The 58,000-nt window shown below is 40.2% G+C and overlaps 6 protein-coding genes across 6 annotated transcripts in view; 5 read left to right on the top strand and 1 right to left on the bottom strand.

Moving 5' to 3' along the window:
* The window catches only part of LOC111229968 (myosin-10-like), a 26,707-nt gene extending 22,210 nt beyond the window's left edge, over window positions 1-4,497 (top strand). Inside the window, exons 32-43 of the mRNA XM_022756479.1 lie at window positions 1-13; window positions 100-198; window positions 285-497; window positions 597-758; window positions 850-978; window positions 1,064-1,152; window positions 1,233-1,356; window positions 1,460-1,668; window positions 2,235-2,343; window positions 2,857-3,029; window positions 3,224-3,247; window positions 4,059-4,497. The exon at window positions 1-13 is cut by the window's left edge and continues 101 nt beyond it. Of these exons, the coding sequence (XP_022612200.1) occupies window positions 1-13; window positions 100-198; window positions 285-497; window positions 597-758; window positions 850-978; window positions 1,064-1,152; window positions 1,233-1,356; window positions 1,460-1,668; window positions 2,235-2,343; window positions 2,857-3,029; window positions 3,224-3,247; window positions 4,059-4,248 (1,534 nt within the window). The 3' untranslated portion in view covers window positions 4,249-4,497. The remainder of the gene's footprint in view (window positions 14-99; window positions 199-284; window positions 498-596; window positions 759-849; window positions 979-1,063; window positions 1,153-1,232; window positions 1,357-1,459; window positions 1,669-2,234; window positions 2,344-2,856; window positions 3,030-3,223; window positions 3,248-4,058) is intronic.
* Window positions 4,498-13,033: 8,536 nt separating this feature from the next.
* Window positions 13,034-14,716, top strand: LOC111230003 (mpv17-like protein). Its single transcript, XM_022756534.1, has 4 exons — window positions 13,034-13,367; window positions 13,933-14,003; window positions 14,106-14,135; window positions 14,255-14,716. Exons 1-4 carry the CDS (start codon window positions 13,034-13,036, stop codon window positions 14,372-14,374), a joined length of 555 nt encoding a protein of 184 aa, XP_022612255.1. The 3' UTR covers window positions 14,375-14,716.
* Window positions 14,717-15,763: 1,047 nt separating this feature from the next.
* On the top strand, window positions 15,764-20,661 carry rpl18 (ribosomal protein L18). The gene is made up of 7 exons (XM_022756530.1): window positions 15,764-15,828; window positions 16,471-16,557; window positions 16,695-16,802; window positions 17,604-17,702; window positions 17,817-17,940; window positions 19,251-19,320; window positions 20,527-20,661. Exons 1-7 carry the CDS (start codon window positions 15,826-15,828, stop codon window positions 20,600-20,602), a joined length of 567 nt encoding a protein of 188 aa, XP_022612251.1. The 5' UTR covers window positions 15,764-15,825; the 3' UTR covers window positions 20,603-20,661.
* Window positions 20,662-20,953: 292 nt separating this feature from the next.
* On the top strand, window positions 20,954-32,946 carry sphk2 (sphingosine kinase 2). The gene is made up of 8 exons (XM_022756491.1): window positions 20,954-21,039; window positions 22,893-24,539; window positions 26,624-26,773; window positions 26,879-26,973; window positions 27,086-27,201; window positions 27,583-27,786; window positions 27,947-29,564; window positions 30,183-32,946. The coding sequence occupies exons 2-8, from the start codon at window positions 24,077-24,079 to the stop codon at window positions 30,243-30,245; spliced, it is 2,709 nt and encodes a 902-aa protein (XP_022612212.1). The 5' UTR covers window positions 20,954-21,039; window positions 22,893-24,076; the 3' UTR covers window positions 30,246-32,946.
* A 535-nt stretch (window positions 32,947-33,481) lies between these two features.
* Window positions 33,482-43,418, top strand: cyth2 (cytohesin 2). Its single transcript, XM_022756516.1, has 12 exons — window positions 33,482-33,624; window positions 35,413-35,563; window positions 36,500-36,566; window positions 36,646-36,764; window positions 36,847-36,927; window positions 37,165-37,277; window positions 38,013-38,161; window positions 38,264-38,375; window positions 39,070-39,146; window positions 39,861-39,932; window positions 40,018-40,172; window positions 40,321-43,418. The coding sequence occupies exons 1-12, from the start codon at window positions 33,558-33,560 to the stop codon at window positions 40,406-40,408; spliced, it is 1,251 nt and encodes a 416-aa protein (XP_022612237.1). The 5' UTR covers window positions 33,482-33,557; the 3' UTR covers window positions 40,409-43,418.
* Window positions 43,419-43,697: 279 nt separating this feature from the next.
* Window positions 43,698-52,959, bottom strand: LOC111229978 (neuronal pentraxin-1-like). Its single transcript, XM_022756498.1, has 6 exons — window positions 52,897-52,959; window positions 48,666-49,614; window positions 47,166-47,670; window positions 46,495-46,748; window positions 45,235-45,414; window positions 43,698-44,940 (listed from the first exon to the last, which is right to left on the bottom strand). The coding sequence occupies exons 2-6, from the start codon at window positions 49,350-49,352 to the stop codon at window positions 44,731-44,733; spliced, it is 1,836 nt and encodes a 611-aa protein (XP_022612219.1). The 5' UTR covers window positions 49,353-49,614; window positions 52,897-52,959; the 3' UTR covers window positions 43,698-44,730.
* Between the last annotated feature and the right edge of the window lie 5,041 nt (window positions 52,960-58,000).

The raw sequence follows: 58,000 nt of genomic DNA on the forward strand, positions 1-58,000 counted from the left end.
CCGAGCCCTGCAGGTAAACTATTAGAGAGCAGACAATACGAGAAAGTTTGTTACGTATCCGTGATCGTGGTGATTAATCCTCTGTGTTTCTGTGTGTAGGAGGCCCAGGACCAGAGGGAAGAGCTGGAGAGGGCGAACAAGCAGCTCCGTGCGGAAATGGAACAGCTTGTAAACCAGCAGGATGATGTCGGGAAGAACGTAAGAATCTTCCTCTTGGGGCTCCTTTGTTATTTCTCTGTCTCAATCCTCAGTGCGTCACCCTCTCTTATCTGCTTGTGGATTAGGTTCACGAGCTGGAGCGGACCCGGAGGAGCTTAGAAACAGAAGCCCAGAACCTGCGAGTTCAGACTCAGGAGCTGGAGGAGGAGCTGTCGGAGGCGGAGAACTCGAGGCTGAGGCTGGAGGTCACCTTGCAGGCGCTCAAGGCTCAGTTTGAGAGGGAGATCAGCACCAGCGAGGAGAAGGGAGAGGAGAAGAGGAGGGCGCTCAGCAAACAGGTAGAGAAGAGAAAGAGAGAGGAAATCGAAGAACGCGTTGGCTGCTGTTCCTTTCTCCTAATCACTCAAAATGTTCTTATGTCCTCCATCCTATGCCAGGTGAGGGAGCTGGAGATCCAACTGGAGGAGGAGAGGAGTCAGCGGTCTCAGGCTGTGTCCTCCAAGAAGCAGCTGGACGCAGAGCTGCAGGAAGCCGAGGCCCAGGTGGAGACAGCCAGCCGTGGCAAAGAGGAGGCTGTGAAGCAGCTACGGAGGCTGCAGGTAAAACAGAAATTTCCCCACACACAAGCACAGTTTCCTATGCCTTGTCTACGTACGGCCTTTTTATAACATTGATTTTTATTTGCCACAGGGTCAGATGAAAGAAGTTCTTCGCGAGCTGGATGAGACCAAGTTGACTCGGGACGAGGTGATCGTCCAGTCGAAAGACAGCGAGAAGAAAATCCAAACCTTGGAGGCAGAAGTCCTGCAACTCTCTGAGGTGCGTATGTTCAACGTCGGATAAAATCCATTTACTATGAATATTGGTGTTGGAAGTGACACTCAACATCCATTTCTCTGTGTAGGAGCTGTCTGTATCAGAGAGACAGAAGAGACAGGCTCAGCAGGAAAGAGACGAGATGGCAGACGAGATGGTCAACAGCAGTTCTGGAAAGTTAGTATCTCTTTACTATTGATGTATTGTGTCATTCAGTGCGTTGGTGCCTGTGTTACTCAAATTGTGTGTTTGTCCAGAACTGCCCTATGTGAGGAGAAGCGGAGGTTAGAGGCTCGGGTGAGTCAGCTGGAAGAGGAGCTGGAGGAGGAGCAGACCAACTCTGAACTGCTGGCAGAGAGACAGAGGAAGACAGGTCTACAGGTAACTGCACGCACGCACACACACACACCAACCACTCTGTCTGTCGCCTTCACACACATCTATGTAATCACACATCGTCATTGCTACTCTGCTCGTGCTCCAGGTGGAGACTCTGACCGTGCAGCTGCAGGGAGAGAGGACACTGGCCCAGAAGGCCGAGGCGGCTCGGGAGCAGCTGGAGAGGCAGAACAAGGAGCTGAAGACACGGCTGGGGGAGATGGAAGGCGCCGTGAGGGGCAAACACAGGCTCAGCGTCGCCGCCCTCGAGGCCAAGATAGAGTCAATGGAGGAGCAGCTGGAACAGGAGAGACAGTGAGAGAAAAGGACAAACATACAAACAAAGAACAAAAATAAGCAGGGGGAATACATAAATTCAAAAATAAAGGTTAAATATGTGTTAAAAGTTACATTACCAATTTTCAAAGTAAATTTTATCATTTGAACTTATTCAGTACCTTTGTAAAATGTATAAAATCTGAATAAAAATCTGCCATTATTCAGGTGCAGTAAAAATAAAATAGGAATGAACTAGGGAGGGCAGCTTCTTTGTTTTTTTTTAATTCCCTGCTGTGCGTCATGGGTACTGCAGATACAGTATAAGCAACATTTTAATCACAGCGCTGCCCACACAAACCACGCAGTGACCATACATCTTAACAAACATTTCATAAATACGCTATGAAATCCATTACTTCTAAATTTAAAACAATAGGACAGAAATGTGGGATGTATGTCGTGTAAAAGCAATGGATTGTTACAAATTCTAAAAAAGAATATGCAATGGATAAACAAACTTAGAGGGAAATGTTTCATCTTTATAGATGTCTGTAATTGTTTTGTGCAGCAGGTAGCTTATAATGACCTTTGGTGTCTCTCAGGGAACGAGCGATTGCCAACAAACTGGTGCGAAAGACAGAGAAGAAACTGAAGGAGGTGGTGATGCAGGCAGAGGATGAGAGGAGACATGCAGACCAGTACAGAGAACAGGTAAGGAAATTAACATTACTCTGACTTTAGATGTTAAGGTGAGCCACAGAAGCACACACAGAGTAGGATGACCGGGGACCGAGCATAAAATAATCATTTAATGGGGGCCACGTCAGCTAAAACGCCACTGTAATTGTGCCCCAGGGCACAGAGAGTGTTGAAAAATCATCCTAAAATGAGTGATTTATCCGGCTCAGTCTGACCTAATCCTAATCCTGCCCAGGCATCTGTGTGGTCATTGGGAAGGTAGAGTGTACTCCAAATAAATCCCTTAACCAAACTAGAGACACTGACTCTCCTCCCAAAACATCATCAGTGATAATCTGCCAGATTTAATCTGACTCCTGATCCCTATCAGTCCTCCTGTTCCCAGACTAATCTCTTTTTTTATATACCCGTCCCCTTCTCTCTATTCTTCTTTCCTCCAATCTCATGTCTCGCTCTGACCTCTGCAATACGCTCTGTCCTTTTCCCCCCTTCTTCCCCTCCTCTCCCCCTTGGGCACCCCTCCAGCTGGATAAATCGATGGTCCGACTGAAGCAACTGAAGAGGCAGCTGGAGGAGGTGGAGGAGGAGAACTCTCGCTCCAATGCCCAGAAGAGGAAGCTGCAGAGAGAGCTGGAGGAGCTCACCGACAGCAGTCAGACTATGACACGAGAGATCACCTCCCTCCGCAGCCAGCTCAGGTAACAGTGTGTGTGTGAGACTGTGTGCCTGTATTTTCGGTGCTTGAATGATCATCATTTATTGTTGTTTTGTTTGTTTTTAACCCCCCCGTTAACTTGATATGATTTGTTTTGCTTTGCTCTTTTGTTGCATCCATTTGTGTCCATCTAACCCTGACTCACTGTCCATCTGTCTGCGTCACACCAACACTCAGCGTCCCTGAATGGAGACCAGATAAGTAGGTCACCATGTGTGTTTTTTTTTTTTGTTTGTTTGTTTTTTTTTAAATCATTTGTGTTTGTCTTCTGTGGAAAGGTGGAGACTTGAAGTACACCTACAATTCATATTGTGCTGAAAATTTTGCAACCATTTTTTATTGTTTTTGCATTTCAGTGGAGCTAACATCTGTGGCTGTAGCTTCATATTTACTGTACAGACATGCGAGTGGTATTAATCATTTCATCCCAATTTTACCAAGAAAGCAAATAAGTGCATTTCCCAAAATGTTGAACTATTTCTTTAATTCAAGAGATTTATTGATAATAATGATAATAATCCTGTTGTTCAGTCCCTCAGAAGCGTTTGTGAAACCTTGACCTCCATAATCTAATACTCCATTGTTATTCTGATGGTCTGCTACAAGACATGATCATTGTAGTGTTGAGTAATGGCTTAGTCGATCAACAGAATCATTAAATCATCAATAAATCATTGAAGTCATTTCATAAGAAAAAACCCAAACTTATTCTGGTACCAACACTTTGTCAACAATGAGATAATTTGCTCCTCCAACTGTTGGTTGGACAAAACAAGAAACCTGAAGATGTTACTTTGGGTTCTGGAAACTTGGGACGAGCATTTTTCACTATTTTCTGGCTTATTATGGAGTAAACAAAGGATTAATTGAAACAATAATGAAAAATAGTTTTTGGTGGCTGATGGACACTAGTTTTCCAAAGAAGTGACTTCCCTGTGGTGTGTTTGCTTCAGACTGCACTCAGCTGCTTCACAGCAGGACAAACTGTAACTGTCTCTCTCTTCTTGTCCAGGCGTGCTCCATTGCCCCTGGCAATGCGTGGACGCAGAGCGTTGGTCGATGACCTCTCGTTGGAGAACTCTGACTCTGAGGAGCCCCCAGCCTCTCCGACTCCCTCCTCTGGACTCCCGGGGACTCCGACTCCCTCCTCTGAACACAGTCTGGACCCTCCACCTCCCTACAGCGTCAACAATACAGAGTGACGCACACATAGCCTCAGTTACACACATAACATGTACACACACGCACATGCACACATACATACACACCCTACTTAATCACACACTCACGGCCTGGACTACTCAGGGGTGAAGGAGTGACATGCACACACTACAAAACAGCACTGTAGTTTATAAAAGTGAACAAATAAAGTCATATAGGATACATACATCAGGCGCTATAACTATAAAACAACAAATATATTGATGCTTTTCAAGATTCTGCCTCATTTTTTCTGAACAAGTACAGAAAACATGTAAAAATGAGATTTTACAAAGAGGCAACTGGAATTCATTTTTATTTTGTAACAAACTGTGACATAAAAAGCAACATAACAAAGACTGGGAATTTCTACATTAACTTGCATTACATCTCTGTAATGCACGTCTGAGAAACTAAACTACATCTCCCAGAGTTCCACGGGGAAAGTGAATTACTACCAACTAATTTCATGATGCTGTATAGTAGTTAGAGAACAGAAAACATTATGGTGGTCATGTCTTTTACATGAGGAGGTATTTCAAAACTAAGCCATGTTTAACCCTTTGATGAGGATTGAATACTTATACAATCTGATTTCACAAAGGGCTGCTGGAGGGTGAAAATACTTCTGAAAGTTGTTAAGACAATCTATATTAATGTTACGTAAAATAGCCAACAAGAGAAAAACACGGAAAGGAGAATTTCACCCTCTTTATGAGCGTGTTTTACATCCAAATGTGATTTGTGACATCTTCATATGTCAGTTAACTTTTTAAAAAAGTACAAATGAAAGTTTGAATAATCTGGAAAAAAGAGAGAAAAAAAACTGTGAAGGAGAAACAACAATATTTAATCAAACTTGTATTAAAATGGTTGAAACTGGGAAGCATTACATTAAGTTCCCTAACATATTGATCTCATTTTCATATCATGTTGGTCACAATTTTAGTACATTTGACCATAAAAAGCCGTCGACATGCAGTCACATTCGCTGCATTAAGGTTGTATGAAATGATAAATCCTTTTTCTATAGATTAGAAACACTATGTTGTTAGACAATGCAGTAGGTAGTATTAGATAGTTTCTTTAACTAAAGTCTTAACATATTGCTTCAGAAATTTGAATTTGTATAATTTATATGAAATATGAACTTAAGTTATTGATAGCTGGTTGTTTTCTGTACGACTCCATCTGGTGGGGGAAGCATGTTAGTCTGATTGTTTCTGCTCCTGCTGGCACCGCTGTCAGCCTGGACCAGGTTACATTCATGGACAGCTTAGACTTGTTTCAGTCAGCGTTACAGGATCAGGTCTTTTTGCATGGAAGACCTTTCTGGTTAAAGTCAGATTTATGGATTGTCTGTCACAGCAACATAACTACTACTGCATTAATTTATCTTTTTATCCAAAGCAAAACAAATTGTGACAATGGATCTTTTTTTTTTTTTTTTTCTTGTTTTTCGACTGATAAACACATCACATTTTATTTTGAAAAGCATCTTATACATTGTACTTTTGATTTTTACTGATTGTGTAAATTATTGATCAAACAAAGCTTTTGTGTTTAACCAAATGGTGGGCGTATGGATGAGAAAAAGGGACATCAATTTGTAGAAAACGTAGAATAGATGTAGAATAGAGTAGAAGACAGGAGCAGAGACTGGTTGGATGTCCTACTATCATCATTAGTAGAATAAACTCAGTCTCTGCTCACAGCTCCTGTGTAGAAGATTGTAGATCTGAGCACGAGACTCAGCATTTTCAGATACTAGTAGTATTAGAGTAAAAAAAAATGACAATGGAGGCACTGAAGAATGAATTTTTATGAAGCAAACGGCAAGTAGAACAAAAAGTAGATTTTTTTTTTTTTTTTTTACCCAAGCTAACAAAACTCAAAATGACATACATGTGTGCAGTGTAAACAAAACACATGCAGCTTGACGATGATCCTGCTTTTGTGAAACCTGGTTTTAAAGATGTTTTTCTTTTAGGTGAAACATACAAACCATTTTTCCAGCATGTTTTTTTTTAAATAATTTTTTATCAGATGAAGGTCATTTTTATCCATTGTAGGTTTCTTTAGGACCTTCTTCAGCACCTGTTTGCCTGTCACAGCTTTAAGGCTGTCCAGGATGTTAATGTGATCTCTACTTTTTGACATAGACATAAAGAGAAATAAAGGGAATAGTTTGACATTTTGGAAAATACGGTTATTCACTTACTTGCTGAGAGTTGGATGAGAAGATTGATGTCACTTTGTTTATCTTTGCACAAAGACTGGACACAAGGGGAAACAGCTACCCTGGCTCTGTCCAAAGCACCTCGAAAGCTTCAGAGGCAGTTATGTGCCAGACGATTTCTCACCCAGGCTCGGTATGCAGATACTTCAGGAAGTCACTGCTCCAGGCCAAGAAATAGTCCGACACATGATTCCTCATAAAGCAGCTTGTGAGCGTATTTCCCAAAATGCCAAACTATTCCTTTAATGAACTGAGACATGCTGCTTGAATTAGAAAGAATGTCACCGTCTCTTTAACTTTCAATTGGAACTAAAATATAAAGATTGTGTTGCTATTGGAATTGCTATGGAATTGTTGTGAATGTTGTTTTTCTGGATTTACGTCTATATAGGAAAGGGTTTTAATGATCCAGTTGGTGTTTACCTTTGATTACACACAGGACCAGTACAGTAGTTTCCGGTAATCAGGGTTGTCATTACCGCCCCTTTTTCTTCCGTCTGTTTAAGTGGTAAGGTTTATAATGCACTGAGAAAACAAGAACAATAAGCGTGTACAGTATTCAACAGGCCTGACATCCCATGTGTATCTATACTTTCAGCTTCTTTTGTTTTTTGCCATACCAGGTTCACCATAAATCACAGTTAGTGACAGGTGAAGACAGATCAAACTAGTTGGGTCAAGAAAGAATTTGACTACTGATGACATATATTTAACACCCTATTAAAGGGTTTTATTTTTTATTTTATGTATGTACAATTATTTTATTTTAGCAATATGCAAAGGATTTTGTTTGAAGCTGTGTTTTTTTTAAAGATATTGTGTAAATGCTGCACTTTACACACTACCAGTGGAGACAAACACAGCCGGACACTGTCAGTACATCATGTCTGCTTTATCAGGTTATGATTTATTGCAAAGAGGCCGACATAGCATTAAGCCAAATCAGCTGACATCACGTGTCATCACGATACGGTCTGTCACTCTGAACTACTTAAATGTTGTAATCTCAAAATGTCATATCAGCGTCTAAACGTGACGGCTTTGTTCACGCCTTGATAGACCAAAATCTGAAGACACGTTGATTGAACTGCTGGAACGAGAACAGATCGGTTCTGTTCCCCCGTAGCAAGAGACGAGGCCGGTGCTTCTCTAAGGTGTTATTTTTCTCTCTGTGTTTGTTTATGGCTACTGTGGAACTTGAAACATTTTGGAAATGTGTTTTATTGTTTTAGCCTTTTTTTTGTTAATGATGCTGTAATTATAAAACATCTGACTGGGGTTAACTTTAATATATGTCGTTGGTTTTGATCTTTGTGTGTCTGTGTGTTTTCTTTGCACAGGTCGGGCGTCCACACACATGCAAGCGGAAGCAGGTTCATACAAACACACGCAAATGCACATGTCTCAAAAAGAAAACAGACTTGGAGGAATTAGAATTGTCACACATCATTTATAAATTTTATTCACATTATAGATATTTGACACACACCACTTAAACAGGAACATTTCATACTTAGGACATAATACTACTGTAATCAACACACTGACACACACAGCTCAGATAACAGTTAAAACCTTAAACATGAATACACGTCAAAGGTTTGGTGCAAATTAAAGTCAGGCTGAGTATAATAATGTTACTGTCTGTCTAACGTGTTTAACTGAACAAAAAAGATTCTGGTTAAATCCCAAGTGAATCCACTTTAATTGATTGTAATTACTGTATAATTAGAAATTCAATCAGGGAGCAACCTGCAAAACTGAGCTTTGATTGTCAAAAGAACAGATTTGTAACCACAAACATCAAGATGAAAAACAAAAAAAGGTGGAGCATGAATAACGTTCCTATGTTATGCTTTTATTAAAAAAAGATGAACCCCTTTTGGTGGAAGGTATCATGCTATCACCTTCCTTGCTCAACATTCAAAGGCATTTATTACTTGTTTCCACATACATTCAATATCACACCTGCAGGAAAAAAGCAGTCAGGTGACTTCCTGTCCTTCAGGATATCAGTGAACAGCCAGTCATCCTCATGTGGTGGTGTTGGTATGGGACGGTGCTCAGGATTACGAAGTGGGACAGAGAACGACTGAGCAACACCCTCAAATGGTGTAAAATTCAGGTTATTGTCACAGTTCACCATCATACAGCGACGGTCTTCCTCTGCTCGCTGGTACGTCTGCAGGTGTGAGACGTTGTAGTGGCAGCTGATCGACGTGGGGAGCTGGTTTTGGGAGATGTCTGAACCTTCAGATGGTTTAAAATTGTTGAATTGTGTCTCTGCAGTGTGGTTCATGGTCAGTCCCTGGTTTCCATGGCAACTATATCCATATTCATATCTGTACTCACCTCTCTCACAGTGTAGATCCTCTACCTCAGATCTGTGCATCCTTTCCGTGAAACTATCTGACTGCTCTGTAAATGTCAAGTCATCTGCACCGACCTCCTGCCCTCCATCGCCTTGGCGCCCGCAGATACTTTCAAAGTAGGCCTCTACATCCATGCAGCCTCCTAAGTCCTTGCTGCCAACGCTGAATAGATCCATGATGTCTGTCCACGGACTCTCTGCAATGTCAGCGATGCTCTTCTGAGCCTGTGTGCAGGTTGAGTTGTCTGTGAACATTTGGATCGAGAAGTCGCAAGAGTCAAGAGACAACGGAGAGAGCTCCGGAGAGAAGGGGGGAGACATGTCCATATTTTGGCCAGAATGGATGAAGTTTGAGTTTTGTAGGGCTGTTTGAGTGTCTTCTGAGAGGTTGTTGATTGACTTCGATGGACTTTCACCATCGTAGTACTCAGAATGAAAGAGCTCTGCCCCCTGGTAATAGTCTATACCTTTTGGCGAGCTAATAGATGTGAATTCAACTAGTTTTTTCTTTCTCCCTTTGCCCTGGTTGTTTTTTCTAGTGGTACAGGTGGTTGGGTGTGATTTGGGATGCTGTTTCCAAAGATGTTGCAAGTCTGAGTGCTTCTCTTCACTGACCTCAGTTTGATGTGAATCAATAGAGATGTCAGTCCTAGACTTTGAGATGCCACCTGCATCAATGTGAACGCTGCATTTCTCTGGATCTTGTAGCTGGCTGCTTCGGGAGGGGCTATCAGCCTCTGGCTTCTGTGACTGCAAAGCTGATACGTTTTTCTCCTCATCCTTGAAATAAAGAGCAGATGCTAGTCGGTGGTTTGCTGCCTCTATGTCTGCAAACTTTCTGTTGAGAGAGAAAGATGAAATGCTGAAACAGTAGTCGTTTTTTACAGTGCCATGAGATAGTGGTTTCAAATCTTTTTACTTTTCTAATCTTATTACTCTTTCTAGCACATTAAATATGAAGCTACAGAATGGACTGATTACTGAATAGGCCTACCAGGCACAGGCCCAGGGGCACAAGGGGTAAACGGGCCTCTCGACCAGAAGTCTTGTTGAAAAGTGCAATTCATTTTACAGATAGATATTCACAAAAAATTATATGTATGCACGTATATATATACATACATATATGTATATATACCTACATACACATACCCTGTAAGAATACATAGGTACACATCTGTATACATATAAAAATACCTTGGTGAATACTTTATCTGAAAGGAAACTAGTTTATCCCTTTAATCATCTGGTGAATCCTCTGATTCTTCTTGGGACGGACCCCCAGTTTAGGAACCACTGCCTCAAGATACTGCCTGGAGCAAACTGTTTTTCACTTTCTCAGCTGACTTCAGTGTTTCTCTGATGGCCCAACACACCTCTGAATCATGTTGTGCAGAAAGCGACGGTGGTTGACCTGGCGTTTGGACGGACGGTTTTTCCGGGGTTTCTGCAGGGTCCTCATCATGTGACCTGCTGCTGAAGTTACAAAAGTGTAGAGGTCGCGACCCCAAGGGACCCCTCTCTCCAAGCCGGTCTCCAGAGTAACAGAGATAGATGGTCGCATGGCTGAAAAAGAGAGAGGGCGAGAGTTCAGAGATAAGTTTGAAGAGGATAGGTTATGAGGCAAGAGCAAATGAGGATAGAAAAAAAGGATAGACACAGTGAGATGACAAATTCAAGCTGTATCCGTCATGTCACTGAGAAATACTGTGTTGAAATCACAGGAAAATTTTAAGGAATCATTTCTTTCATAGCCACTGAGCTCGACAACATTATCATGCACTTTAATCATCTCAAGCCTAAACACAAAATAGCTATCTTGAAATTAAACCAGTTAAAATCAACAACAATTTTCAGAGGGTACTGCTATTTTCTACTCAATTACCTTTATTTCACAACTTTAGTAATTAGTTAATCTGCAGATTAGTTTCTATATAGGTTGCACAACCAATGTTGAGTTAAAAAGTACAGTGCATTTCCATAGGTTAGTTTACCAAACAGTACAGTGCATGGGTATATATATTATATATATATATATATATATATTATATATATATATTATATATACAGTATAAAATTGGCTCCACCGCAACCAGCTGCAACATTAAATGCTGTTTACACGTCAATGACAATACTGATCCAATAATCCGACATAGATAATAACATAACACTGACAGGTGCCATTTCAAGCATAGACTTTAACTTTTAACTTGAACTATGTGCAAACTGTGTTGTTTGCTATGTTTAGCCCCGTGTTCTATTCAGCTGTATACAAAATAAGCAGAAAAATCATCCTTACCTTTCTCCTCCTCAAGCTGCTGTGTGTCTTCTACAAACTGCACTGATTACTGAGGAGGCTTCAGGGAGAGAGGTGTGGTAGTTTAATTGTTGACGTATGTCTGTGCTTGTATTGTGGGTCTGTGCACACAAATTAAGTCAAGTGACGCTCAATGCAAGTGCACAAAATGATTTCCCCCCAGCAGTATGAATGGAATCCGACTCGACAAATTGATAGTGGGAGAGGAAGTGAGACACGATGAGAGGCTTTGAAAAGAAAGAGGCAATTATCTGAGAAGTCAACCGCTCGTGGAGGTGTGAGCACACGTCTCCATTGTGTGCCACACTAAAGGCAGCTTGTTAAATACTGGGAGACACAAACGCACCAGTTGAGGCAGTTAACAAGCCCTTAATTGATCAGCTAAAACTCTGGCCCTAATTATCACATTCTCAGAGGGAAGAGCTAAGATGGTTGCTAGTGGCTTTAATTGACCTTTGCAATTCAACAGCACAGCTCCCAAGTGCAGAATTTTACATATCTATGGCAGCAGGTGGGTGAATAGGCTGGTCTTTTCACAAAGCTGAGAGAAGAGGAATAAAATAAGAAGTTTCTTTGTATGTGGTTTTTTGTTACTGGTTCACTTTTTTCCAGGGCTTGTTTTCTGTAATGCTTTAATTTTTGTTGAGTATTCAGATTTGTAAACTAAATGTGCCACAACCCAACATATAACGTACATACTGTATATGCAATCTATTTTCCAGCTTTTCCATATCAAGACAGTTACGTTACACGTTGAAATGTTTTTATATGTAAATGATGTGTCTGCTGTAAAAAAAAAAAATTATTTATTTATTGTAAAAACCTGTTCACAGGATGAGAAATTTCCCATCTGCTGTAGTCAGTGTAACCATCCAAAAAATGATCAGCTTTACACAAATTTCTTGTTAATGCTTTGGCTACAAGCAGATTTTTTTTTTCCACTTTATCTCAAACACCTTTCTGGCTCCTTTAATGCAACATCTCAACTTTGACTTCTTTCTTTACTCTAATAAAATCAAGATTTTATCCACCTTATAGCACATAACTCAAAACAGGGAAGTGCTGCTGCAGGAGTGGCATCTATTTATAGTGACACCACATGTGCTTCCTAGCAGAGAGCTGCACAGCTAACTTTCTGCTGTGGGCTCAACTTCAACACTTCACTCAACTGGAAAAATCTGTGGTAAGTAACATTTACCCTTCTGCTCCGACATCAGGGAAAATGACACAAGTGACTTTTATTAACATGACGAGGTATAAGAGGTATAACAACTCACACTGCATCATGAAAACATGTTGCCAACTGCAGGTTATTGCTTTGTTGGTCACTTCTTTATCATTTCTCACATGTGGTATTTTCTCAGATTCCTCTCCAGTGCTCTGATAAAGGTCTTATCACACATTTCCTGCGACAGTGGCAGAACTTTGACCCGGTGAGAAAACCTCTCTCACTTGTAGATTCACCTCAGCTCCGCCTCCTTGTTCAGCAGAACCAATCAGAAAACAGCCTGTGTCTCTTTGGTCTTGGAAATTAAAGGAGAGGGTTAGAAAAGCGCTGCTGAAAGGTAGGTTTGACTGATATTTGGATAAAAGCCATTACTTACAGTGGTTCAAGACACTGCAGTTATCATTTTCAGTATGAATTTAAAACATCATTGGTGAGTCATATACATTATGTCATGTGACTTTGGTCATCAAACCATCAATTTTGTTTCCTTTCCTTTAACATCAGTTTTATTTGAACATGTATTTTAAAGCCCTCCACTCACTTAAAAGTGTCATACTTTAAAGCAGTGACACCCAGTGGCTTTATTATGAATGAATTCAGCTTTAATCTTCTCTCTGGTCAGATTTTTCATCATGAACCGAGCCTGGGCTGTGTTCAAGGCTCATCCCTACATCAGTAACGTTGTGGGATACACAACTCTGTTTGCCTCTGCTGACGTGATTCAGCAGAGCGTGCTCGGTGGGAAACATGCAGCAGGAGCCACATCAGATGGTTCAGCTGGCATTGACTGGTGTCAGACGGCTCGAGTGGCAACCGTTGGTTTCTGTTTCCATGCCAACTTCAATTACCACTGGCTCAGGTGGCTGGAGAGGATGCTGCCGGGGGGCGGAGTGAAGGCGGTGACAGGGAAAGTTGTGGTGGATCAGCTGGTCGCAGCACCTCTCACCATCAGTGCTTTTTATATTGGTAGGTTTGTTACAATGACTAGACTTAAGACTATGACTAAATCTTTCACTTATTCTTAATCGCCATGTGTGGTTTTATTTGGGTCTTGTATTATTTCTTGAGAAATGCTGTAGCTGTTGTGCTGCTGTTTTTATATTATATATAAATGTTCTGGTACCACAGTATTTTATTTTATTTAAAGTAAATATTCAGTCATTGTTCTTTTATTATTGTCAGCTTTGTTCACCATATACAGTATGTTGATCTGTATGGCTGTCTGCAGACAAATTTATAATTCACTGACTAAAAATGCCATCTAAAACCCCATAGCAATAAATTGGAATTAATGAATTATAATTGTACTTGTCAAACATGTCTCTGTTTTCCTTATAAGAGCCAAATTCCACAATTTCTTTGAGGAAACTTCCTAGAAATTATTTGAAACTGACAGACCCGTAAAATAAAGCTTTCCCAGATAGTTTTACTCTGTTTGAAAAGATTAGAAATGTTAGACTGAAGTGGGTTTGAATGATAATCCCAACAGAGGCTCAATAAAACAGTGTAACCGCCACCTCTGCCTTCTCAGGTTTAAGTTTACTAGAAAAGAAAGAGGACCCACTTGAAGACTGGAGACAGAAATTCTGGACATCTTACAAGGTACATGAGAAAGTTAAAGGTTGTTGTTAGACTAAATAATAAGAGCGATGGCTACATGTTTCCAAGATGCTATGTGTATATATCTTCTGTTCATCTCTCCAGGCTGGAGTTGTATTTTGGTCAACAATGCAGGTGAGATATTCTTGTATCATCATCATTACTTACACACAGATTCAAAGATATGTCTCACAGACATGCATACATGCATGAGTGAGATATCAATTTCTTTTCAATGTCTTTGATCCTTTCAGGCAGTGAACTTTGCCCTGGTTCCCCCTGTGGCACGGACAGTGTTTCTGGGAGGCATCGCACTGACTTTCACAGTCTTCCTGTGCCACCTCAGACAGCAGCACGGTCACAAACTTGAATAAACCCTTGATCCTCAGCTCCATCATGCAAGTCTTTTGTAAACCAGCAACATTAGATGAGTCTTACTTACACAGAATTCAGTTGCAGAGTCAATAGATTTAATGAGGAAACTGGGGAGGATTCCTACTGTAAAGGTCACATCTCTGTGAATCAGTTGATGAGGATGTGTGACGGGTTTCTATCTCATTTCAACTTCCTGTACTGAATGCAAATGTAAATTATGATGCAATAGTGTCTGGGTTAAATCCTGCTGATACGCTTGATATGTTGGTGTGATCTTTTCCTTTGAGAACGTAGAGATCAACAGAGGTCTTACACCCATCACACTGTTTCAGTATCTCATACTGGACTATGTTTGTGGTTGCTGTCATACATTTTTTAATAAATTACAAAAAAAAAATCATTATCTTTTTTTTCCTTTGAACATTCTACTAAGATTCAAATTGTGTAATATGCCAATAGCTTCTTTTGTCATATTAATTTTGTATTAGAAAATTGAATTTATTACACTAAGAGTTTGAGATTTAACTGGGAAAGATATGAAAATATGATTATTATATTACTATAATATATGCCATAAATCTTAGTGTTGGAGGTTTAATTCCCAGCACTGCCTGTTTATTTGTCAAACTGTCCTTGAGCAATGCGTTAATGTCGCTTTGTACAAATGTAACAAATGAATATATTTTGGTCAGGGATTATAGCGTTACCTTAAATCAAATGTTTTCTTCCAATAAAAAGCAATAAAAGTGTTTTCCACTTGTTATTATTTCTACTTGGCATCATTTGCAATAAATAAATAAAGAGGCGCTTTTATAAGGTAATGAATGCCTGAATGAAAAATAAAATGTCCACATAAATTAAAGGGCCAAGTTTTCGTCCATATTGCAAAAATGAATTTTATAACTTACCTTATGACTTACATGATGTTAGAACAGTTTTTAATTTTAATAGGGAAATAATATTATCATTATGTGAACTCTCTGACTCTTTAAAGAGGTTATCACTACACATATGCAAATATTGTAACACTAAGAGAGTGCAGAGTGTTTCTGTTGACACAATCGATACTCAGATGAAGAATGTGTCTAGTATCGATACTTTAGGAATCAATCAACACCGTTTTTTTTTTAAAGCTTTTTATAGGTGAGTTATATTTATGTGTATGAAACCTAGCTGGTATAATTAAAAGGTGGATGATGTGCGCTCATAACTTAAGGACCCAAACAGTAGAAATGTATACAACAAATCAAATTATGCATTGAATAATCAATAATAGCCGTCTCTCCTGCTGTTTCCACCACTGGAGGCACCATTCTAAATCCTCACAGGTAGTTTGAGTTTGGCCCCCAGGAAGCGCATGCTTAGTAGCCAATCAGAGACCCGAGATTTCAGAGCATTGTTTATCGCGAGACCTCGGCTCTTCCTTTTCCCTTTTCGCTCTGAGTCCAAGATGGTAGGTAACGCTAGTAGAATTTTTTAAACACGATACCCTGTATATCCACGATCATCCTCTGAATTAAAGTATCACACCTTTTTAATGACAACAGTAACTGGTTCTGAACATGATTTACGTTACATCCATGCCATGATTTCGTGATTTTTGACCATGTAATACATATTAGCTTACCCTCTGTGGTGCCGACATTAGTGCTGCATCCACTTCACGCCGTGAGGATGATCTAAAAATGGCTTTGGAAGTGGTTTTAGAATTCGGGATATTGTATTAAACTATATTCTTCAGTCCAATAAATTTAATGTGTGTTTCCAAATGTTAAACTCTGCTTAACGTGAGCTGTAAGCTTGTTCTCTGTGCAGTTTTTGATAGCAGTTAGCAGTGGAGTGTCAACGTGTGAACCGGACACTGCTACACGTTAAACCAGTTGTTTTCACTAGTAGTATAAATTCTACTACTACTTTACACTTGTTTTAATTTTTCGTTTTGTCAGAATTAGGCTAGACTGTGCAATGAGTTCAGCTACTTAGCCCAGTTGTAAGATTTCATTGTCACACAAGACGTTGGAGACTGAGTTTAAAGGAGCTGCTTGTTCATGAATTACTGTTTATTGTGTTAATGTGCTTATGTTCACTTTTCAAGGGAGTTGACATCAGACACAACAAGGACCGTAAGGTGCACAGGAAAGAGCCAAAGAGCCAGGATATCTATCTGAGACTCCTGGTCAAGGTAAATCTTTCACATGTTTTACTCATTGGGATGGTAGCACCACCACCAGTAGTAGTGGTGATTTCTGTCATCTTGGCACAATACTAATAAGTCTGATCACACATAATGTATCTAACCATCCTGCTGGTTTCTTACAGTTGTACAGGTTCCTGGCCCGCCGCTCTAATGCTCCCTTCAACAAGGTTGTCCTGAGGAGGCTCTTTATGAGCAGGACCAACAGGCCTCCCATCTCTGTCTCCCGCCTGGTCAGTCTCATCCCCCTCACCATGTCTACCACTAATGAATCCTGTGCTTGTTCTTACTAGATAGTGGTACTGTTGGAGCCAGTTGTAATTGGTCAACATCAATTGATGACATGTAAAATTCGGTTTGAGTGTTGGGTTCAGGGATGCCTTTATTCAAACCACTGGATAAATGATAGTGCAGATGTGACTAGTTGATATAAGTGTTTTGTTTTTTTGGTTAATGTATAGGATTTAGTGTCTGCTATTGGTTTCATTCAGTCAGTCTTGGTGGCCTGATAATTTTTTTTGTGTCTTAACATCCATGGCCTCATGTGACCCTGCACTGAATATGATCCTATGAGTTCTATGCAGTGAGGTGTACAGATTTTAAATAGTGCGAAAAAAGCATCTGATTGGTGCTTAGTATAGCAGTTACCCTGAGTTATGGTGTTTAGGGAGAAAAAGTTGTGATGGTGGATACTTAATTGTGTTTATGTAGTCTGTTCTGCTCTCTTGTGTTTCTGAGTTTTGTGATGAATTTGGGATTGAGTTAACTAATTTGGATAGAATTGATGATCAACATGTTTTCCTATTTGCCTCCTTTTATTGCCTCTCAACACAATACTAAATTTGACTATCTCCTTATTTTGAAGTATTCCTTTATTGTAAAGGAATTAATTGTGGACCAAACTGAATGTAATCAGAATTACTTTGTTCATCCACTACCCAATTACATTGCAAATCAAACAAGTTTTATTACATAATTGATAATATTAGACAGTTTTATCAGTTGACTTTCTGACTCTGCTTCCCCTTTTCCAGATTCGTAAGATGAAGATGCCCGGCCGTGAGAACAGAATTGCTGTTGTTGTCGGAACCGTCACTGATGATGTCAGGATTCAGGATATCCCCAAGCTCAAGGTAATTACTCCTTTTACAGTGTTTTTTGATGAATTTATCAATCATTGGATCTTCCTCAACATTGATGTTGGAAATCTCTGAGAAAGTTCTCATGTCCTGTTTGTTGTCCCACAGATCTGTGCTCTGAGGGTGACCGATGGTGCCCGCAGCAGAATCCTGAAGGCAGGCGGTCAGGTGATGACCTTTGACCAGCTGGCTTTGGCTTCTCCCAAAGGACAGGGCACAGTGCTGCTGTCAGGTAATTAAACATGTAGCTATAAATTTAAACTAACAATGCAATTGAAGTATTTAAAAGAAGTAGTGACTGTTTGATTGTTGTCAGGGCATCAAGCACTAAATACAAATGTGTCCTACAGTGCTGTCAGTTGAGCATAGTGGTTGAGATTGCCATTAGGATTACCCATGTTAAATTTTCACGTTTATGGTGCATCTGGGTACGTTCGATCGATGTCTTCAAGCATGGAAAATTATGTAACAACAGGAACTGCCTTTAGTCAACATTACTATTGTGATTTCACTCAGGATTGTTTAGTCACTGTAGGAAGGCGTATAACACTGCTGCCAAACAGTAATGACTGGGCAGCTGCTCACTGTGTCTGAATAAAGTAGATTCATACACTTTCAAGGGAACTTGGTGTATTGTACTGTGATAGATAAATTTGCTTGAATTAAGAAAGATTTTCATCCGTTTTCTGGCGTGATTGTTACCAGATAGTTTAACATTTCTCTGCAATCATTTGTAAGCTTTATTGACCTTTCTTTGGTTTTATTTGTTCAGCACAATTCACCTCTATTTGTTCAGAGCCCCAAATTTCTCAACTTTATGCTTTGTGTGGCAGGCATCTCTTAAAAGTAATAGTATCCGCTATCCACCCCTATTATTGGATCTTTGCAAAAGAAGGGGCGTCTGGAATCTGTTGTGTTGACCCATGTTGTTTGAACAGTTCTATTATCAGCAGTCAAAACATGTTGTTTTCCTTGCCAACGAACTCAAAACTATTCACCAGTAAATATGAGCAAGCCACACATGGTTTTCTTTCTTAAATACTGAATCTGCACATGTATGTGGTTCTTCCATGAGGCCAAATACACCGGAGGTTATCCTAGGTCATAGATTGGTTAGATTGTATTTAATTTCAAAAGGTTTAGTCTTTTAAAAAAATTAATACGATAAATGCAATGGCACATTTATAAAAAAAATAAATAAAAAAAAATCTAGTCAAAGGCTGTAAAAACAGTGAACCTGTCAGTCTCTCATAGCCACTATTAATGTTCGCCTAAACTGTAATCCAAGCAAATGACAAATTGACTTCTATTGAGAGAATTTGAACTTTTAATTAAATCTCAAGGTACACATATACAAACTATCTTAAATGGTATGTTAGTATTAAATATTTATGAATGGAAGCTGTATTTTTAGACAGTAACTCAACCGATCTTAGCAATTACAGGCTACATTAACCTTTCAGTCTACACACTGACTATTGTTCATCAGATGCTGCATAGCATTTGTAACATCTCATACTCTAACATTTGTTTGTTCTCCAGGACCCCGCAAAGGCAGAGAGGTGTACAGGCACTTTGGAAAAGCCCCTGGAACCCCTCACAGCCACACCAAGTACGTATACAGATGATGTATTGGTACTGTTGTTAAACACAGAATGACCACCTCAACAGTCTCAGCAATTGATACTTTTGCACCAGTACTTAGATCAGTCTTGTGCCTGGTTACCACACAGGCCTGAGTAGAAGATGATGACTTTCTTATGTAAATTGCTTTAAAAATAGCGGAGTCCTGTATTTTCATAATAGACATACTGTGTGTCATTACACATTCAGCGGTATTGTCTCATCTTGCTATCTGCATCTCACTTCTACTCTTTCTGATGATGACTTAATACATCAATTACTTAACGCTAAATGTTGTGAACATAGTGAAAAGAAACATCAATAGTCTATTGTTTGTTTTTTTATTGTATTTGAATATCTCAACTTACTCAGCACTTTTACGATTATTGCATGTGTACAAAAGGTTTCAGATATGGTATATCTACCTACCTAGATTTAGTGTTTGATCTTGTTTTCATGCACAAGCAGGAGTTTTGAGGTGTGAGGAGCGGAGTTGTCTTTTTAGTTACAAAACTTGTCTTATATTCTGGTCTATATAGAAATATACAGTACAGTGCTTGTTTTAGTGAATTTCACATTGTGATATGTTTGACATGGTGACAACACAATTCTTACACAACACTGAAAATTATATAAAATTTTCACCCCAAAATTTATTTGACTTAAATTTTCTACACAAAGAATAATTTTCTGTAGAATCTTTTTTTATCGTTAAGTTAATTGGACTGTTATTGCACAGGTTTAGAGAAATTTTAATCTATATGCTACATTATCAGTTAACAACTGTCACACCTTTTTCTATATGACAGTTAATATTACCAAAGATGATCTAAATAACTTTGCTATAAAAGTTTTAGTCTAGTTTTTTATTCTAGTTTTTATTCAAAGCCCTTCACCATACACACTCACCATAAATTGTGGAGTTTGTCGTTTATTAGAAAGAGTTTTAACTTTTAAGTTGTGAGATCAATAAGTTTACTGTTGTTGAGCTCCAAAGTATGTAATGATGCAGAACATACAAACTCTGAATGATTTGGTGGCTCTCAGGTAAAAGGGAGAATTTTATTGTTTTTAATTGGCACTAGGTTGGCAATGTTGTCATTTGTAAGGCAGCATTGGTGGGAAGAAAATGAATAATACATGATGGTTTTTTGGTGCCATCATGTCATACTAAACTGCTCTTTCTCTTCTCCAGGCCCTACATCCGCTCCAAGGGCAGGAAGTTCGAGAGAGCTCGTGGTCGCAGAGCCAGCCGTGGCTACAAGAACTAGTCTGTCGTTTTGTTTTCCATGCAATCTGATAAAAATAAAAGATTGGCTGTACAAAATGAGTTGTCTTTTGTGTTTTATTGAATAGCTGACACATCAGAGGAGACCAACGGGATATGACCAAAACAAATTCATTTACAGCTTTTTTTCCCCCACTTGTACAGACCCTACTGAGGGTCTAACGTAAAGGTGACTTCACAAATCCTTTGGTCGGAATTGACATGAGTTGGCCTGGAAAAAAACATGACTCGGCCAGGAAGTGGAGGTCTATCAATGATTGGAGAATGTCGGTGGGTGTTGCAGTGTTTTCCTTATCGCCATTGGATTTCCTCTCCGCCGCTCAAAGCTGCTGCTTCTGCGTCTCCAGACACTTCCTGCACCGAGACACAGTTTTCACAACCAGCGACTATCTGTCGTCGTGAGAGGGGGGACAAGATGAGGTAATTGTGGACTCTTTTGCTTCGTTTTAATGTCAACAACGTGGCTCTTTCTAATCACGTATTGGCATAAATATAATTCTAAAAAACGTGGCGTTTTTCGTTACTCTGCTTGATATAGAATCATCATATCGCCCGTTAGCTAACGTTGCCATGTAACGTTATCTGCGCTAACTTGGGTACCTCGTTAAACCAAACAAGAAAGGGAACATGCAAATGTCCAAGAGCTTTTCAGTGTACCCATGGTGCGGTGAAGTGTTTTTCAAGGTAGTAACCTTTTCATAGTCAATAAGTTGGCTTGAACTTGCTAACTATACGTTAACTAGCTATCTGCTAGCCCCTGCTAACTGCCACCGCTGTGTCAGGCAGCACTTTAAAGTATTCATAACATTAGCTAGCGTTTGCTATCGCCTTGATTTAGCGTCAAATACAGTCATTTCCCAACAACTTTACACTCTTTCTGCTTCTTGATAATAACTTAAAATGCTGCAACGTCTATGAAAATATTTTTTCAGCTGTACTGTAACTGTTAAAAGTACAGCTAAGTAAGTTAGCTGGCTCACAGCCTGTCAACCTGCTAGCTAACGTTAGGTTAAAGTTCATCGGCCAAAGCTTTACTTTAGATCACCAGGGTTATTATGAGATGAGCTCTTAACACCACTGTTAAGTGCGTAACCGTGCTCTTCAGTTCAAAGTATAAGCTAACAGAAACTTGTCCAAAATACCCCAATGTCTGTCAACAGCAGCCTCATTGTGTGGGAGACAAAATTAGCCTGGTGATATTATTATTTCTGGGTGTCCCCGCCCTGCATTTCAAGGACGTAAGGTGCAACAATGGGCATCAGTGAGGTCCTTTTTGTGTGTTTTTATCAGGGCAGGACATCAGCCAAGTATTGATTTTGTCTTGCCTAATGTTTCCTGGCTGTAATAAAACTTGAAAGAAAGATGTGAGCAGTTTATTAATTTAGGGTATACCGAAGTCCCACGGTGATAGTCCAGTGGTTGTACTTTGACGCATTAAAGTCCTGCTGACTTGGAGCTTTGACATGACTGTAACCTCTCATCTATAAGCATTAAAATGATATGTAAATAATAAATGCCACTTTATTGTGATTAATATATATTTATATACCTTTTCAGAAATCATAAAACCAGTCAAAGCTATTTTACAAGTTATGTGGAGTTGTTTGTGAAATGAGTCCCAAACTTGTTTTAACAGACACTATGTTTCTGTGATCATTATATTTCAATCAGGCTCCATTATTATCTTAATTCTTGGGAAAAACATTAAGTAAGATTGTTACAAGTTAATGCGCATTGCAAACCTCTAAAATCCAGTACCATTCAGGTCAGCAACTTGCAAAATCTCAATCCTAGATTCAAATTGTGAAAGAAACACTGTGTCCCCAAATCCTCTTCGACAATAGCCCTCAATATAAGAATACCAACCCGTTGTCGCCTTCTCGTGCAACCTTTCATCCAAAATAATGTTGTGTCTCAGCATGGTGGTTGAGGATGTGTGACTCTGAGTCATTATGGGTTTCAGCAAAGACGCACCTAAGGTCAAGGGGCATGATGTATCTTGCGTTGCTTCACCCTGTAACTGGTATCTCTTCCTCTTATCATATAACTCTCTATGCTTGTTGTACTCAAATTGTGAAAATGTGATACACCTTTGCACAGTGAAATCCAGGTTAATCAGAAGCTCTTCTCCATCTGCTCTAGAATACCTGTAGGTGGATGGATCACTGTCACTTAAGTTTGGCTATTGTTTTTTTTTTTTTTTTTTTTTTTTTTTTTTTTTTTTTTTTTACATTTTTACAATTTGACTGTTTTCCTCCATTGTCCTCATACAGGAACAGAGATCTTTGGGAGGGAACGTGAGGCTTGACACAAGGATATTACCATGACATAAACCAAGGACCCACCTTGAACTGTCTCCTTGTTTGTCTTTTGTTTTGTTTCTGTTTTTGTTTTTTTGTTGTCTAGTCTCCACCTGTCTTACCTTGTGTTCACCCCCCTCTTGTGCAGAACAGATAATGAAGTAAGGCAGGAGCTATTTGCTTGGAACAAACTTCAATGTATCACACTACTGTCTAGAGGACTGGCCTAGTCACTCCTCTTGTCTGCCTCCGATATATCACTGAGATTAAAGATAGCAATAGAGGTATCAAAGGTCTTGAAAAAACCTAACTTATCATATTTTAATGGCATTAATTACATTTCGGCCAGCACTTACCATGCAACATACTTTACACAATTCTATATTTGTGCATTAATTTAATTTAATTGTTGTAGCCTCGTTGTCTAAACAAGGTGTGTTTGTTTGTCTTATTCATACTTATGTATCAGTTTTTCAATGCAACTAGTTTTCTTCTTTTGTGTAATTATTTAAAGATTTATTTTTAATGTTGAGTAGCTGCTCAGCTGCCTTTTATTGTTATCACAATGGGTGGCTTTAAGTTGTAATATAAACTTATTTTTTTACTTATGCAATCTTTGTGAAGAACACTTTTGTTTAAATGACTGATCTTGTAGTGGGAATTTACATTTTTAAGTCCTGTTGTTTTTGAATATGTTGAAGTACACTTTTGAACTGGCAGTAAGCTGTGGAAGCTGACAGCTTTAAAGATCAGACTGTGGTGGGCACTTTCTAACTGTGACAGACTAAGACCGATCTTAAGCATTTCCCATCTTCACTGGATAAATACGCTAAACAGAGGAACCTTTGAACTGGAAAAAGTTATTTTTCTTTTTAAATGAAGATATACTTCTGAAATGGACAGACGGGAACAGAAACTCAAAGCAGTTTTTTGTGACATTGTTTTTTTGAATTCAAGCACTGAAGAGGTAGAATGATTTTGAGGAGATTTCAGGGATAAAGTTCTCAGATTGACATTCAGATACACTTTGATTTTCCCTGCAAATCTTGAAGAGCTGCCAAATTTCACTCTTCAAACCTCTAACTGTAGAAGATACTACCCTAAAACTTGTTAGACTTAATATTTCCTGATAAACCTTTCCCACTTCAGTAGTGAGGATGCGATCTCCAGAACCTTCTTCACCTTCTCCAGCAGAAGCCCTCCTTCATGGCCAGTTTGCAAGCTGGGGATCAGGCAGTAACAGCAACAATAACAGCTGCCCCAACAGCCCTGGTGGTCCTGGTGGACTCTCCCCTGCTGCCTCTCCCACTCCGGCTCCGGCCTCCAACTATGCCTTGACCCTCACCCACACGCACATACATATCCAGCGCTTGTCACCACGGCCGGGGAAGGAAGCCCGTCTCCTGCTGCCTTTATCAGAGCTAGTGGGGTGTAGCTGCCCTCGTGCCCCTGCGCCACCTCTCCTGGTGCTGTACTGGTACCCGCCAGGCAAACGGCGGAAAGGGGTGTCCCGGCGCAGGCAGGTGAGGGCCTACCTGGCAGAAAGCAGGCCTGAAGCTGAGAGGTGGTCGGCTGCTGTGCAGTGTCTACTCAGAGATGTGACCGTCACTGCTGACACAGGTGAGTGTGTGTCTCTTTACAAGCTTGCTTCCCTAGTTTGGGTGATGTGTGATGGTTTTTAATTGTTACAGGACCATACTGGCGATTTTATTTGCCCATTAAGTACACATTTTGTGTATTCTACCTTACAGTAGACTGTGTTTTTAGATTTAATGCATTTGCTGATATTTCAGGCAACTACCGTGAAAATACCATCACAATTTCCAAAAGCCTAAGCTAATTTCATCAAATGTCTTGTTTTATTGATAATATTATATGTTGTTGATGTATCAGTGAAAGCTTGAATCCATGTGGAATTTTTTCTTGACAATTACTTCAAAGATTAATAATCAAAATAGTTGTTGATTAATTGTCTTTAGATCGATTATTCGACTAAGAGATCCAGCTCTAGTGAACAACTTGTTGCCATTAAGGATTTTTGTCAAATTAGCAAAAACTGTAAACCCCTGAGGTTTTATTCAGGAACCTTGCACATTGAGTGTACAGTGTAGCGTTTTAGTGAATAGCTGTATTAAAAGAGCAGTACTCATAATTTACCGTAGATAAGACTGTTTATAACATTTGTTTTGGCTGACCTTAATGTTTGTCTTTGAGTCAAGTCTTGAATTCCTGTTGTTTTCTACAAGAAACCACACAATGTTGCCTCATGCCTCCTTGATTTATGCGTCGTTTGTAAATGCTTTCTAAGTATAGCTTAATGTCACAGACCCTTCTGTATGTACAGTACACACATTTGGTCATTGAGGGCACACATAGTACCAAGAGTAATTGAGCATTTTAGCGTTTATCTCACAAAAAACAATGGGGGATTAACACTAATACACCATAAGAGGCTGTGAGATTTATTATGCAGAGTACTTAGTTTGGATTTTTTTTTTTTTTGCTTTGTTTCACATGACGACATCTTTTTCTTCAGTTTATTTATCTAATGTCTTTTACCTTTCTTTCTTTGCCCTTATCTGTCCAGCACATATGGTCTGTATCATTCACTGTCAAATGTAGAGACAGAGAGGGTGGGGCCTCTGCAGCTTGCCACTCCTTGCCATGCGCTGTATCCCCCAGCCTCAAAAATCAAACAGATAGAAAGGCTCTCCTCAATGTTTACTTTCACTTTATGTGTGTGTGTATGCTTTTCTCTCTGTTGCCTATGCATCATCCACTTAAGCAGCATCTCCCATCTTTTCCTGTCTCCTCTTATATCTTTAACACTTAATTCTCTTTAATCTCTCTTTCATGTGTGTCCTTAACCTTAATTTTCCCCAATCCTCTGTTTGTCTCTCGATTGTTCCTGCTTCACCAGACTTCAGTTTACCCTACTTTCTTCAGCTTTACCAGCCTTCTGTCTGACCCTTTGTTTTTCTTCCACTTCCTTTTCCCACATAACCTCCAGACTTCATCATTTCTCTGTTTCATTTCTCTTACCGTTTCTGAATCACTATGTCTTGATTCTGTGAATTTTTATACTTACGTTACAGATGTGGCTAGTTGGGTTTTGTGTTGATTTGCGTTAGTGTAGTTTGTTGCGTAATCCAGGATTATCTGAGTGTGTTATATCATTTCCCTCCCTGCGCTGATATCCAACTATATTATACCAAAACTTAGACTTTAGAGCTAACTATAGATGCTTTTTATTTATTCTAAACTCCACACCTGGGCTGATAATACAGTAGAGAAGAGGAGTAAAGTGTCTTGTTATTGCTTCTGCACACCAGTTGAATATATAATAAATGATTTACCTCTGCACACAGCTGTTTTGTTTTTACCAACTTGTTTATTTAATTCCTATGTAATGAATGCTTCATGTTTCCTTCACCATGTATCTGAATTTAAATGATTAATAGATGTTCTCTCGAGCGACAGCATTGTGCAGTGTGAAGTAGATCCTGTGAGGTGAAATAGAAGAGGCTCAAATGGTTGAATGCACTCTAAGTCCAGGGTTGGGCAACACAGTGCAATGACAGCTTAGCTTACGTCCCAGTTGGCTGGCTTTGAGAATGCAGTGAACCTCTAGTTCCTTTCTTTGTTCTGGACAAAAACTGTCTGAGTTTTAACTTACTCTTGCCCTACTGTCTTTTTTCATACAGAATTTTCAAGAAGTCTGCTACCTCGTCCCAGGCGACTACTGTTATTGGTCAATCCCTTCAGTGGGAGAGGCCAGGCAATGCAGTGGTGTCAAACGCACATCCTGCCAATGATCAGAGAGGCCAACATCAGTTACAACCTCATACAGACAGGTAACACAAAAGCCAAAGACAGCCTCAGGAGGTAGATACATTTGCATAAAATGTACATATGTAACAGGTGTTTAACTTATTTGGATTTTTTGCTATCCGTCTCAGAGCGTCAGAACCATGCGCGGGAGCTTATCAGAGAGATCTCGCTCCCAGAGTGGGATGGCATCATCATTGTTTCTGGAGATGGCCTGCTGCATGAGGTGTGTAATGCTAACAGTGAATGTATTTATTGTGTGTTTTTATATCACATTCACATACAGCTGTAAATTGTGTCCACATGATTTACTTATTTTCTTTGTTGTTTTCTTTTAGGTCATTAATGGGCTGATGGAGCGACCTGACTGGGAACAAGCAATAAAAATACCTGTCGGCATTCTGCCCTGTGGCTCCGGGAATGCACTGGCTGGCTCCGTCAACCACCATGCAGGGTAAGCATGTATCTCATAATCATTCATGCTTGTAAAGGTGAGAATTGTGTCTATTTCAACCAAAGTTCTTATATCACAACTCAAAAGTATGTAACTAGAAAAAAACTGTGATGTTGTCATCTTAGATAATGTTTGTTAATAATCTCTGCTGTCAAGTTAAACGGTGGATTTATTCAATTTCAATTACACAAAATCAAATGAACCTTGTCCTAAACTCACAACTTAATATGACTTTTCTTTAAACAAAAGAGCACAATCATGTTTTTGTCATCACTTGATTATCTAGACCTTGATAATGTATCTCTCAATAGTGGAAGGACCCTGATGTTTGTACAGTTCTGTCTTTATCTTTCCTGATAAGAGGTGTTGTCATTTTCTCAGGTATGACATGTGCCTTCGGGAGCCCCTTCTTTTGAACTGCTGCTTTTTGCTCTGTCGAGGCGGAGTCCGACCCATGGACCTGGTCTCTGTGACAACAAGTCCTCCTTCCTCCAACAACAGTCGCACTGCAGCACCAAGGAGACTGTTTTCTTTCCTCTCTGTTGCATGGGGCTTTGTGTCCGATGTGGACATAGAGAGTGAGAGGTGTGTGATTGCTTATATGCCAAGAATATCCACTGTTGGCTTTGTTCATCTAAGCATAACTCTAATTTTCCTGTTTATTATATTATAATTATGTGATATTACTTAGTTTCACGACAAAAGCTTTACAAATAACTTTACATGATATCTTTCCTTATTACAGGTATCGTGGCCTGGGCTCAGCCCGCTTCACCCTGGGCACCCTGGTGCGCATAGCTTCTCTTCGATCTTACAAGGGTCGTCTTTCGTACCTGCCACCCTCTATTGTCTCCACATCACCAGATGCCACACCTCCCCCGCCAAGGAGACCTCTCTCCCGCAGTATCACAGAAGGCCTTGAAGGCTTCTGCCGAACGCCCATCCATCGCACCTGCTCTGACATGGGCATCAGCGAACAGAGGAGCCTGCGTAAGGGTGAGGGAGAGAGGGAAAAAGAAGACAGGCAGAGAGAAAGGGAGAGGAGAAGGGAGAGGGCCAGGGGAGGAGGAACTGGTGTGGTGAGGGCCAGCAGCTTGGCAGAGGACAGAGAGAGGGAGGGAGAGGTGGAGATGGAACCTGAAGAGGAGAGGTCAGGAACATGTTCTGAGAGATCAGGGACAAGTTCAGAATCAAATGAAAGGGATGAATGCAATATGGGAAGGGAAGAAAGGTTGGCCGAGATCAAAGATGAAAGGGAAGATGAGGGAAGAGCAGAGCAAGACTCCACTGAGATGGAGGAAGAGGATAGGGGAAAGGATGGGGAAGGCAGTGGCGGCTCTGTAGAGGGGGAGGGAGTCTTGCGTGCAAGAGAGCTGGGAGAGAGCTATGGGGTCGACATGGGGCGAGAGGCAGATGAAGAGCCAGAGGGCTGTTTCACTTACCAAGACAGCGTACAGGAGGCCAGACAGAAACTGAGAAAAAATTCTGCCCCTTCAAGCCAGATAGCTAACGCTCTCTTCAACCAGTCCCTCAGTCAGCAGGAAGATGCAGATTCTGGCACTTCATATGGGGTAGAGGACATGGATCTGAATGGAACCTACTACCAGAAAGAACCCTACCCAATGGATGTTGCTCGGGAGCGATCTCTCACCATTTCCTCTCCCTTTCGTCATTCTCCCTTCTCTTACAAGCCCAAGACACTGGACCAAAACCAGAACGCCTCCAGGCCGAGGCCCCTTTCCCTCCTTCAGCACTCCCACTCAAACTCCCTCCCCCCTAAACTCCCCTCCCTCTCCCTGTCTCTTTCTCCCACACCACCCTCTTCTCCATCTTGTGCCTCCCCACACTCCTCATCCTACCTCGCCCCCCGTCCTAACACCCCTAACTCCACCTCGCCCTCACCCTCTCTACGCACACCGTCCTCATCTTTTAACTTTGACATTGCCGAGCCAGCAGGACCCCTTAGGAACCGTCCTTTCGTCTCACTGCCTTTAAATCTCCCTAGAGATGACTTGTTACCCCCCCTTGACCAACCTCTTCCCACCAGAGACTGGGTCACCATTGAAGGGGACTTTGTCCTGGTCCTGGCCCTTTATCAGACCCATCTTGGGGCTGACCTCCATGCTGCACCCCAGGCCAGGTTTGATGATGGGCTGATCCACCTGACCTTTGTGCGGGCAGGGATCTCCAGAGCCACTCTACTGAGATTATTCTTTGCCATGGAAAGAGGAACCCACCACTCCGTCAGCTCGCCGTACGTGAGCCATGTTACCTGCAGGGCCTTCAGGCTGCAGCCTCTGTCTACACGAGGAACCCTCACTGTGGATGGAGAATTGGTGCCCTATGGGCCGCTTCAAGCGCAGGTCAGAAAGAGTAAAAATGGTGCATGGTACGGAAGTGGTGTAATCTGTGTGTTGGAACTGTAGGTGATTGAATGGGGTATGACACTTACTTTGCTTAAGTTAGGGGTTTCTATTTTTCTCTAGATGTACCCATACGTAAAGTACATTCTCATGTAATTGTAATATGCTATGTAGGGCTGAGCCAGTAATAGTATTTATATTGCTGTCAATCAAAATCAGTCACTGTTAACTAAATCTAAGTAAGCACAAAGAAAGTGAATATATGGGAAGGTCATTTTACCATATATCCTGCTACTATATAGAGGCTGCATGTAGGGGATCATCTAATTTATGTCCTCCAAATGTTAAATGTTTTGAATTTTGTTTCAATGATGATTAACAATTGGCAGAAAAGCAGGTATTTGTTTTTTATAAGCTTTTGGTGATTAATTAATTATTAATCATTACCATGGTTAGCAACAACATGTGATTTTTTCCCCCAACTAGTATGGAGGTGTGTTTTCTCTTTAGCAGATATACTGTGTGTCTCTACAGTATTAATTATGTGAGATTGTGTTAATTAGTTACTCTGAGACTTGTCGAAGTAATTTTTTTTCCTGATCTCTCAATATTTCACAGGTTCACCCTTCCATGGCCCGACTCATTGTAGGCGACTCTGGGGTGAAGATTACCAGATTCTAATCAGGGATTGGTTGAGCAGATTGACAGATACAGCACTCTACTGAATTATGTAATCTCTGTTGCCATCTATACTCTGGGGGGGGGGGTCTCTAAGAGACTTAAAATAGCCTAGATTGCAGAAACTGCTTTTCTGGGGTTTAATGAAAGGGATAACCCACCGAGCCATGCATCATTGGAGCATGACTGCAGGGATTAATAGCAAATTTGAAAATGGATGAAAATGCACCTCATTGCACAGCTGTTGGATTATACTCAGCGTACCCTGAGAAGCATGAAAACTGCACAGACTGGGATAAGAGGGAAGAACAATCGAATGTTTATGGGATTTTTTTTGTGCAGATAGTGCATGTGTTGGATGTATACATAGTGGTATGCATGCAGAGAAGCACTACCTGATTTTTGCCTTACAGTGAGATGGAGAGGAATCTGATTAAATTCAGAGAAAGTTCTTAAATATGGAAAGCTATGAAAATACATGAGATTCACTTGGTCTAACTCCCCATAAAAATTGTCCCTAACCCTCCATCTTCAACCCCACCCCCAATGTCCAAATGTTTAGTATATGAGTATTAAAACTTCTGTCCCTGAAAGGAATGCCTTATCTGACACTTGACAGTACAGTTCTATCTTTGCCCTTTTCCTACTGATATAAAAAAGCTAAACTTCTTAATCTCTATTCACCTATGAGAGTTTCCGTCCTTTACCTAAAAACAAAGCTATGCTTATGTTCTTAGACATACTGGTAGACCCATCTACCTAACATGATGTTTGAGAACGCTACTCAACTGCTTTAAGCATCAGCTAAGAAAATGTGGATAAAAGTACACTTTAATGACCATGTTGTTCATGCAAGTGAGTTGATGTAGAGCCGCAAGATCAAAGCTTTTCAGGGTCATTACCTGAATAGGAGCAATGGAACCGTTGAACGGTGACCATTACTGACATTTTTACATAATCTGCCTGTTTTTCTTAGCCAGTGGATGCACGATGATGATGTCAGTGATATCAGACTTTGCAACACATTGATAAAAATGTCTTAACAAAGCAAGCTTCTTTGTCAGTGGTTTTAGACTGTTCATGTCCAAGAAATCTTTCAGAATTACAACCATTAGCCCTCCTCACTATTTTATGTCTACAATATATCACTATAGTAGTCATCCTTGGAAGTGTAATTAGAGGACATTACGTGCCTCTCTTAAGTAGTAAGGGGTGCAGTTATTTTGCACAACTGGAGTTGGAGCAGCACAGAAAATCACAACACTAGAATGCACAGTAACTTTTAGATGCATCTAAAGAGTAATGCAAAATCAGATACAATGTTTTGTTCTACAAAATGGATGCACTAGTATGATTAGCCTAGTCCAGATATCATAATAAATGGATCATGTTACATTCCTAGCCTGAAACTGATTATTTGTTTCAATTTGAAGACATGTAGTTTTGAAAGGTAGGACTGACTGATTACAAAATCATTTAGAAACTAAAATCATGCTGCAGAGACAAACAAGGAAGCAACACTAAAATCCAGCAGCTCTGTGTTGTCGGATCAGACTGTTGATCAAGGAAGGAGGAGGAAGAACAATTTGCACTGTGAGAAATCAGCCAGCAATAGAGCCAATCTGTTTATGTAAGTAATAGATTGGGTTTTAAATATCTTGAGAACATACAATGGGATCCAAAAGTCTGAGACCACTTACCCATTTGTGGTGTCAGAATTCTTGGATGCCACTTTTAATACTTCCAAATTATGATGTCCTCCTAAGTGAAATAAAACAGCAGATCTTGGAGCCCTTTAGAAGTTTTTGAAATGAATTATGTTATAATAAAACCTGTTGATAATACTCGGTCTGGACTAAGGATAAATCATTAGAATGTGCAGTGTATCAATCAGTAAGATCATGTGCTGATTGCTTGGGTCATCATCAACATACTGTATGTCTTGGTCATGCCTGGACAAATCAATGCCTTTGTATAATAAGCCTGTAAATTCTGGCTGTTGATCATGAACTGTTCAAACCTGACTGCAGAAAAATGGAGTAAAACTCTTTGCTCACCAGGCTGTTATTTTTCTTCTTTCTTTTTCCTTTGAATGCACAATGCAGCTAGTCTACCATAATTACACTGTGCTTACACAGCTACAGAATGTGAATACAACATCTTGAGTCTAGGCGTGTAACATTACCAAATAGAAAAAATTATGTACACTTTAAATGGAATTTTGCCAAAAGGTTTACTCTCTATGTTTAAGAGACTAGTTGTTGCAGTTTACCTTTCTAAACACTTTGTCGTCTATAGCCATAGCTCAGACCATGGTGTTATAGACCAATTTGATATGACAATGTCGAGGTATGACGCCTCAGTTGATAATGCCATTAAGATGTCTGTAGTGGACTGCCTGTAATGAAATTGTAATTATTACTAAAACAATGAAAATATATACATATAAAATGTACAGTTAATAGTTATATATGGTTTTGAATAAATGTAACTTGATAAGTTTGTCTTGAGCAAATCTACTGTACTTTTGTCTTTTGTCACACCAATGTGTCATTTCATCTAGAACATGATCAGAAGTTTTCAAGTGATATCAAGGAAGAGAAGTTATACCATTCTTTTGATATCTAATGGCATTGTTTAAACTACTACCCATTGATTAAAACATAGTTTATGTCCACTCCAGTCAATCACAGTATATTAACAAAGGAGGTAAAAAATTAAAAAAACAAAAAAAAACAAAGTTTCATTATTGCACTGTATTCTTCCTTTGGGTCCGTACCTCCTCACTGAAACAATTTCGCTATCTCTTGCCTTGTAAATTACTGTCCTTTTTTACATGAAGATGACAAGCTCTTATTTTGAAACAAATAACATTTGTACTTCTCTGTGATAATGTCCTCTTAGTGTCCCTTAAGAGAGGTGTGCAACTACCTTCTGTATTTATAACAAACTGTAAAAGTTTACTGTTTATAAAATATTTATGAAAAACAGGTACCCCTCTACCTTTGAGTAAGGTGAACAGCATAGGGCCTAGTAAATGTGGAATACATAAATTAAAAAGCACTAACCTGTCACTTGTTAGGTCATATACTACTATTACTCCAATTTAAACTTCTTTTTTGCATTACCAATTACAACGGATTGTATTTTGAAAAACCACTGACCGGAAGTAGACTACTCGAAAGTCAGACACCATTTCCGGTGTCGCCACCTTCTTTGTCTCCGGCCCAACGTTTCGACACCAGGGGTCTGTCTATTTTTCCCTTTAGTTTTGAGGATATATTTACAGATATATCCCTAATTTTCTGATATTGAATGACAGTCGACTCTGAAATATTTATGCCTAAAAGTAAAGCGCCAAAAATGGATGACCTGGACTACAGTAAGTGTGCTTACTGACTAGCTGTTTGCACAGGCTATCGCTAGCTAACTGTGGCTAGTTTTATTTTCGAATGGCTCAGTTTATGTGACATACTGATAATTCCGTTAAACATTTAAACGAAAACTATTGACCGTACATGCTTTGCGAAAGTGCGGGTGTACATGTAAAACACAATTTTGTGGTTAAAATAAGCCACAAATATGCCTTAGCTTAGCTTGGTGCAAACTCAGTATTGATTGTTTGACTGTGTGCTCGGAGCTAACGTCGGTGGACATTTAACACCCAGTCTACCTCCAAGTTACACAAGAAGGGCTTGTCAAAACTGCGTATTGCTTATTCGATTGAAACCTCCTGTAATCGGTGCGTTGGCCGCCGGTGTATGACTCAAACCGTACAGGTAATCCAGACTGTGGGCGTGGTTGGTGGTGTTGTAGAGCAGCTGTTTGTTTTGCAGAGTAAACACACTGGTCCGGAGGGTTTGGGTGCTGCTGATCACAAGCTACGACTGTAAGCTCCATGCCCGGGTGGTTTGGATAAAACCGGTCGTTCTTGTGCAAAATACATCAACAGAGAAAATGTGACAACTACACACTCGCACAGCACACCTAGGTAAAACTAATGCAGGCAAATACAACAGCCCTGCAATCCTACCTGTGTGAAGGTTTTGATGTCCGGTTTTTGTTGAAACTGTAATAGAGAGGTATCATTTGAAGGCTCTAGTTTGTGGTGCTGTTAATTTTTTATACTGTCATTGTGTCCACATCATTTACATCAATGAGGGTTAAAGAAGCACTCCCATGTATGATGCAATACAGTTAGACAGCACCACAAACTACATCCTCCTGAATGACCATAAAATCGAATCAACACCTCTTTCAATAACAACTGAACATTATAACCTTTATGAAGAGAGGATTTATTGCAGGACTGTTGCATTAGTAAATGACAACTATATTATGGACTGGATGATGCATATAGACTTCACTATAAGAGCTTTCAGAAGATATACTCAATTACCAGTTTATAAGGTTGACGTAACTAAAACTACTGAAGTTAAATACAACAGCAGTGCTGCCTTCATGAAGATTATAGTGTTCAGTTTTAGTTGAAATTATTTGAGGGAAGGAGGGAGGTGTTGATTTAACTATATGGTTATTTTGGATCTGTAGTTTACAGTGCTGTAGAACTGTTTTGTGATGCTGAGAATTTTTAGAAAATATTGAGTGTATCCCATATATGTCAGTGAGGTTATACCGAATATTAGCACCATAGATGAACATTTCTTTTAAACCTTATCTTTTCTAATAGTTTCAACCCGTAACTGAATGTTACAACCTTTATGAAGGTAGGATCTATCGCAGGGCTGTTGAATTAGACTGCGTTCATTTAAGATAGATGTACCTGCTAAACTGGCAATACAGTGTATGTAAAGGGCCTTGACTTAACATGGCCACAATAAACTGCTGCATAGCACCATGTTGCCCTGACCTGGTTGTTGACTTCAGGATCTGAGTTTTAGTCACTTTGTGCTTTGACTGCCTTTGTTGCAAACTACAATTACTACTGCTACTATCCCACTCCCTCCACTCCCTTCCATTGTAAGATATTGATAGAGTGAATTGGTCATACCCAATTTGAGTGACAATGTAGTTCTTAAAATAGTCGTATTTGTTATGCTTTTATGTTTCTAATAAAGACAACTTGTGCCTTAGGTTGTTTGGGCACCGTTGCCATTTGTCATATGTGCTGCAGCAGCATTGGAGTCATTCTTCTTCTCTTCCCTTACAGTCCCAGTAGACCTGAGCCCAGAGGAGCGCTCTGAGCTGGAGGACATCCGTAGGAGGAAGGGCGTCCTGCTGCAGGAGATCCAGAGGCTCAGAGAGGAATTAAGAGAGGCCATTTTGGAGGTGGAGGGACTGGAGACCAGTACAGAGGGCAGGTAAGAAGACAATTCACCGCAACACTGCTACTTTACTCTAAACAATATTGGATTTGGTGTTGGCAATGAGGCGGATTGTAGCTTTGATTGCCACTGTGATGGACTGTGTCCATACCCCAGTACATCATCACTTTATTACTTTCTTCACTGTAATTAGTTGCATTTTTTAAATGTGTTTTTTGCACCTATTTTTCTGTTTTAGAGTATGTTGTCCTCACACCGACTTGAACTGACTGCTTTCAACATTAATAATCAACATAGCACAAGGCACAGTGATCTCTCTGTGCTTATCGTATAAGCTGCAGTTCAACAGCCTTTATGATTTGTTTTTGTTTGTAGTATACAGGGCTCCACTGCTAACTGCTGTATATTCACATCACCTTTTCATTCACACCTGCCTTCTTAATGAGCTTCTCTAAAACATTCGGATTGATGCCATATTTGGCTTACACCCAACAACTGGTTCTATAACGACCCCCTCTGTCCTTTTAAATTTAGGCGAAAATAATACAGTATAACAAAGCAATATGTCAGTGCAGCAATGTTATTTAATTACCATTATAATGTTTCGAGAGAGGATTGTGATTGTTTTGAAAGGCTTTGATCTTGTTCCTGTAATTGCTTTTAATTTATCACATAGTTTTTAACATTTTATTGCTCAGAGTAATGCTACTTCAGCTTTTGACTGTCAGAAAAATTGAACATTAGCACACAATTTATAACAACGTCAAATTGCTGTGCTTGATGTAATGAAGGATATTGGAAACTAGTGTTAATAGATAAAATGGATTTAATGTTGTGGTGGTTTTTTCCCCATGTGGTCCTGTGTGATTTGTCTTTTTGACCAGAGTTGTTATCATTATTGATTAGAAGATGTGAGTTGATCATAGCAAAAGCCATTCTTTCTTATCACCTTGACCTTCTTCCACTCTGCAGTAAAACTCTACAGAAAAGTAGGCATGTGGCAATGGGAAGGAAGAAGTTCAACATGGACCCAAAAAAGGTAAAACTCCTCAATACTTGTACAGGTGTAGTCTGTCTGTGTTACCTGTGTGCTGACTGAGTATGTCCACTCTCTGCAGGGCATTGTGTTTCTGGTGGAGAACGAGCTGCTCAGACACACTCCAGAGGACATCGCTCAGTTTTTGTACAAAGGAGAGGGACTCAACAAGACAGCTATAGGAGATTACCTGGGAGAAAGGTGCAGTGTGTGCTAATATCCTCTGTCCTTTTCTCCTTCTGTGTCAGCCATCGTAACTGTGCTCTCTGTTGCTGTACTGTAGGGATGACTTCAACATCAAAGTTCTTCAGGCTTTTGTTGACCTCCATGAGTTCACTGATCTCAACCTTGTCCAGGCCCTCAGGTAAGCCCTCAACTGTGGCATGTTTTTTGTTTTGAACTAAGAACAAAACCTCTTGACCAGTATCCTGGCATTCTTGGATAAACAAACCCTCTCAGCAATGGAAAGTCCCACTCTCATTGTCACTTCAGGTTAAGGGGGAAAAAATTATGCAAGAGAGCAGCAGAGACTGTTTATCTCCGCCTTGATTGCAGAATATGTTCTCTCAGACTTGACCTAAACGTGACCTGTTTTCTGCAGACAGTTCCTGTGGAGTTTCCGTTTGCCTGGTGAAGCCCAAAAGATTGATAGAATGATGGAGGCCTTCGCTCAGAGATACTGTCACTGCAACCCTGGTGTTTTCCAGAGCACCGGTAAATACAAACACACAATCACAATGCATTTCTGGTAGGGTAGGCCGTATAGCAAATTCAACCTCTTTTCCTGCAGTGCATCACAGGAAGGGACACCCACTCATTTCAAGAGTGTAAGTTTTACAGACAGTTCTTTGGATTCCTGTTAACAGAAAGTGATAGTAAGGGACTGTGATCTCACACAAACAATGAGCCCTTTACCAGAAATGATCTGAATGTAAGCCAACAGAGTCAGCCCATCCTCAACATCTCTTCTTAGTAAAACCATTTTGTGCTTTTGTTCTTATTAATTATTTCCTAAGGTGTCCTGTGATGTTTTCTTGTGATCAAGAAATCAACAAAAGTAATGTTTACATTTAGTGTTACTCACCACAATGTATTTGGGGGTGTCCTTAAGATCTGTCAAATGTGTGAAGTATTTTAAATCTAGCATTGTTTACTTGCTATGAAACCATTAGCAAGAATGTGTATCACATAACCAGAGTACATGCGGGTTTTTGTGTGCGTGTGCATGAGATAAACAAAACGGGACCCACTCAAAGAAAAACGGCTCCATAGCGCAACCAGAGGTCATAAACTACACGTGACCTATAAATTGTTTTAAAGTATCTTAGTAGGTTTATCATACTAAAATGATATTTTAACCTGTGTAATATAGACTTTTTGTTTTATACGTCTGATATTAAGGTAAATTTGTAACAGTATTAATTGTAGTCATGTCGCTCTTGTTTGCAGACACATGTTACGTGCTGTCATTTGCCATCATTATGCTGAACACGAGCCTCCATAACCCCAACGTGAGAGACAAACCAGGAGTGGATCGCTTCATCTCTATGAACCGAGGCATCAATGAGGGGGGAGACCTGCCAGAGGAGCTGCTCAGAGTATGATGAACTCTTTCTTCTTTTTCTTTGCAAATGGTCAAATGACAATTCAATGATCCCAGTAAAGTTGAGCTTATTTTATTACCATAAATGTTACTCTAGAATCTCTACGAAAGCATAAAAAATGAGCCATTCAAGATCCCCGAGGATGACGGCAATGACCTGACACACACCTTCTTCAACCCGGACAGAGAGGGCTGGCTTCTTAAACTTGGTGAGATGATGCCAGTCAGGCTGTTCTGTTTTGTTGGGGACTACTGCTGCCCTACATGTTTAATGGCTTTAATACAGATCTTGTACAATTTAACCTGTACTGACAAATGCTGTATGTCAATGTTAAAGATGCAAATATTTCAAGGATCTAGTGAGGAAACATGATCTGTATGTCACTGTACTCTGTTCTTTTCTGAGGCTTTGTGCTATGATGAACCTGCCCTCTTGTCTCTGAGGTTTGCCATCTCTTTGCCTCCACCTAAATTGTCAGCTCACAGCGTTGTGGCATTTAAATGTTGCCATAGCAAGATGGAGAACAAGAGACTCACCTTCTCGCACCATGGCAGTCTAAAAATCTGATTGTTTTCTTTTGCATGGCGGGGCCTGTGATCTGTGTGTCACTAATATAATTTCTCTTCCTCTCCTTCTCGTGTTTCTCCCCTGTCTTTTTCTCTTTCTGTCCTTTGTCTCCCTCTAAATCCCCTGGTCCCTTTTGTGTCTGCTTCTCCCCTGCGATTTCCACCCTCTACTGCCGCTGCTTGTTTTCTCAGGAGGTATGTACGGTCAGAGTTGTTGTAGTTAAAAAAGTAGCTACATAGTGAGCTGTAAGAATGTAGAAACTGTAGACTAGTATCCCTTTAACTTTATTTCACGCTCCTCTCACTCATCATCATGACTGTGTTGTTGTTTTTCAGGAGGACGGGTGAAAACCTGGAAACGCCGATGGTTCATTCTCACAGACAATTGCCTTTATTACTTTGAATACACTACAGTAAGTGTTGGTTTCCTCTCCTCTGCGACACCATCAATCTATGTAGGTGCATCAGGTTCTGTACACAGGATGATGAAAAGCTTCTTATGCTTATTGTGTCCAGACATGTATGTATTTGCATTGGCGTTTCTTAGGATTTGTTGTGAAATTTGGAGTTTTTTGGATTATTCAGTGATAAATTGTAATGCTTAAAAATAGTTAGTTTGAGCTCAAAATTTAGCTGTGACAGGGAAAGTCATTTCAAGGCAGAAGGCAACAGTGTATCTTCAAGGAAGCTGGGTTACTGAACTCAAGTTTTAGATTCATAGCTTTCGCCCACACAGGGGCACTTGGTTTGGTTGCTCATGCACAGTAAAAACAAAAGAGACACAAGTGAAAGTGAAAGAATATAAATTATTCATTGTGTATTGAAAGGCCAGTCATGAGTGCTGCGTTTAAGAACAAGAAGATAAGTTGGTTTTATTTGGTTAACTGGTTTTTATCAAATTGGTTCTGAATTCATTTTATTTCTTTTGTTATTTGAGAATACTTCTGAGATTAAAAGGAATCTATTTTTTTTTTTTTATCAAATTTGGCAGTATTTTCAGGAATAATGCTGAGATTGTTTGGATTTATTTTCATTCATACATTCTCAGATTTATATTGGGCCCGATTAAACGCATAAAAACACAAAATAAAAGCCTTTTGAATTTTGTCTGTGCATTTCACTAACAGGATAAGGAGCCGCGAGGTATCATCCCCTTGGAAAACCTAAGCATCCGTGAGGTTGAAGATCCGAGGAAACCAGTAAGTTTGCATTCCTGATTGACATAATAGTCAAGTAGTTGTACCATGATTGTTCATCTAAGGTTCTTCGCCATTCTCCCAAAAGAACTGCTTTGAGTTGTACATCCCCAACAACCGCGGTCAGCTGATTAAGGCGTGCAAGACAGAAGCTGATGGGAGGGTAGTGGAGGGGAACCACATGGTGTACCGAATCTCTGCCCCCACACCGGAGGAGAAGGACGAATGGATCCACAGCATCAAGTACGTCAATGTTAAATGGAGAATAATATTGAAACACTGTGTAGCGTTCTATTTCAATGTCCTAACTGCTGCTTTGATTGTACATGCACCTTTTAATTGCATATTCTGATGACGCACCTCACTCACTGTTTCTTTGTGATCTGTCCAGGTCTGCCGTCAGTGTGGATCCCTTCTACGAAATGCTTGCAGCCAGAAAGAAACGTATATCACTGAAGAAGAAAGAGGAACAACCGTAGATGAATCCCTTGATTCTCTGCCTGTCTTCCTCTCTCCTTCACACCCCTCCTTCCAACATGGGACACATGTTTTTGTCCCTGCTCTTTACTACCTGTTCATGAGTTTTGTTACCCCACCTCCCCACCCCCAAAACACATCCTCTTCTTAATTTGAGGACTCCTTGCTATCCTGTCTACCAGACTTTTGAAAGCCACATTCAGAGTGAGGAGCTCACCCACTGTGGCTGCCTCTTCTTATCTTGGTTCTTACACTACTGCTGTTATATTCAACCTGACACACTACAGCCACAGCACACCGCCTGTCCTGTCTTCTCACCACATTCCTCTCTCCTTCAGCATTTAAGTGAACTGTGAAACGTGTCGTAGGCCATATTCACTGTAATGCAGATCATTTCTAAAACACATTTTGTCCTGTTTTGGCATTTTATTTACACTTGGCAAACATTTTAAAGCCGCTCACCAAATGTGGACCAATTTGCTAACACTGGGAACAAAGAGGATTCAAAAATGCTAAGATCGCCATGATCAGTCTTAAGAGTCTTGACTTGCTGGTGCACCTCCTTCCCCACAGCTGCTTTGTAAACCACAGAAAATTTTAAAATAGCAGAAAGTTGCTCTGCAGAAATGCTTTAGGTCATTGGCTTGGGTGTACCTAATATAAGACATCTTGTATTTGCTTTTTAGCATGTGTAAGAGTTTCAGAATTCAGTCTAAAAATGCCAGTGTGGATGAAAAACCCATGAAACAAACACCTTTCTGAGATTTATCTGCATTAGTGTGAATATGGTCTTATTCAGGGTAGCAAGCAGCTTCAGTTCTCGTGACTTCTTCTTTCAGATTTATGGATGCTGCCTAAATGAGAAATTGCCTTTCTTGATTGTGCTTACCCCAGACAAAATGTGAATTCACTATTCAAACACTAACAAGATTTAGATTCAGTTATATTTGGTCAGAGAGGAGGAGAAACAAAGCAGCAAATGATTTCAGATTACTGAGATATGTGTCATTTACTCAATGGCTTTAAATACACACTACTACTGTCCACTCTTAGGTAGGGTTAGATAGGTAACCGTTATGTCAGGAAAATGTCACTGTTTATGACTGTTTAGATTTGCTGATTCACACCACCAGGCTGCTGTTGATCTTTAAATATGGTCGTGTCTTTAGACAACACGTTGCTTTAGAATTAACAGAGGAAACACGAGCAGTTTCTGCCCTTGCAGACAGCTGCTTGTTTCAGCTCTCAGAGACGTATATGTTCTTCAGCATGTTTCTTAACATGTTGGAGCAATAGCGAAGTAGAAAACCATAGTAGGCTACCAGTCTGGAGGCTTTGTTAGCAATTCCTTTATAACACTATACTCAGCTATGATCATCATGTCCTCTCACGTGTAACGTTACGGCATGCCACAAATCATTTCCTTCTTGCGCAACACTACAAGACGAACACCGACATCTCTCTCACTAGTAATAACTCAGACATTTAACTGTTAGAGCCAGGTCTGTTGGCTATAGTGAGTTTCAAGAAATCACAAAGGCAGCTCATTACAATGTATACTTTTTGTAAATAGATGTTAGCATATTTGTTTACGATACACATAGAAATGATTTAATTTATTCTTTATCTTTTGTTATAATCTGATTTTTGTACGAGCTACTGTAGACCTGCATGTTGATAAACTGAGGCGTCAGTCGTAGGTACTGATGCATCGCTGATCATGCTAGTGCACTGATTTGAAAGGTGTTAGTGTTCCCTGTCGACTTGGAAAAACGGCATTTTATGTGGAAGCTGGTTTATGCATAAAGTCAATTGTCTTAATGATAGTTTTGGAAACTAGGGAGATATTTAGGAGATGTTTTGTAGTCTGATTTAACTCTTGACCATACAGATGGTTTTTTGAGTAAATCAGACTCAGTGAAGCACAAGCGGTAATCAGTCTCACAGTCTGTTAAACTAACATCTAGTCTTTATTTCATTGGCTGCCCTTTCTATCATATTACAATGATAAATATGAAAAGACAATAAAACAAGGAACACTAATAAATCTTTGATTCATTACATGATAGTAAAATTATTCAGATGTAATGAATCAGTAACAATTTTAGATTTGTGTCCAGTGATAGATTTGCTTGACATACAGTTCATAAACTGTTATTTCTAGTAGTTTATTGAAGTTGGCATTTTTAGATGGTAGGAAAAATAATTGTCTACTGCACTTTATCAATTTTAGCATTTTGGAGAAAATGCTGTTACTTTGACTGACGATACAACTCCAATACTCTAGCATCCTCTACTGGTGTACACACACATATACACACACACACACACACACACACACACACACACACCACAACACACACACACACACACACACACACACACACACACACACACTGCAATATGCTGATGGATGAACCATGAACTGTGTAGAAGTATATAACACCATCACCTGGTCAGTTCCAGCTATAGCAGCAACAGTTTCTGACCAACCTGTGCTGTATTTGCTCATCTGATCGTGTTGCATGAAGCTGAATGGGGTCTTTTCTCTTTCAAAACATGTAGACCTTGTTTTAAAGACACAGTAAGTGATTGGTCCCTCGAGCACAGATCTTTGATTGCCTTTTTTCTCTCCCACTTCATCAAACTGACAAAGGCCTAATTTTACAACTCCATGTTTGTGCTTGTATACATCACATGGACAGTCTGTAGGCCTTCACTTTCTGGATATTCTTGAAGTGCAAAGTTGCCAAAAAAATACTGTTGGGACAACAGATGTTTCCATTAAAACAAAAGAATGAACACTGAAATGATCAGACCGAAACTGGTCCTCTGTTTCTGATTCCTTTGACCCCAGAGCCACCTCTTTCAGAAAACGTCTTTATTTTGTATTTATTTATTTTTGTTTACTGTGAGGTGAAGATGGATAGATCATCTGTAAATGTAGCAAAAGGAAACCACGATACATTGGTGCCAGTAAACTACTGTGTAACAATAAAAGGTAAACAGAGATGATGGGCTGGTGGCCGTGTTTTTTTTTCCATTGGGTTTTTGTCTTATATTTTAGCTGTTTGAGGAAGATGTTTGTTTTATTGACAGATTAAGCCTTGAAGCAGTATATATTGGGCCTTTGCAGTTGCGGCAATTCATTGAGTTTTGTAAACTTAAGTAACTTTGGAAGTGTTAATATTTAATGCCATCAGTTAATATTAATACTCCCCCCAAGGAGATGCTGCCAATTCATCTGCATCACCACAAACTGAACTCTACAAAGAATGAAAAACTAAGATCTATCTTTCACACTTTAATTTACATTGTCTTAACATTTGGAAAAATCACAATACATAACATCAAAGTTCTAACTTGGCCTAAATTCAGTATTTGATTTATACAGTACAATAACAAATATACAGTCAAGGCCAGAGCATTTCAGAAATTAAAAAGCCACAGTGCAATGACTTCATTACACAAAATACATCAGATTTCACAAAGTTAAAATCAGATCTACTGAAAATACAATGAGGAATGTCGGTGAACAAACATGCATTGCAGAATATACAAAAGTTGGAAAAAAGACATAATAAACGTTATCATTTGTTTAAAGGAGCCATTTTACAATACATAATTGTGTCAAGAGTTCCTGTAATAATTGTAAAACCACCAGAAAAACGCAACATTCTGTCTGACTGGCTTTTCATTATTTTTTCCAAAATAATACATTAATCTATCTATGATACATAGATTATTAAAATGACACAAATTAATGCTACAGTTTCTTTGGTAAATTAGCTGTATCCTCCATGGAAACCTTGTAAAGAAGAGAATCCAGAGTACAAAAAAGATTTCCCAGCACATTTCTATCGGTATCAGTGTCGTACTAACAAGATACGGTTTGTCACTTCACCACATCAGAAGCCACGAGAGGTCTGCTAACATTATCACAGACCCCACAGTGTGTAGTTTTATTAACAATATGACAATATGTCACATACAGCACCTGTCCATTTAAAAGAAAACACTAGCTTATGAACACATTAGATAATGTCCAGTAACTAACGTCCTACACACAATCTGTAAACACAGATGAGTCGGATTCTTTTTTTTTTCTTCTTTTTATTAAAAAGTCACTGATTAAGTTTAAAGGAAGGCATTGATTCAGAGTGTGGAGGAGTTGGTGCCACTGAATGATTGTCCTGTCAAAATGACAACGTCAAAAGGACTGTTGTTTTATTCTTGCTCCTTCTTCGCTCCCTGTAGTTTCTATTACACGATAGATGCTCTCCGTACATTCCAGGAAATGTCCTAGTTCTTTTTTCTTGGCCTTTCAGTGACAGGAGTCAAAGGGGTATCTGGCAACGCCTCCATGAAGCTCCACCTCTGTATCGGACCATGCGATGACATCTCCTCTGAGGTGGCTGCTGCAGGAGGCCAGGTTGTAGATGTCACTGGCGCTCAGGACGTGTGACCACATGTGGACATCCGACATCTCGCCCACAAACGACTGAGTGGCATCAAAACGACCTCCAAGCGTGTCCTGGAGAAAAGAGACACCAGTATAGTCAAACCTTTTTCTACCTTTATCATTGTTTTCACTCATAAGCGACATATGAGACGGTTCAACAGCTATAAAAGATAATGTGAAAGAAATAATGAAAAGAGAAAAATATAAAACAGAATCAAGTCAAATGGTTTCTGAAATTTGGGAGTTTAGATAGTGACTGTGTGAAGGAGCCTCCTGAGGGAAAAAAAAAAAGTTGCTCACAGGTATGTATCTTCAACTGTCAAGGTTTGTGTGCACCTGCAAAAAAGTAACTTCCTCTGTCTTTACCTGCTCTTGTCCCAGGATGAAGACCCCACCAGGTTTGATGGGGTGCCAGGGAGAGAGATTAATCCCGGACCCTCTCTGCACTCCGTCCTGGTAGGCCTCCCACTGTCCGTCCCGTGTTGACCAGGTCACACACACATGGTGCCACTTCCCATCACTCACAGACAGGGGCAACGTCACCGCCTGCAAATGGGAAAGTGATGATGGTGAGACACACCCACATAAACACGTCCTGGGATAATATATTTTAGATACATAAACTACAAGCATGCAAGAACCTGTAACCACTCTCAATAAGTACACCTGTGCATCACTACAGCAAGATGAGAAGTTAGACCACTGGAAGTCAGCAAAGACAAGATTTCAGGAGGAGTTGATTTCATCTTTAAGGATCAGGTTCAGTGTCATGCTGTGCCTCTGCCACAATTTTACCCTCTTGTAGATTCATCCCTCTCTAGATGTTGTTAAACAGTTTAGGTAGCAGGTGGAGGTAGAGAGTTGGAGCTCGGATGAGGAACAGGCTACATGTACCATTTTAACAGCCCCTGACAACTTGGCTTCAAATTGTAAATGAGAACATGGCAGTCTTATCACCTGATTCACACTGGATAGTTTTTAGAAAAGGTATCAAAATTCGATGCAGCATAACCAGAGGTATTGTCTTTTTTTATTCCACACATCCTTCTTCTTTGTCAAAACCTAATGCCACAATGCAACATGGCCACCTGCATTTCTTCATACAACTTTCAGCATTTATGTGGTAGTATTTTTCCACGGCTTGTAAACAGACTTTAATGTGTGAAACAGGCGGAGTTCCCCTTTAAATACATGTGTCATTTTTAAAGCCCCTGAAAACCTGCCTTCAAATCTCAAGTATTTCTGTGCAACAATGAATAGTTATAAAGTTTCAAAAAAGTGATTTAAGAGTTTAACACTCAAAACTCAGCGAAATGACTTTGTGAGGACAGTGGGTGTGATTTGATCAGATTTGAGTGACAGTGACCAAACAACGCTTCAACTGTCATCAAATTGGTGCATGGAAATGGGACCTTTTTTAACTGAGCTCCACCTACTTCGACTAGTGAGAAGAGCTCAGAGAAAAGAAAATGCAGTGTGTCGTTCGAAATAAAAAACTGTTGTAGCTGGAAAATCATGTTTTCATGTAGGATCCAGTCACTCAGAGTAAAAAGGTCTTTGAGAAAAGACGTTTTACGGCTCTTTAACTCTGCAATTTATGTGGGGTTCATATTTCTTCTCCCTCACCTTGTCATCGATCAGCAGCTCTATGGGGTTGTTCCCCCACTCAATGAGCACCAGTTCATTGGCCTGTCCAGGGGCGGAGTAAGAGAACGGCGTCCCCAGGCTGGGTCCCGCGCCCGCCTTCATCCATAGACACAAAGTCAGAGCGAAGATCTCCTGCAGCAGAGTCCTCTTCACCCGCCCGTACATGTAGTTGGTTCTCATGGGGAAGCTGATCTGGAAGTCATCGGGACTCTTGGATTTCTTCCTGCTGGAACCTGTTTGTAAGAAAAACATAACATCATTCCTAAACAGAGCAGTTGCAACACAAGGTCCATTTAGTAGCTGTTGTAGTCTGGAGCTTTTGATCGAATCATATTCCCATTTGTCCGGAAGTTTTACTTTAGATGTTAAAATTTGTGTATTTTGTTCTTTACCTTGAAAAAAGTAGTTGACAAAAAAATGTTCTCATCTCAAGGTCCATTTAGTACCTAGTCTGGACCTTTCGATCATGAGATTCTTTTGTCAATTACTACTACTAACTATGAAACTCAATCCTGTTTTCAGTGAAATTTAATAAGATGAGAACAGAAATGAACATGAAATACTGGCTGCAAAAACTGATCACCCATAAAAATGGAGAAAAACCAACTGAACTTATTGTCAGCTGTTGTGACTGTTGTAATGTTGTGTACCTGTGAGGTGCAGCTGGTTGAGCATCGATTCCAGTTTGTTTGAGTGGAAACCAGTTCGGGGCCCTGGTGCTCTGTATCCTGTGTGTGGAAGGTAACTGTGACTGCCTGCTTCATTACTGTGATGGTCCTCATCATCCTCATCCTCATCATCCTCATCGTCTTCATCATCATCATCATCATCATCATCGTGGTCGTCATGGTCACCGTGTCTATCATGATGGTCATCGTTGTGGCTGTCATCGTGGTGATCCGTGTGGTCGTCGCTGTCATTGTGACCATCACGATGTCCGTCGTTGTGGTCGTCCTTGCGGTCATATGGGTGTCCGTCATCGTGGCGATCGTCATCATGATGGTCCCTGTCGTCTCTGTGACTGCTGTCGTCATCGTGATGCTCGGGGCTGTTGTGGGCGGCGGTGTGATGGTGCAGCTGCTGCTCCAGAGCGTTGATCTTCCTCTGCAGCAGCTCCTTCAGAGAGCTAGAGTAAGTGATGGATGTGTTCCTCTTCTGCTGGGGGAGATCAGAGAGAAGAACAGAGGTGAAGTCTTTGATAACAATGAGTATTTCCTGCCACTCAATCCCTGTGCTTCCTATTTACAACAGACAAGACAAAGGGATCAGAGCTGCTTTGGCATAAAATCAAACCAACGTCAATGAATCATATGTGTGGGTTTGTCACCTACAAGCCTGCACTTCTTTGACTTCTATTCACAGTCTCTTATCATTTTTAACGTCAAATGCTGCAGTCAGGTCAGGTGCTTTACAATGCCTCTCACAGTCATTGTATCTTCCTGTATCTGCCTCTGCCTCTCTTCCTCTCAGGTAATCCAGGCTTTATCCTGGTGCATGCCCTGATTACCAGTCTGTCAAGGGAGATCACGATAATTACTGCTGATCTTAGACCCGTGCCACCACACACACACACACACACACACACACACTCACACACCCACCCCTGACATCTGTCTCGGATCATGATCCAAGACGGAGAAACAGAGTCAAAACCACAGGTAACTCCAGAGAGAACAGAGCCATGAGACCTCCAGATTTCTTCCACAGCGTAAATCAATCCACTTTAGCCTTATACAAGAGTATCTTACATCAGTGACGTCCACCTCTGAGCCTGTTGCTGCTCTGAGGTGCCCACTGAGGGACATCAAAGTGTCTCTCTTGCCAATGTAGTGAGTGGCTTTATGCGATTAAGTGATTCATTGTTCCTCTATCTAAAGTACTTAGCAGACATAGTACTTTGGGATTTGTTTACTCGACAAACAATCCAGTGACGACAGCATTAATGTAGCCAAACAAGGAAAAGCCATATATGGGCACACAGCGCATCACAAGTCGTCCTACTTCAATCTCTTTCTCATTTTTAAGCTATATATATATATATATATATATATATATATATTTACTGTAGCTCACTTTTTCATTGCCTTCCTATCTGTAGTTATGTAGCTGTTATTTTCAAGTTGAAAAAGTTTCCTCCTCTTGCTGCTCACCTGCAAGTTCTCCAGCCTCTCCTTCAGTGCGTGCAGCATCCTCTCCGTCTGCTCTGGTGATGATGTGATGTCCCCTGGTGTCACATGTTTATCCTTCCCATGGTTGTTGTTGCTGTGACCTCCATCCGATCGTTGCCCCCCTACAGAGGGGTGGTGCGGTGAGTCTGGTATGAGGTTTCCATGGTGACCCTGCTGGTTGCTATGGTGCCCATTGTCAGTGTACGTGTGATGACCGGCCACTCCTGCATGATGGGAGTATGAGGTGCCGTGGTGCTCGTTGTGAGGCGCCACGCCTCGGTTGAGGCCCTCGCACAGGGTGAGCTTAGCCGTCAGCTCTCTAATGGTCTCCCTCTGGTCCAGGATGGTCTCTTTCTGCTGGACAAGGCTCTCCCTGAGGTGGAGGATGGTGGCTTTGGCCTCCTCGCTCGCCCCCCACCAGCCAGCAGGAGGTGCACTTTGATGGCCTGGGCCGCCGGGCCCTGTTGCCCCTCCGCCTGGACCCGCTGTGGGGAAGCAGGAAGGGTCTGCATCCACGGGAATAGGGGTGCAAACAAAGCGTGGGTGGGCCCCGTAGTCATAGTCAGACCCTGAACTGGCAGATGCAGGACAGACGACGAGTGAAAGTAGAGAAAGCACAATGGGAACAAGGAGTCGGTGTAGAGACTGAGAGTTCCTCATGATCTCCATCCACAGTTCAGCCAGAAAGACTAAGGAACGTAGCTTCACTTCAAAATGTGAAACACCAGTTGAAGTAAAAACTGTGCTGACTTCTCTGTTGTTGTGAAGGAGACATCAGGGGGCAAGATAACAATGGTCTCCATTCACAAAGTATCCACTCATCTGTGAGGAACGAATCGAGTAGTTTTATCTTATTTTTCTGTGAGAGAATTTGTTTTCTTCGGGATGTCTTGTTGTCTTTCTCTCTCCGTCACTGAAGAATGGAATAAACCTGTAAAGCAGGACATCAGATCTTAGATAAAAGTCATTTAGTTGCATTCACAGAGAGTAGACACAATAATACAAACACCTATTGACAACTGCATTTTAGCTTTTTGTTGAATCTGCACATGAGCCTTATTCCTGGTAATTAGGCTGCACTTTGTGGTGGTTTTATTGTAATGAACTGCAATACATTGTGAAGGCTATGTAATATTTTGTCCCAGTCCCTTATAATTGTATCTACAGGTGAACAGACATGAGTTGAAAATATCTCTATTATATTCTAGTCAGTGTCAGTTTCCTTAAACTCAAAGGACAGCATGTTAGATATAGTTTTGGACTAGGTTGACTAACATCAAGGACTTCAGATATCAGCAGGATATGGTGGTGGTCAAATGCCCCAGCATGTCACCGCTGCCCACTCTATCTGACCAGTAACCTTACATGGCACAGGCATTGCCAAAACAGCCAGGGCCTGTCCAGACAGGGATTAGTCCAAATCAGAGGTGTGACATCCTGACCGGACCAGCCGACAAGATTTCTGTTGTTCTTCAGTGGGAGTTACTTACATGGTTTTGACTTCCTAGAAGCCCATAAGAAAGGCCACAATTAGTCTGAGTGTAGGGTCATAGAGGGATCCATAACTTTATTGCTGAACTGTCACTGTCACTGTAGTAAAGCAGCACTGATGAGATGATGATGGTAAAACACAGATTTATTTCCATGTATATATATTTTCTTGTTTAAAATTTGACTCCCAAAATTATCCTTAAAAACTCCCCGATGTCCCATATTGTTTTTCATGTATCTATATCATGAAGGAACTTCCCTTTATGACCTCTCTGTAAGTGTAACATGTCCTTTATTATACAGGGGCGGCATTTCGAAATGGCACACACGTGATGTGGCTGCTAAACCTCACTGACCACCTGTTGCTTGCAGTGGCCAGTGTGTGTGTGTGTGTGTGAGTGTGTGTGTGTGTGTGTGTGTGTTTCAGCATGTGTTAGTGTTGATAGTTCATACATGATTTACTGTAGGCTACTTTATCAATAATGAAACAAGAGTGAAAATACATACGAAACATACACTCTGTTGAGTGACAAAGGTCATCTCTACCTTCACTGAAATTTCCAAATGCCAATGCAAGAATTATTTAATGAGCTGCAGAAACGGGAGAAGAATGATTCCCTATTTTTAATTGAGAAACATCTTTGTTAAACTTAAACTGTCTGAAGGGGAAACAACCTTGGTACTAAACGTGTCCTGTCTCTGCAGTTCTTGTTGTGATTTACGGGGCTTAGAGAGGAGAGACAGATGGTCGAGGCACAGAACCATGTCACACCCAATCTCCACCGTTTAGCCCTAAGTTTATTACCACCCACAGGTCTCTCAATTAACCTAATTGCAAACAGTTGTCGTGCTACCTTAGCTAGAGAGATAAGTGGCCTGCTGTGTGTGTGTGTGTGTGTGTGTGTGTGTGTTTATTCCATAAACTAATGTTTACGGGGCTTAGAGAGGAGAGACAGATGGTCGAGGCACAGAACCATGTCACACCCAATCTCCACCGTTTAGCCCTAAGTTTATTACCACCCACAGGTCTCTCAATTAACCTAATTGCAAACAGTTGTCGTGCTACCTTAGCTAGAGAGATAAGTGTGCTGTTTTGTGTGTGTGTGTGTGTGTGTGTGTGTGTGTGTGTGTGTGTGTGTGTGTGTGTGTGTGTGTGTGTGTGTGTGTGTGTGTGTGTGTGTGTGTGTGTGTGTGTGTGTGGTAATCCAGGGTGAACACCGGGGTCGTGCACCATCCCTGCACCATATGGTCAAGGTGGATATTTAAGTAGTGTGATTAGTCCCAAATTAAAAACTGACAACTGCAGTTAGACCTGTGATTAAAAAACTGTTGACTCTGACAAAATAAAGCACTTTCTATTTGTAAACAAACAGAATCTTTCTAGACAGAGAAGAGACAGTGTTAAAACTATAATCATCCCACTGTCAACATCATTATCTCTGGCAGTTAGTTCAAACAGAGTTTGTTGAGATTTTTGACAAAACACAGAATAGTTTAAGGAAAGTGTCGATCAAAGTTGCAGTTGAATTTTGCATTCACGTTGCTATCTTGTCTGTCTTTCTAGTGTTACGCAGCCGACCATTAAAAAGCCTTTTTACTAAAAGTTATGATGCCAAAATAACAGACCTGTTAACTATCAGTCCATATAGATTATCTTTTCAACACTGCTGTATTATATACTATATTATATTTCCCACAGTATGATATATTTAATAATATACCAATGTACTGTACACCTACAATAAATAATGCAAAATGCAGCGTGAATTAACAGAAAAAGTTTTAAATGCTATTTATCTATTTGTAATCTGTGATATTAGATTAGACTTCTGTTGAGAAACACAGCGAGACTCTTACTCCATCCACCCTCACTCTCGAACACTGTCAAGACCACCTGCACTGAGAAACATATCAGGACAGTCTGCTTTAATACATATTTTTTGTTTGGGATCTAACAAACGCTACGGCCTCTTTCTTTAGCAAAATCTATTATATAAAATGTATTATAACGGAATTCTTTGCAGTTGTGTTTGGTTATTGTTTTAAGATTTATTAAACAGCTTTTGGGGAAATTTTATTGAAAGTATAAATCTACATCTAGTTTCTACCAGTACTGGAGTCAAACAGACAATAAATCATTTTAATGCATTTGTAGATCAGTTGGTTCAAGGTTCAGTTTAGCCATTCATTAATACCAAAACATCCTTAATACCAAAACATAGGAAAGAAATACCCATATAATAAAACTGTATTCTGTGATAAAACTGTTGAAAAGAACGATCCAAACAACAACATGAAAACAGACTGGAAACAGAAAAACCTGTGGGATGCAGCTGAGTCAGATGTGACAGAGATCTCTACTGTCTTCAGTTACTGCCAAATGTAAATAAATAAACGCTTCAGACACTGACATCAGCATTACACATAAAAATGTTTTCCTTTGCAAATTGATGCCTATTGAACTGTTTTAAATACAAAGATGATCAACTTATTATAATTTATTATTTTTAACATGTTAAAATCTATAGTATATAAGTATAAATATTCTATATAAATATGAGTTTTCTTTTCTCGACTGTAAAAAGTTTGTTTCTTTGCCTCTAAATGCTGGTGTGTGCACACAGACGGACACTGTGGCTCCTCATTGAAATGACTGCACTAATATAAGACAACAGTTTAACACACTGTTTCAGTTAAATTGATAGTGAAAAAGCATCTTTACCTCAGAGTCCCTGTGAGTGCAGCTTGTGTGTCCACGCTGTGAACTCGTAGTGCGTTGGTCCACCTCACACCCTGATCAGATTGAGAGGGATTTACTCCAGAGGAGTGCTCAACTCCTTCTTTCCCTCCCTGATTGTCTCTACCTCTTTTCTCTCCTCCTCTCCTCCCCTCCTTCCTCTTTGTTGTTTTTTTTTTTTTTCCTTGAAAGACCACACCTCTCTTCCTGTCACGCTGTCTTTACATTGACGTTTTGGCATCTTATCACATCTCCATCATCTTTATTTTTTATCCCGGAAAGGTTACTATGATCTTACAGATGAGACCTTCATAAATCCCCTTGGCCTGACAACACAAACAAATACTTTTTTTATTTTAATTTGTCCCCTGGTTTTCTTTTATCCCATCAAACAGGGCACAAACATTGGCCTCAGCTCCTCCAGCACAATGTCACATGGCTCACCTAGATTTTAGCACAGGAGTAATTGGCCTGATTAATTCCTCGTCTGACTGATGGCCAGAGAGGCGGTGTCAGGACAGCAGATGGCCGCTTTAAGGTCAAAATAAATCACACGACACACAAACAATGGCGTCTGCATGATGACTACACGACAGACACTTATACTTACATTAACATTAGGTAACAGGTTCAGACACACTGGCATATGTCGGCCACAGTCGCTGTTTCCTGTCAAGCCTCTGGGTATCTGGTTAGAACCTGACTTAACAACACTGAAAGGCTGATTGCTGACGGTGATGATAAACACACTTTGCAGAATTTATCTGTTTATCTTAAAATGAGTAAATATTGACCTTCTTTTTCTTCGTTAATTCAAAACTGCTCCCAGAGTTTCATGACAGCCGTAGTTCAAACCTAGTTGACTTGTGAAAAAGATATGTGATGAAAGCAGGATATTTTACAGTTTAACAATAAACTTTATTTTCCAAAATGACATCAGTGCAGACACAACAAATTTCACTGGGAATTAAATAAAGTAACAATAAAAATAAATTAACTATAAATAAAAAACATAAGAACAACTTTAACTTGAATGAAAACAAAGGGTCAAATATACATAAAATGCTGCCTATATAACTTGACCTGAGCATTTCCACTGCATTATTGCTTCTTAATAAAAGTATTCATATCAGAGCATATCGGAGAATATATGCACTGATATCAATATTATCTGTGATAAGCCATTATCGGCCGTGACACCTGTTGTGTGTGGAGGATTACAGAGGTGACCTCAGGTGGACAAGGCGAGGAGTCAAAGTTCGTGCCATGATTCTGTGACTGTGTCTGCGTCATTATGTGTAATTACATCTTCATTAACAGAGCTGAGTAACTCAGCAGTGTCTGAACATGATTTAGGTGTTAAAGTTTTACATAAAAAAGCCTCTAAAACTTCACAGATTTCTACTTAATATTTATATTATTTGTAATATTTATCCAAATATTACAAAACTTTTTTGTATTGTTTTGCAGCAACATGAAATTTCACATAAAACTCACCTTGTTTAATTTGTTGAAATATTCAGTGTTCGTCTTGCAGGGATAAGTGGTGCGCGCGCGCACACACACACACACACACACACACACACACACACACACACACACACATACACACTGTATGGTTACAGTAGCATAATATAATCACATCTCATCAGATGAATAACGCAGAAACAACCAGCCCATCTACACACATTGTGGCCCTCTGCTCTCACTCAGTATAGTTCATGATAAAATGCACTCTCGAATAATAAATCGTTAAAGTAATATTTACTATTTTACTTTTCCTGCGTGCACGTCTTCACATTTTCAAGGTACATGTTATCTACTCGTAACATTTACCCATGGCGTGTTTTTGTCACACTGTGGTTATTACCCTTTTACAGCTTGTAGAAGAAACTAGAAAACACTCTCAACAACATCACCTTGATTCTGAGGAAGTTTGATGAGCAGTCGATACATGTTGGTCTTGTTTTTAATCAGCTATGATACTGATGATAATTTTTTTAAAACTTCTGTATTAATGAAGCAATGTGCCTTGAATCTTTTCCTAGAGGGGAGCAGTCAGTTCCCTCCCTTCTGGACAGTATCAGGAGTCACTGCTTTGTGTTTCCTCACTGTCAAATCAAGAAGCACTTCTTAATTTATTTTCCACTGATCAGTATCACATCTTTAAATCACAGGGATTTAAATTGTTGCCAGATAAAACAGTGTCACAACAGTCGTTTGAATATAATTGTATACCCTGAGTGTACAACATGTTACCAAGAATTTTTTCATAAGTCCTCATCTCAATTATCTCGAAAATCTTTTTTTAATTAATCTTTACCTACATTTCCCCCAACCTCATTTCTCATTTATGTTCAGGTTTAATGAGGGAAATAAAAAGGGATAATGCTTTTTATATAGACTCATCTGTTCAATAAACTTCCAAAAGAAAAAGTAGCAAAAGAAGTGTTTATTTGTATTTCAGAACAAATTGTTTTGTTTGTTAGTTTTTGTTGTTGTTAAAACTTGGACAGATTTTACATCCTGAAAGTTTCAGTATATGTTGATATGCAGATGTATGTCTCCCACACTATTTGTACGTGTCCCATTTGGACCAGGCCCGAGGAAGAGCGCGGGCTGAAGATCAGCCGGGTGGTCTACATTCAGGCAAAACCGAAAACATGACCTGTTTCAGAAAGTCTGCTGTGTCACTGTGTTCAGTGAAAACAGTGTATGACAACATGAAGCTAGATAGATGGAGAGATGGGAGAGATGTGCATGACTCATTTTTATTGTTTAATAGGTCAGTGTGAGCCGAGTTCCCCTGTCTGTCAATCTCCTTAGCTCGTGTGAATTAGGCCCCGAGGAAGCCAGCCGACACAAACAGCTTTACGGCTCAGGTCCAAGGACACGAGACCACAGACGTTCCAATGTTCCCCTCAGCACTGAACCAAGTGACCCAGAACCCCACAGAGCACGCTCGTCTGCCACGGCCGGCAAACTGGAGACTACTCTGATGATGGGAAGAGTCTTATGAACGGAGAGAGATGGTCCCGGATGAGACTGTGTCCCATAATATGAAGTGCTCTGTTAGTGCCAGTAGTGTTTTTGATTGTGTGGAGAGGATGAGCTGATGAGGTAAGGACAGTGTATCTGGACAGGGAAGGCAGTGACAGTGAAGAAGTATCACCTGAGTAGAAACTTCTGTGCTGAATATCATATTTACTGTCTTTATTCAAAACTTGATTGAACTTCTGTATAAATTATATACATTTATCTGCGCGTGTGTTTATATTTTTGGATTGCCTACCTGCCTGTTGTGGTCTTAAAGATGCAGATTTTCTATTCAAGCACAGTGGAACTCTCTAGCCTGCACTTGTTGCGCCGCACTGGACGGTCAGGCTCCTGCAGAGGAAGTCATGTGCTACAGGAAGTCGTGTCATGCTGGTGCCATCCTGTGGGAAAACCCTGCAACTGCAACAGAAGACAGCGTCAGTCATTCAGCTGAACCTCCTCCTGCAGGTGATGTGACCTCAACTTTCAAGGTTATTTTTATGACTCCAGAAAATAAGTATCCATGTTTAACGGGGCTTAAGAGGAAGTCAGAGTTCAGCTGTGAGGAATGTTTATCAAACTGGCTTCCACATTTCTTGCTTTACAGGTCCTGTGCACATAATGTACAATAAAGCCCTGGGACTTTATTTGAATATCTCTATTCTGTGAAAGTTTTCCACCAGATTTTACATGCTGATCATATTTCAAATGGTTGACATTAATGCATTTCTGTGATTTCATTTTATCTTATTTTATTTTTTTATTGTGATTTGTTCGGTTTTAGCAACACAAATGGGTGTTTACATTAACAGAAGTATGACATAATTTATTATGTCATACTTATATTATATTACTTATTCTTAGTAGAATAAGTGCCAGTGTCAAAAGTCGTCTGTGATACTGCCAGTGTAATGATGGCTTGAAAACATAATTTAGACCTTTTGTTTTTGAAAATAAATTTTACAGAAAATATAACTGAGCACTTGGCATAAATAATCTGGAAAAATCGACTTAATTAAAAAAGATTAGAAACCTTTTTTTTGTGTCTCTAGTTTAAAAGTTTCTGAGAGTGATGGGGCATTAAAAACAATTGTGACATCGGTATTCTTAAAATCCTGGTTATAACCCCTCCAATGTTACATGTCAAGATCAGTTCACTCAGTTTGTGATTGTCAATGAGGTTATTGGACTTCGCAACTTGGAATTTTTAAACCATTCTACTTTCAATATTTGTCTATTGTATGTCCCTAAATCGTCTTTGTCATCATGTTAATCTGTAATAACTGTAACTGTCAAATAAATAGAGAAGCAAAACATTCAACACAATGTCCCTTCGAAATGTAGTAGAGTAGAAGTATCAAACAGCATCCTTTTAAAGGTGATGTGACCTTTTGGTCAAAACTTTTGTGAGAGGAGGGAGGTGCATTAGAGGGCTTCAGTATTTCTAAACGCCTGCTAAAGTACTTGAATAAAGGTACTTACTTTTCACCACTGTGTTAAAATATTAGGCCACACCTGACCCTAAACTCTTTGGGTACCACTCTCCTCTCAAGAACCTTAATGTTTACATGGACCTTTAATCTTTTCATCAGTTCATTGCAGTAAATGAAAGGCCTGTGTCCATGCAGGGCCTCCTCCTCCTCCTCCTCTGTCCTCCTCTGTCCTCCCTCTGAGAATGGGGAAGCAGGAATGTGTGATGGGCCGGGTGTATGTAGGCCAGTGATAGGCCTGCCTGTGCTGCTCTGTCTTTGGCTTCAAAAGTTCAAGTCATTATTCTCCTCCTGCTGCTATTCAGACGAGGTCCCGTTAGCTCATTGTTATTCTGCCCGAGTGAGAGAGGGAGACAGAGAGAGGCAGACAGAGAATGGGAGGCTGACTGTGGTTTCCAACGGCAGGGAGCTGGTTGTATTGGTCCGGGAGGGGAGGGGAAGGGAGGGGGGTATTGTCGGTGGTTTTTCTGGCCGGTTCTAGCGGTCGTGAAGGCATGTCGATAATCGGCTCAGTAATGAGGAGAGGCACTGAACGGCACCAAATATCTGACCCCGATTTCTGG

The sequence above is a fragment of the Seriola dumerili genome, unplaced genomic scaffold (assembly GCF_002260705.1).
Source record: "Seriola dumerili isolate Sdu_G_001 unplaced genomic scaffold, Sdu_1.0 BDQW01000258.1, whole genome shotgun sequence".
Taxonomy (NCBI): domain Eukaryota; kingdom Metazoa; phylum Chordata; class Actinopteri; order Carangiformes; family Carangidae; genus Seriola; species Seriola dumerili.

What these genes read in the sequence shown, in the direction of transcription:
- sphk2 (XM_022756491.1), top strand. Translation starts at nt 24,077, where the DNA reads ATGCGATCTCCAGAACCTTCTTCACCTTCTCCAGCAGAAGCCCTCCTT. An exon ending in GACCGTCACTGCTGACACAG is followed by an intron (nt 24,540 to 26,623) that starts GTGAGTGTGTGT and finishes TTTTTCATACAG; the next exon opens with AATTTTCAAGAAGTCTGCTA. An exon ending in ATGGGCCGCTTCAAGCGCAG is followed by an intron (nt 29,565 to 30,182) that starts GTCAGAAAGAGT and finishes AATATTTCACAG; the next exon opens with GTTCACCCTTCCATGGCCCG.
- LOC111229978 (XM_022756498.1), bottom strand. Translation starts at nt 49,352, where the DNA reads ATGGAGATCATGAGGAACTCTCAGTCTCTACACCGACTCCTTGTTCCC. An exon ending in AGAGGCTGGAGAACTTGCAG is followed by an intron (nt 47,671 to 48,665) that starts GTGAGCAGCAAG and finishes CTCCCCCAGCAG; the next exon opens with AAGAGGAACACATCCATCAC. An exon ending in AGCTGCTGATCGATGACAAG is followed by an intron (nt 45,415 to 46,494) that starts GTGAGGGAGAAG and finishes TCCCATTTGCAG; the next exon opens with GCGGTGACGTTGCCCCTGTC.
- LOC111230003 (XM_022756534.1), top strand. Translation starts at nt 13,034, where the DNA reads ATGAACCGAGCCTGGGCTGTGTTCAAGGCTCATCCCTACATCAGTAAC. An exon ending in CATCAGTGCTTTTTATATTG is followed by an intron (nt 13,368 to 13,932) that starts GTAGGTTTGTTA and finishes CTGCCTTCTCAG; the next exon opens with GTTTAAGTTTACTAGAAAAG. An exon ending in TATTTTGGTCAACAATGCAG is followed by an intron (nt 14,136 to 14,254) that starts GTGAGATATTCT and finishes TGATCCTTTCAG; the next exon opens with GCAGTGAACTTTGCCCTGGT.
- rpl18 (XM_022756530.1), top strand. An exon ending in CCATCTCTGTCTCCCGCCTG is followed by an intron (nt 16,803 to 17,603) that starts GTCAGTCTCATC and finishes CCCCTTTTCCAG; the next exon opens with ATTCGTAAGATGAAGATGCC. An exon ending in AGGATATCCCCAAGCTCAAG is followed by an intron (nt 17,703 to 17,816) that starts GTAATTACTCCT and finishes GTTGTCCCACAG; the next exon opens with ATCTGTGCTCTGAGGGTGAC.
- cyth2 (XM_022756516.1), top strand. Translation starts at nt 33,558, where the DNA reads ATGACAGTCGACTCTGAAATATTTATGCCTAAAAGTAAAGCGCCAAAA. An exon ending in AATGGATGACCTGGACTACA is followed by an intron (nt 33,625 to 35,412) that starts GTAAGTGTGCTT and finishes CTTCCCTTACAG; the next exon opens with TCCCAGTAGACCTGAGCCCA. An exon ending in TGCCAGAGGAGCTGCTCAGA is followed by an intron (nt 38,162 to 38,263) that starts GTATGATGAACT and finishes ATGTTACTCTAG; the next exon opens with AATCTCTACGAAAGCATAAA.